At 45.4% G+C, this 50521-nt stretch overlaps 1 protein-coding gene across 1 annotated transcript; it reads left to right on the top strand.

Annotated features, from left to right (window-relative positions):
* The first annotated feature begins 21716 nt into the window (after positions 1–21716).
* On the top strand, positions 21717–31916 carry LOC141261942 (adenosine receptor A2b-like). The gene is made up of 2 exons (XM_073676260.1): positions 21717–22564; positions 31829–31916. Exons 1-2 carry the CDS (start codon positions 21717–21719, stop codon positions 31914–31916), a joined length of 936 nt encoding a protein of 311 aa, XP_073532361.1.
* The last annotated feature ends 18605 nt before the right edge of the window (positions 31917–50521 follow it).

Here is a 50521-nt window from a genome sequence, read left to right as displayed (position 1 = left end):
CTGTAGTACCTCACGATCCCCATAAAGGCCCTAACTTGCTTTTTTGAGAGCTGTCTCTGCCAGTTCTGGATTGTGTCCACTTTATTGATCAGGGGTTTGATTTCGCCTCTACCTACTACATATCCAAGTATTTTGCCTCCTCTTTCCCCATGGCACATTCTTTTGGATTTATAGAGAACCCTGCCTTCCTGAGAGCATCAAATACGCCTGATGATTTCCCCAATCCGGGCTGAAGATTACGATATCGTCCAGGTATGACCCAGCGTAATTCTTATGAGGTGCGAGGATGAAGTCCATGGCCCTCTGGAAGGTGGCTAGAGCTCCGTGCAGTGCGAATGACATCCGGATGTATTGGAAGCACCCATCAGGCATGGAGAAAGCTGTCTTCTCCATGGCTTCCTGTGTCATGGGGATTTGCCAATATCCCTTTGTTAGATCCAAGGTGGTTATATACCTTGCCAGCCAAGTCTCTCGATCAGCTCATGGACACTCAGCATCGGATCGGATATGCATCGAACTTGGAGACTTCGTTCAGCTTCTGATAATCATTACAAAATTTCCATTCGCCTTCGGGTTTTGGAACAAGGACAATCGGGTTAGACCACCCACTCTTAGATTCCTCAATGACTCTGAGATTCAGCATACGCATCACTTCCTTGGAGATCAGGTCTCGCCGGGCCTTGGGAATTCGGTAGGGCTTCAAGTTCACCCGCACATGGGGTTCCGTCAGAACCTCTTGTTCTATGACTTCTGTATACCCCAGCAAACCTGAGAACAGGTCACGGTTCTGCTGCAGCAATTCCCAACACTGCTGTGTTTAGGCCTTCGACAGTGTCTCAGCTACGGTGACATCTTCAATATCTCCTGCTGGCTTAACTAGCAAACATGGAGTTTCAATGGGGTTCCTGTCTTTCCATGCCTTGATAAGATTAATGTGGTAGACCTAGTATGGTTTTCGTCTTCCTGGTTGATGAACCTTGTAGTTCACTTCGCCCAGCTTCTCTACTGCCGAACTCGGTCCCCAGGGCTGAACTGCCTCACCCTGGCTGACTTTGTAGACTGGATTGAGCCTCTTGTGTCTGGAGGAGATGTTTCTTTACAATGGGCATTACCTACGCAACCCTCTCCTGCATCTGGGTGATGTGCTTGATGATGCTCCCATAGGGATGACCTCGCTTCCCAGGTTTCCTTTGCTATATCAAGGAGACCACGCGGATGTCAGCCATACAGGAGTTCAAACGGAGAGAATTTGTTAGAAGCTTGTGGAACCTCCCGGATAGAGAATAATAGATATGGGAGGAGACAGTCTCAGTCTCGACCATCCTTTTCTATGTCTTTCTTAAGCATACTCTTTAAAGTTTTATTGAACCTTTCCACAAGGCTATCTGTCTGGGGATGGTAAATTGACGTCTTCTGTAGTGTAATTTGCAAGTTTTTACATAATTCCCTCATCACCTTACTCATGAAGGGTGTTCCTTGGTCGGTCAGGATCTCCCTCGGTAGCCATGTCTGGGCAAAGATGTGGACCAACTCACCAGCTGTACTTTTCGAAGAGGTGTTTCTCATGGGGACTGCTTCTGGGTACCATGTAGCATAGTCGAGGACAACCAATATATATTGATGCCTCTGAGCAGACTTAACCAGGGGCCTTACCAGGTCCATGACAATTCACTCAAACAGCACCTCTATGATGGGCAGTGGCACAATGGAATTTCGAAAATGAGAGGTGAGAGCGGTTAATTGGCAGGTGGGACAGGACTTGCAATACCTTTAGGATCTCCCGGTGACACGTGGTTCCAATAGAACCTCAGAGTTACCCATTCTTGGGTTTTGTCTACACCGAGATGGCCACCAAGGACATGTGAATGGGCCATGTCCAACACCCTCTGTCTATAGGTTCCTGGTACCAACAATTGTGCCACTATTTCCTCTCTAACCTTAGTAACCGAGTTCAGTAAGTCCCCACTCATTATAAAATAGGGAAATCTGGTGTCAGCCCCCGACTCCTGCGCTATGCTCTTTAAAAAGTTTACATTTTTAATCGCCTCTTTTAGAGTTAGTTCCCTTTGTTGGGCAGACCCCAAATTTTCTCCGGTTACCATATCTCAGGAATGTCGTTCTTAAGGGATACTACCTCCTCATTCTCCACCATTACACAGAATGGAAACCTGTCAGGCCGTGGGGGTGACGAGACTTCATCAGTGTCTACCTGAGCAATTGAGGTCTCTGAAGCTCCCCCACAAGTCCCAAAACAACACAAAGTCCCAGCCTATAATAATTGTGTGCACGCCGACCTCATGGGACTCTGTATCACGGGTCATCTCAATGACCACTCTAGCCACCGGATAGACTTTAGCATCCCTGTGAATGCCTCGGATGCCCACCTTCTTCCCAGGGACCAATTAAAGAGGGAGTGTGGCCCTCACGAGGGTCACCAAACGCCCTAAGTCTAGTAGTCCTTACGGGACAAGCTTGATGCCCCTCGTCGCGTGGACAGTACACACTGCAGGCCACATATGCGTAGAATGAATACCGGCGTCCCATGCTACAGTCCATTTGCTCGGTGGTCAGGGGACAAAGGGCGGCTATATGACCTGACCCTGACATTTCCAGCAAATTACATCCCCCAATGAGACCTTTTGCATTACCTCCACTGCTCCTTTGGACTTTGGACACCCCACCCCCTTTTGAGCATCTGCCTCCTGATGGGATCCCCAGTATTGAGTGGGTTGCCTCTCCAAGGACCCGTCGACAGCCCTGATACCTTTTGACCAGTCCGACCAGGTCATCAGCATTCCAAAGATCTCCCTGGGCAACCCAAGCCTGCATCAGCCTCGGAAGGGAGTGCACGAACCGGTCCATAAAAACTCGCTCTACCATCTGAGCTGGGGTAGAGGACACCGGTTGCAACTATTTTTGAATGAGGTGCAGTAGATCAAATATTTGGAAGCGGGGAGGTTTGTCTCTGTGATATGCGCAGCGGTGGACCGGTTGTGCCCTGACAGTCATTGTTACTCCCAAGCATGCCAAAATCTCCATTTTCAATTTTGCATATTCTTTGCCATCCTTTAAGGCTAAATCAAGTAAAGTAGGCATTTTGTGGCTCCTCCATTAAGTATGGTGCCAGGTCTTCCGCCCACTGCTCTGACAGGAGTCTCTCCCTATCGGCGACCATTTCACAGCGACGGTTAAAAAGGCCTCTATGTCATCACCTGGGGTCATTTTCTGCAAGGCTCTCCTCACCACCTTCTGGACAGAGAAATCATTAGCTGACCTTGGAGTCGGAGCTGCTGTGAGTATTTCAATCTGCTGCTGCTGTTGTCGATGCTGGATTTGTTTCTGCTGTTGCTGGTGCTGCTGCGGGATCTATTGCTGGTGCTGCTGCTGCTGGAGCTGTTGCATAAACAGCTTATTTGTTTCTTGTGCCAGGTGTTGCTGTTGCTGGATTTGCACTAGGTGTTTAATAAGGTCCTCTATGCTGTCTGGCGTTGCTCCCTGGCTTATAGCCGCCTGCATGCAGATGGACATGCAGTGCTTCTGTAGCAGTCACAGATGTTCCTTGGGAATGCTGCCCACACTACTAACACCAAATGTAACAATGCTGCACACTTGGGAGCGATAGGAGGTATCACAGGAACCGTTTCTGTTTAAAAATCAGCCTGATTTATTTCAGTCCTCATAAACCACATCACTGGAGAACTTAAATACAGGCTGTTCCCTACACAAAGTGAAACAAATCAAAAAGTCTATACAATAGTGCTAGTTTGCCCATTTGGGTTAGAGTCCATCTTCTTAGTTCTTTAGCAAAGCCCCACAATCCAGGAGGTCTACACACCTCCATACACAGAACCATGTGTGAGATAAACAGGTCCCATTTTACAATGTGAACCACCTAGGGGAGGAGATATGGTGAGCAGCCATCCCGCCCTAGCTCTTCTGCTGCTCACACATTCCCACTTTCGGCAAGTGAGCACTTTCAATTAAGCTAAGGGTAGTGGAAGAAGATGCTAATTCACGGAGTCGAAAGGTGCTCGGAGCCCTTGGCTATGCCAAGAATGCACCGAGGAACCCTCATTTGCGAGGGAGTTGATCGGTGGACCGAGCCCTTAGCTATGCCAAAAGTGCACTGAGGAGCCTCCATTTGCATATGAAATAAAACTTTTTTTTAATGCAAAACTAAATTAGTTAAAGCTATACTACAGGTATGAGTTTTAAAGGGGCTAAGTCCCCTAGATGACTGGTTAAGTGGTTTAATTCAGAGTTCTCAAACATGTGGCCCACATCCACCAATTTCTTTATCTGCCAATCTAGCATTTTGGGGCCGATTCATTAAGGTGTTTAAACACCTCAATATTTTTATTCAACACCAAGTTTAAACTCCAGTCTTGGTCTGCTTTGCCATTATAGGTGTACCAAGGATGGGGCATGGCTACAGTTGTGTTTATCAAATTCATGAAAAGTTACATCAATAAGTGACTATTTCAACAGATGCTGTCTTGAAACAGGCAGGCACTGGACGTTGCAGAGTGAGAGTTGCAAATATGCCATTGTAGTGTCCAATATTTTGTGCCTAGCTTGTGCTTCTGGGGATATGCACCCCACAAATTGTTAAGTGGGTTTTCCTCTTTACAGCAATGCCATTCATGTGGATGCTAACTACTGTTTTGGAATGCTACGCGGCAATTGACTTTAACAGAGTAGATTTCGATTTTGCTGGATTTTTTTTAGGAGCCATGTTGCTTCCTATTTTTCTATGGACAGGTGACAGACCTGATTGGGGACTTGCTTCTTTAGGGACAAATTGAGTACAATTTTGGGCTACATAACATTTTTTGATTCATTTTAAAGGGGTTTTCCATCACAGGGCAAGTTTTCAGCAAGCAGTGCAGCTTACCAAGTATGAACGGTGTGCAGTATACATGCTGTTAGGATTCGGCTCCACTAGTGATGAATTGACCAGGGGCGGACCTACCGCCCGTGCAGCCCGTTCATTGAACGGGGGCCCCGAGGGAGAGGGGGCCCCTCCAGCCTCCAGCAGGGCTGCCATCAGGGCATGACTGTCCTGACTCCAGTATGGCGCCCGCTCCCCCCCCACTTGCTCAGGGCCCCAGCACAATACTTACCCCTCCCCGTGCCTCCGCAGCAGCTCCTGCATCCTCCGCGGCTGCAGCACTGTGACGTCTCAGGTCAGAGGGCGCGGTGACGTCTTTACACCGTGCTCTCTCCTGAGCAGTCACAGCGCAGAGCGGGATGAGGCCGGCGACGCTGGAGTCCGGAGCAGCGGCAGCAGGTGAGACGTGAGGTGAGTATTTGATTTTTTTTTTATTGTATGGAGGCCTGTGGCAGTATAAGGGAGGGGGGTGAGGTGGGGGTGTGTGACATCCTGCATGGGGCATTATAAGGGGGGGTGACATCCTGCATGGGGCATTATAAGGGGGGGTGACATCCTGCATGGGGCATTATAAGGGAGGGGGGCGTGTGACATCCTGCATGGGGCATTATAAGGGGGGGGTGACATCCTGCATGGGGCATTATAAGGGAGGGGGGCGTGTGACATCCTGTATGGGGCATTATAAGGGAGGGGGTGTGTGTGACATCCTGCATGGGGCATTATAAGGGGGGGGTGTGACATCCTGCATGGGGCATTATAAGGGAGGGGGGTGTGTGTGACATCCTGCATGGGACATTATAAGGGAGGGGGGGTGACATCCTGCATGGGGCATTATAAGGGAGGGGGGGTGACATCCTGCATGGGGCATTATAAGGGAGGGGGGTGTGTGAAATCCTGAATGGGGCATTATAAGGAAGGGGGTGTGTGTGTCATCCTGCATGGGGCATTATAAGGGGGGGTGACATCCTATATGGGGGGGGGGACAGCCTGCATGGGGCATTATGTGGGGGGAACAGCCTGCATGGGGCATTATGTGGGGGAAACAGCCTGCGTGGGGCATTATGTGTGGGGAACAGCCTGCTTGGAGCATTATATGGGGGCCAGTATCCTGCATGGAGCGTTATATGGGGGCCAGTATCCTGCATGGAGCGTTATATGGGGGCCAGTATTCAGTATGGAGCGTTATATGGGGGCCAGTATTCTGTATGGAGCATTTTATGGGGGCCAGTATTCTGTATGAAGCATTATATGGGGGCCAGTATCCTGTATGGAGCATTATATGGGGGCCAATATTCTGTATGGAGCTTTATATGGGGACCAGTATTCTGTATGGGGCGTTATATGGGGGCCAGTATTCTGTATGGAGCTTTATATGGGGGCCAGTATCCTGTATGGAGCGTTATATGGGAGCCAGTATTCTGTATGGAGCGTTATATGGGGGCCAGTATCCTGTATGGAGCGTTATATGGGGACCAGTATCCTGTATGGAGCATTTTATGGGGGCCAGTATTCTGTATGGAGCATTTTATGGGGGCCACTCTCCTGTATGGAGCATTTTATGGGGGCCAGTATACTGTGTGGAGCGATTTGCTGGTTTCTGAGCTATTGTGGAATTTACAATAGATATCACTCATGTAATGTAAGAAGTGAAATCTTTGCATTGTACTATATATATATTTCTCTTCGGTATCTGTGCATCATGAATCGTGGTATGTGTTAAAGGGGCCCACTGAGACTCTTTCGCCCGGGGCCCACAAAAACCTGGAGCCGGCCCTGGGCCCCCGGCCCCATGCTGAGCGCTAAGCGCCGGGACATCTCAGCGCTGCTTTCCTCTGTGTAGCAGTGCAGCGCTGCTGCGGCAGCGCCTTCGTGATTGCCCTGACTTCCGGTCATGTGGCGGCGCCGTCACATGGCCGGAAGTCAGGAGAACCTGCTGGCAGCGACGTGGACGAGCGCCAGGATTCCGCAGGGATCACATGGGGGTAAGTATAACAAGTTTTATTTTTTTTAAATACAATTAATTAACTAGGAGTGGGGTGAATCAGAGATGCACGGGGGGATGAGAGATGCACGGGGGGGGATGAGATGCACGGGGGGATGAGATGCACGGGGGGGTGAGATGCACGGGGGGGATGAGATGCACGGGGGGGTGAGATGCACGGGGGGGTGAGATGCACGGGGGGTGAGATGCATGGGGGGGATGAGATGCACATGGGGGGGATGAGAGCTGCACATGGGGGGGGTGAGAGATACACATGGGGGGGTTATGTTTACATAACTTTGTTGCCCTATGAAGGGCGGGGGGGGCAAAAATTTCTTGCACGGGGGCCCACTACAGTCTGTGTCCGCCCTTGGAATTGACGATCTCTTGAACTGACGTGATCCCAAGTTTGAAACAAGAGGGGATTATAGGGAGAGAAAATAGTTTGAAATAAAAATTATCTTTGAATCCGAATATCAAGTTCCATCATCATCCTTCAGGAGCAAATATTGCAGGGAAAAACATTTACAAAGTGATCCCAAGTTTGTGATTTGTATATTTGTGGTCTCATGCTGACTAGCTTCTCAACTGCTTCTTTCAATAGAAAATTGAAAGAAGTGGATAAGATAAGATGACATGTGGCTGTAAATTTATAAATCTCATACTTGGAAATATGTAACAACTGCTCAAAGTGGTAAGCAGAGCCGAATCCCAAGGTCACGTTCACACATTCAGTATTTGGTTGGTATTTTACATAAGTATTTGTCTTTCAATAAATGTTATTAAATGTAAAATTTAACATAGGGAGGGGATTAGGAGGGAGGGGTAGGGAAGGAGGATGAGAAAATGTATTTATTTGTCAACAGGAAAAGGGGAAAGAAGGGGGAAGGGCAAGAAATACAGGGAGAACTTACTTTGTTACAGAGTAGGATATAACAAAATCAGAAATGTAGGGAACAAATTGGAATTACATCAGTATTCATCAGGAGTGGAACAATCAGAGGAAAAATATAATAGAAACACGTGCAGCACTTCTGAGTTTATCACCCGCTCCTGGTAATGAAGCAGATGGAGTCATTTTGGACCTCTGTTCCAGCAGTATCCATCTTTTTTTAGCATGTACAAAAGCATGGACATAAAAAGATGGATATTGCCAAATAAGAGGCCTGATAGACCTCAAAGTGACTGAATTGAATTGCTCCATTGGGGGGTTTGTCTGAATCATGTTTTTTGTCAATTTAGAGGGAAATCCTGCTGTAATTGCTCAACATAGAGCAAAGTATAAATGTGAACTTAGCCTAATTCTAATTTTTGAGATGCAGAGTTAACAATTAAACAACAGTTCAAAAATTATTTTTATTCTTTTTTTTTTTTTTTTTACACTGTTCTATAAGTGATAATACGGCTGTATTCTTCAGATCAGTACGAATAGAGCGACATCAGATTTATATTGAGCTTTTTTTTAAGCTTAGGACATGACCACTCTACATTTTGATCGCTGGTCTAATATGCTGAAATACTTACAGTATGTGCATTAGACCTGTCAGTTTCACACTGACATACAACTTGGGAAATGGAAATCAAATTTATTAACCAATGGAGGCCTGGATTTGGAGTCACCCCCAAAATTAAAGTGGAAAAACACACTACAGTCTATTTCAACTTTGATGTAATGTCCTTAAAACAAGTCAAAATGAGGCTCAGTATTGTGTGTGGCCTCCACGTGCCTGTATGACCTCCCTACAACGCCTGGGCATGCTCCCGATGAGGTTGCGGATGGTCTCCTGTGGGATCTCCTCCCAGACCTGGACTAAAGCATCCGCCAACTCCTGGACAGTCTGTGATGCAATGTGATGTTGGTGGATGTGGATGGAGCGAGACATGATGTCTCAGATGTGCTCAATCGGATTCAGGTCTGTGGAACGGGAGGGACAGTCCATAGCTTCAATGCCTTCATCTTGCAGGAACTGCTGACACACTCCAGCCACATGAGGTCTGGCATTGTCCTGCATTTGGAGGAACCCAGGGCCAACCGCACCAGCATATGGTCTCACAAGGGGTCTGAGGATCTCATCTCGGTACCTAATGGCAGTCAGGCTACCTCTGGCGAGCACATGGAGGGCTGTGCGGCCCTCCAAAGAAATGCCACCCCACACCATTACTGTCCCACTATAGAAGTCATGGGGCCCCATAGAAGAAGTATAATGCATGCCCCATAGTCCTCTATACAGTATAATGCACCCTTCATAGTCCTTCATATAGTATAATGCATCCCTCATAGTCCTCCCGATAGTATAATGCGCCCCTCATAGTCCTCCATATAGTATAATGCACTCCCCATAGTCCTCCAAATAATATAATGCACCCATCATAATCCTCCATAGAGTATAATGTGCTCCCCATAGTCCTCCATACAGTACAATGCCGAGAGGATTGGAGAGCAGTGAATATTCATTCTCTTTAATAGCGGGCACACGTGATCGCCCAGCTGCTGTAGGAGCCGGCAGCTGCGGCTAACAGTGTGCCCGCCAATAAAGAGAATAATATTCACTGCTCTCCACTCAAACAGTCTCGGACATGAATATTCCAGCAGCTGACCTCAGCGTGTAGGGGAGCATGGCAGTGACGTCCTGCTTTTTATATGCTGAAATCAGCTGCTGGCATCAGAACGCAGCACTGCGAGGGAGTGGAAGGAAAGTGAGTATTATTTTTTATTTTTTTATGTGTGCGGCGTGATGGGGGCCATGTATACCAGGATGGGGGGCCATTTATATCAGGATTGGGGGCAATGTATACCAGGATGGGGATGGGATGGAGGGCATGTATACCAGGATGGGGATGGGATGGAGGCCATGTATACCAGAATAGAGATGGGATGGAGGCCATATATACCAGAATAGGGATGGGATGGAGGCTATGTATACCAGAATGGGGATGGGATGGAGGCCATGTATACCAGAATGGGGATGGGATGGAGGCCATGTATACCAGAATGGGGATGTGATGGAGGCCATGTATACCAGGATGAGGATGGGATGGAGGACATGTATAAAAGGATGGGGATGAGATGGAGGCCATGTATAAAAGGATGGGGATGAGATGGAGGCCATGTATGCCAGGAAGGGGATGGGATGGAGGGCATGTATACCAGGATGGGGATGGGATGGAGGCCATGTATACCAGAATAGGGATGGGATGGAGACCATGTATACCAGAATGGGGATGGGATGGAGGCCATGTATACCAGAATGGGGATGGGATGGAGGCCATATATACCAGGATGAGGATGGGATGGAGGACATCTATAAAAGGATGGGGATGGGATGGAGGCCATGTATACCAGGATGGGGATGGGATGGAGGCCATGTATACCAGGATGGGGATGGGATGGAGGCCATTTATACCAGGATGGGGATGAGATGGAGGCCATGTATACCAGGATGGAGATCATATATACCAGGATGGGGACATATATATCAGGATGGGGGGCCATATAGGGGACATATATATACCAGGATGGGGGATATTGGTGCAGAATTGGGGGACATTACCTCTATAACAGTGTCAGCAGCAGACCCCCTCCCCCATAACCGTGCGCCATGACCACATTTTTTGCTTCAATTTTTTTCTATTTTCCTCCTCTAAAACCTTGGTGCGTATTATGGTACAGTATTCACTTAGAAAATTGGTGACGTGTTCAATACTTATTTCACGCGCTGTAGGTCACTGGCTCCCTTTACACCTATTGAACTCATTTGTATCTGCATTCTGAGGATGTAGATACCGTTGAAGTTGAGACGCTGATTGAAGGGGATGTGTCCACCCAACTTCTTGGCCCCACCGTGACCGAGTAGTTAGCTGCTATTATACAGACTCTCTGGGCACCGCTGTGGAGGACAGCAACAGAGATTGTAACTACTATTACTTCAAAGTCTCTTTGGTGTTATGTTCTTAGCCTAACCCAACAAGGTGAGCAGATAATCCCCCCCACACACACACTTCGCATCACCTGGGCATCTTCATTTTTCATATCTTAGTAACTGAGTTGCGCTACAAAGTGCTTGTTTCTTCTATTTCCTTTGTGAAATACTCGAAGACTCAGAATGTGGGTGGTCCATATGTCTTGTTTCTTAGGAAAATTGTTTAATTACTGTATCTACGTGCTTTTAAATGAAAATATATACCAATATTCTTTATGGATTAAATCTATGCTGGTATACTCTCAGATCATCAAAGGCTGCATAGGAGCTTGTCTCCCAATAAAAAATATATATATTTTTTGCAGAGATCTGATGTGCCAGCCAAGAGAAATCTAGTGTAGATTCTACACAAGATTTCTCATGACTGGCGAATCAGATCGCTACAAAAAAAGATATATATTTTTTTAAGGACATGTACCTATACATCTATACCAATACTTCCAAAAAAAGCTGCTGGAAGGTTGCCTTTAAAGGCAAGAAGGCTGTGCTGAATAGTAATTTCCTATGCTACTTCAGGCCCTTCAATAAATAAACCCAAATAACACTGCATACATCATTATAATATAGCAAATTTGCAGTGCTATGAGCAGTGTTATTCAATGGTGGCCCTGATGGTCAGGTCTGGTCATATGCCCTGAGCAGCCATGTTCCATATTGTAGCACCATTCCGCTAGGGAGGACTGATCCAGTATTACGTTATATTAGTAACTGGCTTAAATCTATGTGTTTGGCGCATTTTTAAAATAATTACATCCAAAGTACCAAACAAAGAGTATTAAAAACAAAACCTTCTTGTTTCTGTGGAGTCACGTAACACCACCCAGCCAAATAACAGCTGGATGTTACCCTGTGCAGTACATACTAGTGACCCTATGGCATCCTGTCATATAGTGTACATATTTCCATAAAATGCCCAATCATGTCTGAATCATAATGGATGTTGCCTAATTAACAGTACCACTTTTTGGCTAAATAGCACTTTGATACAGTTGTAAATTACAAAGTAAACACTTGCTTGCTTAAAGAGAACCTGTCAAGTTGTCCATGCAGTCCGATCTGTGGACAGTATGGTATAGAGAAGGAAGAGCTGAGCAGAATGATATATAGATAACTTTTCCTACAAAAATGTATATCAATCTGATCAGCTCCTCCTGCTCTATAACATCCTGCCTGCAGATCAGATACCATTTTCAACATGACAAGTTCCTTTTAGACAAACATTGGTAAGTGACAAGACGTTTATCATTTATACGCTAGTTCACATCAGTATATAGCATTTTAGAAATATCAGCAGAAATCAGAAAACCACTTGAAGAATCCTGGTGGTCACAAATGTCAGAACATGAGTGATGCTCCTTGCAGCAGGAATAGCTGATACACCCCGAGCAACTACTTGTAATGGCAGCCCTGCTATAACGCAACATATTTATGTTACCTTTAATTATAACATCTCACTTCCAGAAAATTCACAAACATGAAGGGTACAAAGGTAGTCAGAGGTAGATTTATTTCTATAATGCCGTTGAAGATTTGAGTGAAATAGAATATTTTGACACTTCGGAGCCATTATTTTGTTAGAGAATGGAAGGCATTTCCTAGTGACAATCTTGTACTTAAAGAAGTAAAAAGAACACTAGAGGGAGCCACTTTATCAGGTATTTTGCAATGGCCTCAAAGTTTAACGGCTTCGTGTGAGTATTGTCTTTAGGGCTCGCTCACACTGGTGTATGATGCTCATCTGCCAGTTTTTCCTCAGCTCTAATCGGACTGAGGAAAAAATTGCAGCATGCTGCGAGTGGATGGGAGAATCGGATCACACTGGCCAATGCAAGTAAATGGCTGCGAGAAAAAAAATTGATTTTTATTCATACATCTCAAAGAAAAGCCACCATTTCATCAGCCAAGCACAGTAAATTCACAGTCCAAACCGTCAGTATAGAATAGATAGATAAATGTCCTGTAGATATTTAATGTTACAAGCCCCAAAACATATAATAAATTAGCACCAGTTAGAGCTTTTCATGTGGCACTGAGGACTCTTGTCAAGTGTGTCTCGTCAGCAAGTGAAACAACCTACGTGTCTGTGCCTGAGGGTCAATACCCCTGTGTGCATGAGAGAAGCTGCAGCACATGGTCTGTGGTCGCCCTGAGTAACGGTTCCCCCAGAATTCCGAAGAATTCATGTAACCTGTCTCGCCCCTATCTGAACCTAGCGGCGTGCGTGTAACACAAGACTGGGACAAAAGAAGCAGCCCTGCGCATAAACCCCACCAGACTGCTTACTATAAGCCCACCCCCACACATGCACACACACACACACCATCAAGGCACAGTGGTTAAGTGAATTTTGCTTTAATTGGTCATGCCTTTCACCGCTCCGTCTTAAGTTTGGAAGTTATCCCCTATCCGTAGCATATCAGATAACTTCTCAATCACTGGAGGTCCGATCGCTGGGACCTTCACCACTCCCAAAAACCACAGCTCTGAGTGTGATTCCAGTAGATGTGTGCATAATTGACCACCGCTCCATTCACACCAGGCTTTTCAGGGATTGTGGATGCCCCATTAGTCAGACCCCAAGCACTTGGGAATTTCTCGCCTGTCTCATGGATAGGGAATCACTTCTAAACATGAGATAATTTATTTAAGCAAGTTGTCCAGGATTAATTTTTATTTGCCCATAGGCTTGCAGACATAGAAAATAATGAACCCACCAATACTGACCATCTGTCAACAGTAGCGTTGAGCGAATTTGTTCGGCATTTCAAATTCGGGTTCGTGTTCGGGGTTCCGGCTTGTTCGCTCAAAAAAATCGGCTCTGCCCATGAACATCCCTGATTTGCCACGCTGTCACGCAATGTTATCATGGGCAGAGCCGATTTTTTGGCATGAACAAGCCGGAACCCTGAACACGAACCCGAATTTGAAATGCTGAACAAATTCGCTCAACACTAGTCAACAGGACTGGAGAATTGGTAGTATGCAGTGTATATATACACTGACGAGCAAAAGGGTAATAATGTTTTGAACTTTTGACTTCCAGGCTCCATCACCATCCATTACTACTTCAAAACATGAGACTACTATCATTTTATCATTTTGGCTATCTCATATATAAATTTGGCTTGCAACTATTTAGCATATGATTAGTTATGCAGATTCCTGTCATGTCACTGCATTGTTATTGTTTTGCTCCTAAAAATGTTAAGAACATTTTTTATTATTTTGTAAATCCACCTTTGTCCTTCAACACTGCCTGAATCCTTCTGCGCATGCTCTAGATCAGATTCAAGCATGTCTCAACTGAAATCTGATCCCAGGTCTCTTCTACACGTTCCCAAAGTTGGTGCATACTGGTCGACTCATTTGGGTATGTATACACCTTTTTCTTCAACTCTACCCACAAGTATTCGATTGGGTTGGGGTCTGGGGACTGTGGAGGCCAATCTAGCACCTCTACTTCATTGTCATTGAATAATTTCTTTGCCAATCTCGACGTAAGCTTTGGGTCATTGTTCTGCTAGAACACTATGTCGTCCTTTTCATACTTGAATATAGTACTCAAGTACTGTATACGAAGTAACTCGTCGTGTATAATTCTCACATATAGCTCAGCACTGAAACCACCATCTATCCTGGTCAAGAATCCAACGCCTTTGGCTGTGAAGCGATCCCATATCATCAAGTTTCCTCCACTGAACTAGACAGTTCCTTCAATTTCTCAATTTGTTAGCCCCTTTTTCACTTGTTTCTTTCAGACTCATTTGCACCGATGAGAGTCTAGTCCATTGACTTTCTTCTCATCACTCCAATTTTCTACTGTCCACTTTTCATACTTTTTTGCAAACTCAAGCCGACACTTCAAGTCAAGACTTCTTCACCCTTTTTCTGGCCACCATTCCAGACTTGTGTAAAATGCATCGCTCAGTACTTTCATGGACATCTGTGATCTCACCATTACAAAGCATACAAGTCACCTCCACTGCCATCTTTATCGTGCCAGAACTGATAGACCTTGTGATGAGACTACTTGTTGACTCCGATATTTTGTCTGGACTTCTACCTCTTGGCTTTTGAATGGATGAACGGACTTCATTTTGTATTCTTCCAACTGGCACTCACATGATGCAGTTTGGCAAGCTTCTTGGCCGAGAGACCGCTATTGATGAGCTGGATGATGCCGTTTCTCTTTTCTTGGGAAATCTTCTTAATGGTTGCTCCTCAATTTGAACCAGTGACCTTTCGCTTGGGAATCAACCTAATAACACACTGAGTTATTAGAAATAGTGAGAACAGGTTGTAATTTGTAGTATACAGAAAGAAAAAAGGGTTTATCCACCACCAGGAGCAAAACAGTAACAATACAGTGACATGACAAGAATCTGCATAATTTATTATATGCTAAATAGTTGCAAGTCAAATTTATGTATGAGATAGCCAAGATGATTGTCTATAAAATGATGGTAGTTTCATGTTCGAAGCAGTAGTGGATAGTGAGATATGGAGCCTGAAAGTCAAAAGTTCAAAACATTGTTACCCTTTTGCTCATCAGTGTATATACAGAATAAGGGCATACACTGAGAATTACATTCAGTATACAGGTGTCATGCTTCTGGGTTTGAACCCTTGAGCCTGTGTTTTGTGGTCGTGTTCTCTGTCCACCAAGCCACAGCAGATACATCTTTTCTCCAGGAGTTTAGTTTCTGCGATCCTTGCTTCAGTCTTTTTAGGGTAACAAGTGTTTTCATTTACTCATTTGGCTGCCCTATCACCTTTCAGATGCAGCTTTATATTCTTTCACCCTGCTGGTATTTCCTGCTGGTGATAGTCTCATTTGGATGTCCGGGTTTATCTATCTGCTGTTTATGTTTTTTAGCATGCATTTATCTTAAGTTTCTTTTTAGGAAGTAGGCGGCATATTCTCTAATAGTACATGCTTAATCCTTTATTTTGTATTTCTTGGTTGGTTTAACTCACTCTGGGATTTCTTTCTATTTCAGCACACTTTCCCTTCTGTAGGTAATTTGCACTCTGCTCTGCACACCCATTCTTTTAGGAAGAACGTGTAGCGCAGCGCTCGATGGCCTTTTCAGGCAGTAAAGCTGCCATAGTCTAGTCTGCGTTTAGGGCTATCTCAGCTCATGAGGGACTGCGGGGTCAGGATCTCTAGTCGTCTGTACAGGAACCGGCAGAGTCAGTTGTAGTTTTTAGTGTGTTACCTATTTTCCCGAGTGAGTTGCTACATTATCATAACAAGAGGACAGAAGAAGTACTACTGTGCAGTATGTATATGCAGAATAATACAGGTACTGAGGTTTACAACCAGTATACAGGACAGGAGAAGTGGTACTGGGCAGTGTTTATACACCGAATTATACAGATACTAAGAATTACATCCAGTATATAGGACAGAAGTGGTATTGTGCAGCGTCTCTGGTCTTGTCTCCCATTGAGCACACGTGGGATGTCATTGGTTGGTAGTTGCAAAGCAACAGCAGATCTTAATGATTTGTGTGCTCAACTGCATTCAGCAAGAAAACCAATAAAACAACCTCATTGATAGTAGCCAAGGCTTGTAAGTGTGTGTATTTCTGCATGTGGCACTCATACTCAATACTTAATAAATCTAGATGTTTTGAAAATGTTGTTTCTATTTTTTCATCATTTATATTGTAAGATGGCTGCCAGACAGGTCCTCAAGGGGAGATATGTATCATCGAGGTTGATAGCCTCAGTAATGTAAACCTGATATAAATAATGACTGTGTAATTTGTCATCTGAGGTTTACAAAATTTTAGGACCTTCTAAGGATCAGATGTGTTTTTTTATGATGTCCTAATATGTAAAACTATATAATTCAGAGAAGGTGTACTTTATTTTTCTTATAATTGTATATACATGCACACATTGTTCCAAAAAATTAAGGTAACACTTAAATCACACATTGGATGTTAATGCACAAAAGGTCCAAGTTAAAAATCTTTTGTGATAATTGTGCAATTCGTTAAGAACAAAATGATGTATCACAGGTCAATAAAACCAAAATCATCATTTGACTGAGGGCTGGATTCCGAATTTTCACTAAAAAAAATAAATAAATCACGGACGGATACAGTTTGCATAAACTTCATCACAGCAACTTATAATATGGCTCCTTATTGTATAAGGCTTCCATGTGCCTGTATGCAATTCCTAGAACATCTGATGACACTGCAGATGGTGTCTTGAGGGTGCTTCATCCAAACATAGATCAGGGTATCAGTCAGTGAACTCCTGGACAGTTTCTGGTATCTGCTTCATACAGTCGAGACTGTGCTTGGAGACACAACAAATCTTGCAAGAGCATGTATTAATGTGCCACCCTGAAGAAGCTGATCTAACTATGCAACCTGAAAGGACTGTAGGTACCGCCTCATGCTACCAGTAGTAACAAGGACACAAACAAAACGCAAACTAAAGAAGAATCAGTCAGGAAGGTCAAGGAGAGATAATTGTCTGCTGCTACCACCTGCAAAAATGTTACTTTTGGGGGTGTTTAATTTCTACCAAAGCAGATGAAATTGATTTTCAATCACTTATGCTTCTTAATTGGACAGATTGGTTCAACGGGAGAGAGGGTGAGGAGACTGCATGGGGTCCCTAAAGAACCTATCATTGGCCTATGAGAACAGCAGGTCTGAGCTTATTCATCAAGCGGTGTACCACTGGGCTGCAAGCTGGGCCAAATAATCATGTATCTGAGTGAAAGCTGAGTGGTGGGTCTCCTGTAGTTAGGCAGAGAACCTAAGTTCCAGAATTATCAGAGCGGTGCAACGTTGTAAATCCAGAGTGTTGTCAAGTTGAGAAGGTGACCTGATAGGGTGAAAGTGACCAAAAATGCAGGAGACTTCATTTGTGGGGGAATCTAAGATTGTAGGATTGTTGAGACCTTAGCCCTTAGGAAAGTTTTATTTCTGGAATAAATATAATATTCATAAGGTCAATCTCAAACTGTAATCATATACAGACCCTAATTTTAAGATTTAACTTTTATTGATCAATACTAAAAAAAGGTCTCAAGACCATAAAAAGACACACAACAAAACATCACACACAAAAAAAAAAAATTGTGATTGTTTAAGCCTAAGTCTGACTGATATCCTAGGCTTACCCTGGACTGTCCCTGCCTACCAGGGAAGGTTGGCACCCTAGAGGGAAGTGTTGTGGCTCCCCCGCTCCTCGGTGGCTTACCCTGTGGTCCCTCACACAATCCTTAGCTGTATAAACCAACTTTGCGAGGTCCTCTAGTACTATACAGTGTCCAATCTCAATGCTAAGGGAAAGTGCAGCTATAAATATATTCAATCACAAACAGATAACTTATAAATGTATCCAAGGATATATAACGATGTACAAGTGACCATAACAGAGGTCACTCCTCTCTGGACAGGATTTATTTTTAATTTTGAACCCTCTTGGCCTAATGGCAAAATACTCATGAAAATTAAAGTGCAGAGTAAAACACATATACAGTACAGACCAAAAGTTTGGACACACCTTCTCATTTAAAGATTTTTCTGTATTTTCATGACTTTGAAAATTGTACATTCACACTGAAGGCATCAAAACTATGAATTAACACATGTGGAATTATATACTTAACAAAAAAAGTGTGAAACAACTGAAAATATGTCTTATATTCTAGGTTCTTCAAAGTAGCCACCTTTTGCTTTGATGACTGCTTTGCACACTCTTGGCATTCTCTTGATGAGCTTCAAGAGGTAGTGCAATGTGCTTTTGCATACATCTGAGCCCACATATAGATAAAAGTGCAATATGCCTATGCATACATCTGAGCCCACTGTCACTCAATTAATTAGCACACATAAATCTTTAAACTAACAACGCCTCATCAAATTTGTATATATATATCTAGAGTGCCATCAGTTAGTCTCAATAATATAGCTCAGAATACTCAGATTCTATGTACAAAACTTGATCATATTTAAAAATAAGAAGGATTGTACTCATCCAGAGAGGTCGTGCCCTGTGACGTGCAGTTGCTGCGGCCACTGTCACTTCCCGGCGCCTGCGCACAAGATCCCTGCAGTGCAATGAACATAGACGGGAGGAAGAAGTGCGCCTTGTGCAAAAAGTGAAGTGCGCAGGCTTCAGGATTTGGCCGCGGCAACTGCATGTCACAGGGCACTGTGATGTGGAAGGTAGGGGGGAAACATTATAATTCACACAGGAGGCGAGATTTCTTCCGGGCCCTGGAACTGAAAGGCATCAGAAACCTGAAAGAATAAAAAGAAATTTCACAGCAACAAGACCTCTAGTATGAGGCATACAGCTGGAATAGATTTACATTTCTATCACCTGTTTGCCCATGTTAGTAGGTGAGATAAGTCCTAGGGGATGACAGATTTCCTTTAAGTCTTTGAAAAATGACCAGTCCTTTGGGAGGCAGTACCTAAGCTAACAAAGAATGGGACAGTACTGGTCACGTAGCGGACTGGGATACCTGTGATGCAGAAAGCTGGGTGACATGCACATTTTCGGGTTAATAACCAATGATAGTATGGAGTAATTCCATTAAAATTAGTGGCCTAGCAATCATGAGGCGCTACAGAGGTGCTGAGCACATCGAATGTAGTTGTTGGTTTGATCCTGTAAGCAAGGCCTAGGCAGAGTAGGCTGTGGTCGTCCCCTAACCAGGTAATCACGTTTACAACTACGATGGTGCATCTAATCATGGGTATAGGCGAACCTCAGCAGATGACCACCCTGTTACTGAAAAAAAAATCTCTATACAAAGACCAACACTGATATTGCCTCCATATGGTGACCATATTGAGGTAAGTACCAGTCCTGCAGAAAGTATATAAGATTATAATACAGTTATATATTGGGACTTACAGATGACGTTCTTTCTGATGGAGTTGTTCACTTTTCCCGACTTTTCCATCTTGCCCAGACCATCATAATAACTTCTTGCAGCCTCAACTTGTCTGCAAAGTTTAGAATGCGAGGACCCCAACCAAACTCCGACGCATGTTTAGGCCCCCCACCGCCTGTTTCCCTTGCCAATAATACACCAGGTACAAATTGATGGGTTAAGATCGGTCACAGCTTTATTAAATTATCCGTTTATTTCCATTAGAAAGGCATGTAACTTCTCAAACCAGCTCGTTGCCAAATGCCCTGTGTCTCGTCACAGGCAAGTCAGCCAACAAGCGGAACTCTCCAACATATCCTTTCTTTATTTCCAGGCCGCTGTGACTTGTAAAGTCTCAAAATTATCCATTTTACCGTGTTCTCAAAGGGGAGGGAGGGTGGGACAATCGATTCCAGGACCACAGGGGGAAAGGAAGGAGGTTGGGACATCTCTATCTTTATATACTTATGGGACGGCTTGTGCCATCCGTCCCTTTTACTTTATTGGTCCCTTCGGCCACGGCCTGAGAAGGGGCACCGCAGACAGAGGCACTTTCCTTATTTAGTGCAGTGCCTGCCACAACAAAGACACGTTTGAATTCTCACATTTCCAGCACCTTCCCCATCTATTTCACCCTGCACAAACTCCCTATCCTACTGTCACCCCAATGCTTCAGTTTTTGTCCCTCTTACTGGATCTGCTGTGGGGCCCATGACTCCCCTATGCAGCACAGTATGATGGGTCCACAGCTTCCTATAAATAGTATAATTCCTCTTCACACTCTAAAATAGCCACCCACACTAGTCTTAACACAATATAATGCCCCAATACTCCTCTATACACAGGATAATGCACCCCACACTGTATGATGCCCTCACAGTCTCCTTACAAGTACTATTAAAATAAAGAATGAAAATCATATACTCACCTAACTTTGGATCCTGGTGAGTCCATTGGCAGACAGTGGCAAGACGTGGGCGGCTCAATAGGGTGATGTCATCACGCCAGGGCACGCACAGGACGTCAGAGTCCCGGCTGCAATGATGTCATTATGTCGCTCCGCCCCTGCTCAATACTCTTTCAGTGCGTCACCTTGCCCTTCTGTAGGCTGCAGGCCTAAAGCGATCTGCGGCCTACAGAACTCAGAGTGGTCTGATCTACCATAGAATTTAACTGTATCAGCATGCTGCACACACTTATACAGTGGCAGTCACTCCCAGTGGGCCTCTTCAAGCGAGGGGCCAGGGGTGACCACCTCCTTTGCCCCCTTGGTAGCTACGCTACTGCGTCCCAGAGATCCAAAGCAGTACTGAATGACAAACAAAAGCCAGCAGCCAATGGACTCTCTATGGTCTTGTGAAGTATCACAGGCTTTTCTGGCCCTGGTAGAGGACAGTTCAACAGTGAACATAAATTTAAGTACTGCAACCCTCAAGTATTTTGTACCACCCTGTGTGATCTGTAACCAGCAAGAGTATTGTGCCACTTGAGTATGTAACCATCTATCATTTGCGCCACTGTTGTGAAGGAAATAAGTAATCTGTTCCACAGCCATTCTAAAATGGAAGCTCGCCATACTGCTTTGTCAAGTTTTTCTGATTAATTCTACACCCCACATCTTTAGCAACTATTGGTTTATATGAATCAATATCCATGTAGCTTGCAGCTTGAGAAGGTTTATGCGTCGTGACACCAGCTCCGTGCTCCCTGATCTGCACAGATGCTCTGCACACAGTGAGAATACATTTGGAGTCAACAACATCTGCAAGAGCATTTAGGAAACTCTCTTGAGCCTGTAATATGCCCACTGGGTGTTGCTATTAAACTCTTTAGCGTCCATGATTCTTTTTTTTTTATTTATTTTCTTACAGCCATAAATGCATTCATGTAACTCCACCTATGTTACTGTACTAAGATGCATAACGGCTCCTGGAGAGACTGGAAAGAATGGATTCATCTTCTGCATTTCTGCTTAGTACCAATCAAATTGTCTACTTTACTGTCTATGCTATTCTCGCATCAGTAATTGTGACATTTAACCTTTCTGTTTTAATTCCTATAATAGCGAAAAAATCTTTGAGAAATGAGAACCGATTTCTATATATGCTTAGTACTTGCAGCAGTGATCTTTGTACTGGCTTCTCCTGTTTTTATATTGGCTCGAAGGGGGACGCTCTGGATATGCATTCGTCCCCTGCCGACACTCGTTATATTGTCCCTACTTTCCTGGGTCTATCTTACCTTGTTACACTGGCTGCACAGGCAGACAGATATCATGCAGTGTCCTCGCCATACAAATACCTGCGAAGGATGACTGTGATGAGGACTGTATTTCTTATTCTGGGCCTCTGGGTCTATGCCTTTCTTATTGTGGCTATAAATAATCTGGTGACCTCTAATGTGGCAATTAAGGTGACTAGTGCAGGGACATTTTTCTGCTACTTTTTTACGATGGTAATAATGATTGGTTTGAATATAAAACTGTTCATGATCGCTAAATACCAGATAGAGAGAGACCCTGCTACTTCAGAAAAGGAAGCAAAGAGAGCCTCCTTATATTTAATAATAGTCGTGTCAGGGTTCTTCCTAGTAACCTGGTTTCCCACCATCCTCCATATCAGTCTTTGTGACTTCATTGCTGTCCCATGTCAACCTATGGAAAAGAAAGGTACGGCAGTACTAAAGTTCCTACCAAGAATGAACGCAGCTATCACCCCCATGTTATATGTATACGGCTGCAAGCCTCTGAGACAGAAGCTACGCAAGGTTTGGAAAACCGTATGCCAGTGTAATAGGTAAGCTTTAATACGACTTGGTTTTGTATTGTCATTGAAAAAAATAGCTTACAGTATAAAGTTTTCAGTTGCACGCTTCTGATGTAGCCAGTAACTAACTACAATGTAGTTATAACCTGACTTTGATTATACCGAGCCAGATCTGTAGTAATTACTAGAAAGTAGAGAAATAATTCCTATTTCTATAATGAGATTTAGTTATTTTCAAATATTTTACAACATATTGTAAATCACCACCTCTAAAATATGCACACGATAAGAAAAGAAACAGTAAATATGACACTGAAAAGCCCCTGCTCGATTCTTATAATACTTTGCCTCTGAAAGAAATAGAAAGATGGCAAAATCTGTTTGAACAAAGTACTACAACAATTCAAGTAGAAAAATACAATAAATCTGACATGATGTGTTAAAGGGAACCTTTCACCAGGACAAACGTGGCCAGTTTTTGCCCTCATTTTATTGCTGCTGCTCCACTGAGGACTTAACTTAAATTTAAATTAGTTAAATTACATTTTAAATCCACCATATAGTTCCAAAGATATGGTCCTTTTTAATTATTGACAATTTTTATGGTGTCTTCCAAGGGAGCCTGGCTCACAGGATTCATTGGGGGCATGTCTTTAGGATGCTCCGAATAATTACCCCATGAGCAATGAGTTAGGTCTCATGCAGATGGTCGTATTATTTATCAGTCCGAGTGCGATCCAACAAAACATCGGATTGCACCCGGACCAATGTTAGTTTATGGGGCCGCGCACATGTCCAATTTTTTCAAAGGAAAAAAATCACTGCATGTCCGAGTTTGATCTGATATTCGAATCGCACTCAGCACTGCAAGTCAATGAGTCCGTGGAATTCATTGGACTGCACTCGTATGACATCTGAATGCAGTCTGATTTCTGTGTATTGACACAATGGAAAAAATGGAGACATTTATTTTCTCCATCTTCTCCTCATCTGAGAGAATCGGATCACTCTATGTTCACACTCTCATCAATCTGATCAAGAGTGTCATTTTGCATAATCGGCTTGATTCTCTCGGATGAGAGAATCTACGGCCGTCTTCACCTGCTTTTAGTAAAGACTATAAAAATTGGCAGCAAATAAAAAGGCCCACATCTCTGGAACTGTATTGCAGATTAAAAAAGAAAAATCAATAAACTGAATACTCAGGGGAGCAGTGTGAATAACATAAGACAAAGAACTGGCTTCTTTTGACCTGGTGACAGGTCCTCTTTAACTACAAGCTCGTAATTTTCTCAGCAGTGAAAACTGAAAAAAAAATGTTTCAGCCAATATAAATATTTTAGCATACTCTGGGGTTTTATTAGGCTGAGTTCACACAATGCGTTTTTCATGCGTTTCCGCGGCGTTTTTGCAGTTGCGTAAACGCCGCGGAAACGCATGAAAAACGCATGGTAGAAGGGAAGCAATGTTCCCCAATGGAAATCCGCATGTGCTGTGCCCATGATGCGGATTTTTCCGCAGCGTTAACGCTGCGGTCAAAAATCCGCAGCATGTCAATTAATTTTGCGGAAACGCGGCGAAATTGACTTGCATTAGAACGCGCCAATTCCGCAAGACAGCATTTGTACTTGCGTTATTGGCGCGTTCTAATATGCGGATGGTACCCGGGTGTGGAGGAGAGGAGAGTCTCATCCACACCCAGATACCATTAAAAAAGCTGTAAAAAAAGAATAAAATAAAAAATAAATGTATTCTTACCTTCTGTCGGCCCGCGCAGCGCTCCCGCTTGGTTCCCGGCACTTGCAGTGAGTTGTAGGACCTGCGGTGACGTCAGAATCATGTGACGGGTCACGTGACGCTGACGTCGGCAGGTCTTTCAATTCAAAGTTGCCGGCAGCCGGGAACTTTGTAAAGCAGGACAGCGCGGGCCATCAGAGGTAAGTATATACACTCTCTCGGGTCACACTATATAAATCCATGCTGTTTGCATGGATTTATATAGTGTGACCTAGTTGTCAAGCACTTTCCAGGTGATGCTAAAATCGCCTGGAAAGCGCTTGTCAATCTGCATGCGGAAACGCATGTCAATCTGCATGTGGATCCGCATGTATTCTGCAGGAAAAACGCATGCACAATCTGCATGCGTTTTTTCTGCCAGGGAGATGCAGAAATGATGCAGAAATTTTCTGCTTCATTTCTGCATCGTGTGCACATACCCTTATAGTATTATTTATTTTACAGTCATGACATGATGGTAGTATTAATAATAAGGCTAAGTGCACACTGCATTTGTTCATTAAATCAAACATAAACAGTGGGAGAAGCTCCTAAATTAGCTGGCCCACAGGTCGCCATTCACCAGACGGAGGCCAAAAGTCTGTTATTTTGGCCTCTATTTGGCCAGTATGCATCTGCAAACTAATTATTTATCTGTGTAGGAAAGTGCAACAAACTGTTTATCCTGTTTAAACCAAACTGTTTAAACCAGGGGAGGAGTCCTGAGGAGATAATTTGCATATTCCCACTGCATTTTGGGGTAAGTGAAGAGTCTCCGCGAGCTCAAAGAACACTGGATTTTTGCTGTTGGAGCTGAAAAGAGGACATCGGTAAACCAGGGGAGGAGTCCTGAGGAGATCATTTGCATATTCCCACTGCATTTTGGGGTAAGTGAAGAGTCTCCGCGAGCTCAAAGAACACTGGATTTTTGCTGTTGGAGCTGAAAAGAGGACATCGGTAAACCAGGGGAGGAGTCCTGAGGAGATAATTTGCATATTCCCACTGCATTTTGGGGTAAGTGAAGAGTCTCCGCGAGCTCAAAGAACACGGCGCGCGCATTTTGAAGCTTTTTTTTTAAGCTTTTTTCACTGTTTTCAGAACATTAACAATAAGAACATGGAAGAGTCCAGGAGCCATTTGGTGAGCTGCATATCCTGCTACATGTTCACAGACTTGCCAGTGGAAAAGCCAAACTTCACATACCAGAAATGCAAGCTTGTGTCCCTGTTGGAGGAAAAGTTGCGAAATATAGAAGAGAGGTTAACTACCTTGAAAATCATTAAGGAAGGTGAAGAGTTCTTAGACAGAGCAGAATTATCTCTTCATGATTCAGAAAGAGAAGAAATTCGAACTGCACCTGATGAAACAGAGGAATGGAAGCATGTGACCCACAGAAGCAGGTGGATCGAGAGGCAGTCAGCACCCATACTGCTCAGGAACCAGTACCAGGCTCTCACGCAGGAGAACCATGAAGAAATACAGCAAAATAAGACTTTGCCAGCAATGAATAACCTTGTAAGCCCTCAGAATCCTCCTGGATGGAGAAAGAAGAATGTTGTGAAGAAAAAACGGAGAGTGGTGGTCATGGGGGATTCCCTGTTAAGAGGAACAGAGGCCGCTATCTGCAGACCAGACATAACCTCAAGAGAAATGTGCTGTCTTCCAGGAGCAAAAATTAAAGATGTGTCTGACAGGATATCAAGACTCTTCAGACCTACAGATCACTACCCATTCCTGCTAATACATGTGGGGACAAATGACACCGCAAGAAAGGACCTGCAAACCATCTGCAGTGACTTTGAAGACTTAGGCAAGAAAGTGAAAGAATTGGGAGCGCAGGTGGTCTTCTCATCCATCCTCCCAGTGGATGGCCATGGAACAATGAGATGGAATAAGATTCTACAGGTGAACAACTGGCTACGTCGATGGTGCCGTCAACAAGGATTTGGATTTCTGGATCACGGAATGAATTACCTATACGATGGACTACTTGCTAGAGATGGGGTGCACCTTACGAAGACTGGAAAACATGTATATATGTAAAGACAAAACAATTTAAATAATAAAAATATGGGAGGAAGAGAAACCAATCACAAACTAAAATGTTTTTATACAAATGCACAAAGCATGGGCAACAAACAAGGAGAATTGGAACTACTAATGCAGGAAAAGGAATATGATGTCATTGGAATCACTGAAACTTGGTGGGACGATACACATGATTGGAATAAAAGGCTAAAAGGCTACAACTTATTTGCAAGAAACAGACTTGATAAACGAGGAGGAGGTGTTGCATTGTATGTTAGAAAAGCGTATATCTGCACAGAGATTGAAGCTTCAGAGACTGGGAGTTCTGTGGAAACTGTTTGGGTAAGAATACAAGGAGAGAACAACGGAAAGGACACCATTGTAGGCATTTACTACAGGCCACCTGGGCAAGCTGAAGATATGGATGAACTCTTTATGTATCAAATGACCAAGTTCTCCAAAAAATATGACGTAGTGGTCATGGGAGATTTCAACTATCCAGACATTTGTTGGGAATCTCTCTCAAGTAAAACTAACAGGTCAAGCAAATTCTTATCCTCTCTTGCTGACAACTTTATCTTCCAAAAGGTAGGGGAGAAAACAAGGGGATCTGCTACTTTGGATCTAATCCTTATAAACAGGGAGGAAATGGTTGAGGAGGTAAAGGTGGCTGGGACCCTAGGAGGCAGCGATCATGCTATTATAGAATTTTGGATAACTAGAGGAGGAAGACATGTGAAGACTCAAACTTCAAGGTTAGATTTTAGAAAGGCAGATTTTAAGAGACTCAGAAAGAGAATAGGAGGGATCCAATGGCTGGATGTCCTTAAGGACAAAAATGTCCAGGAAGGATGGGAAATTTTTAAAAATGAGATTCTCAAAGCACAATCGTTAACAATCCCGAAAAGTAGGAAGAATGGGAAGCATTTAAGGAAACCAGGATGGATGAACACAGAACTTAAACACATGCTAAAAAGAAAGAAAGAAATGTTTATTAAATGGAAAGAGGGAGGCATATCTAAAGAAGATTATAATGCAGTCTGCAGATCCTGTAGGGCACGTATCAGGTTAGCTAAAGCTGACAATGAATTAAGGCTTGCAAGAGATGTCAAAAGCAATAAAAAAGGATTTTGGGGGTATGTCAAAAGTAAAAGAAAAGTCAAAGATGCTATAGGATTTTTACAGGATGAAAATGGAGAAATGGTAAGAGAGGATGTTGAGAAGGCCGAACTTTTTAATTCCTATTTTGCATCTGTTTTCTCTCAGAAAGAAAATGTAACATCAACTGATCTTCACTGTCCTTTTAAAGGAATAGAGGAATCCAAGTTATCTGTAAACAGAAAGATTGTGAGGGAATATTTAGCTAACATAAATGAGTTCAAGTCTCCAGGTCCAGATGAATTACACCCCAGAGTACTGAAGGAGATCGTAGAAGAAATTTTAGAACCACTCTCCATAATCTTTGAAAATTCTTGGAGAACAGGAGAAGTCCCAGAAGACTGGAGAAGAGCAAATGTTGTTCCTATCTTCAAAAAGGGGAAGAAGGTGGACCCAGGGAACTACAGGCCGGTGAGTCTGACTTCTATACCAGGAAAGATCTTTGAACAAATTATTAAACAACATGTATGTAAGTACATGGATAAGAATGAAGTGATTAACCAGAGTCAGCATGGGTTTGTAACTAACAAGTCATGTCAGACTAACTTAATTTCCTTCTATGACAGAATCACTGACTGGGTGGATCAGGGAAATGCTGTAGATATAGTATATCTTGACTTCAGCAAAGCATTTGACAAAGTATCTCACACCATCCTTATTGAAAAAATGACCAAGTATGCAATGGACCAGGCAACTGTTAGGTGGATTCATAACTGGCTTAGTGATCGGACTCAAAGGGTGGTTGTAAATGGCTTCACATCCAGCTGGATGAATGTCTCAAGTGGGGTACCACAGGGCTCCGTCCTGGGACCTGTATTGTTCAACATCTTTATCAATGATTTAGATGAAGGAATTGAGGGTAAACTGATTAAATTTGCTGATGACACAAAGCTAGGAGGGATAGCTAATACTAGAGAAGAGAGAGAGAGGATTCAAAAAGACCTAAATAAACTGGAGCAGTGGGCAGCAACCAACAGAATGGTTTTTAACAGGGAAAAATGCAAAGTACTACATCTGGGCAATAAAAATGAAAAAAGCATATACAGAATGGGAGGAATAGAGCTAAGCAACAGTACATGTGAAAAAGACTTAGGTATACTAATAGATCATAGACTGAACATGAGTCAACAGTGTGATGCAGCAGCAAAAAAGGCAAATACAATTCTGGGATGTATTAACAGAAGCATACAGTCTAGATCACGTGAAGTCATTATCGGTCTTTACTCCTCTTTGGTCAGACCTCATCTGGAATACTGTGTACAGTTTTGGGCACCACATTTTAAAAAAGACATAGACAAACTGGAGCAAGTTCAGAGAAGAGCGACCAGAATGGTGACTGGTCTGCAAACCATGTCCTATGAGGAACGGTTGCAGGATTTGGGAATGTTTAGCTTGCAAAAAAGAAGACTGAGAGGAGACTTAATAGCTGTCTACAAATATGTCAAGGGCTGTCACATTGTAGAAGGATCATCTTTATTCTCATTTGCACAAGGAAAGACTAGAAGCAATGGGATGAAACTAAATGGGAGGAGACACAGATTAGATATTAGAAAAAACTTTTTGACAGTTAGGGTGATTAATGAGTGGAACAGGCTGCCACGAGAGGTGGTGAGTTCCCCTTCATTGGACGTCTTCAAACAGAGGCTGGACAGACATCTGTCTGAGATGATCTAGTGAATCCTGCTTTGAGCAGGGGGTTGGACCAGATGACCCAGGAGGTCCCTTCCAACTCTACCATTCTATGATTCTATGATTCCTAACGAGGAAAAAGAGGGCCACCAAAAAAATATATACTGTGTGTTACACATACAGTTGTGCTCAAAAGTTTACATATCCCGGCAGAATTTTTCCCTTTCTTGGCCTTGTTTCAGAGAATATGAATGATAACAAAAAAACTTTTTCTCCACTCATGGTTATTGGTTGGGTGAAGCCATTTATTCTCAAACTTTTGTGTTTTCTCTTTTTAAATCTTAATGACAACCAAAAACATCCAAATGACCCTGATCAAAAGTTCACATACCCTGGTGATTTTGGCCTGATAACATGCACAGAATTTGACACAAATGGGTTTGAATGGCTACTAAAGGTAACATCCTCACCTGTGACCTGTTTGCTTGTAATCAATGTGTGTGCATAAAAGCTGAGTGAGTTTCTGGGATCCAGACAGACTATTGCATCTTTCACCCAGCCACTGATGTTTCTGGATTGTAAGTCCTGGGGGAAGCAAAGTAATTGTCAACGGATCTACTGGAAAAGGTAGTTGAACTGTATAACACAGGAAAGGGATACAAAAAAATATCCAAAGAATTGATAATGCCAGTCAGCAGCGTTCAAACTGTGATTAACAAATGGAAAATCAGGGGCTCTGTAAAAACCAAACCACGGTCAGGTAGACCAAGAAAAATTTCTGCCACAACTGCCAGGAAAATTGTTCGGGATGCAAAGAAAAACCCACAAATAACATCAGCTGAAATTCAGGACTCTCTGAAAACTAGGGGTGTGGCTGTTTCAAGATGCACAATAAGGAGGCACTTGAAAAAAAATGGGCTGCATGGTCGAGTCGCCAGAAGAAAGGCATTACTGCGCAAATGCCACAGAGTATCTCGCCTACAATACGCCAAACATCACAGAGACAAGCCTCAAAACTTCTGGAACAAGGTAATTTGGAGTGATGAGACCAAAATTGAACTTTTTGGCTACAACCATAAATGTTACATTTGGAGAGAGGTCAACAAGACCTATGATGAAAGGAACACCATTCCTACAGTAAAGCACGGAGGTGGATCGCTGATGTTTTGGGGATGTGTGAGCTACAAAGGCACAGGAAACTTGGTAAAAGTTGAAGGAAAGATGAATGCAGCACGTTATCAGCAAATACTGGAGGCAAATTTGCACTCATCAGCCCAGAAGCTGCGCATGAGACGTATTTGGATATTCCAACATCACAACGATCCAAAACACAAGGCCAAGTCGACCTGTCATTGGCTGCAGCAGAACAAAGTGAAGGTTCTGGAGTGGCCATCTCAGTCTCCTGACCTCAATATCACTCTGGGGAGATCTCAAGCGTGCAGTTCATGCTAGACAGCCCAGGAATTTACAGGAACTGGAGGCTTTTTGCCAAGAAGAATGGGCAGCTTTACCATCTGAGAAAATAAAGAACCTCACCTACAACTACCACAAAAGACTTCAAGCTGTCATTTATGTTAGAGGGGGCAATACACTGTATTAAGAACTGGGGTATGTGAACTTTTGATCAGGGTCATTTGGATGTTTTTGGTTGTCATTAAGATTTAAAAAGAGAAAACACAGTAGTTTTGACAATAAATGGCTTCACCCAACCAATAACCATGAGTGGAGAAAAAGTTTTTTTTTATCATTTATATTCTCTGAAACAAGGCCAAGAAAGCAAAAATTCTGCCGGGGTATGTAAACTTTTGAGCACAACTGTATTTCACTATAGGTCCCTATGGAAGATGGATGCCATAGCATTCATTTAGACTGTTGCCATTGTCACTCGTATACCTTATGAGCTTATATGCCCAACAGTGTATACAAATGCATTATGCATTTAGCCTTACACAATTTTTAAATATAACCATTCAGAGATACTTCATTTTTTGTAGTATTGATATACAGCAGCACATACTAGTTTTATTAGTTATATTTGGTTTTGTGCACATGGTCGTATTACAGCTACATGTATGAGCCATATATTAAAAGGAATCTGTCAGTAGGATCAACCCTCTTGAGCCGTCTATATGGGCATGTAGGTCATAGGAAGCTGAATAAAATGATACTTTGATATCTGTGATCTGATTTCTAATTCCCCAGAAATCTACATTTCTCTTAATATGTAAATGAACTGTTAAGATCTATGGGCCGGACATAGATCTCCCAGAGAATCTGCTTCCAGCGCTTATTTTAAATGATAGGCAGCATTACCAGTGTGAGACATGTAATGATGGACAGTCTGCTCTCCTGATCTACATGTCTGACACTGGTAACACCACCTTTCATTTAAAATAAGCTCTAAAGGCAAATTCTTATGCAGATCAGTGTTTGACCCATAGCCTGGAACAACTCATTTACGTATTAAGAAAAAAGTGGATTTCTCAGGCATAAGAGATCGGATTGCAGATAGCAAGGCATCATTTTATTCAGCTTTCTATGACCTACATGTACCTACTCAGCTCATTTCAAATTGTGTGTTAATTCTTGATGCTATAAACATATCACTGATATTATAAAAAATGACAGATATGACATAATGGATATCATTTACTGATCCAACTTATAAAATACCTACGGTACTTGTATTCTTTGTTTTCCCAGGTCATTCTCCATTTCTCAACAAAGAACACAACGGACAGCAGTTCAGCCTTTGGCTGATGTTGTGATCATTAATACTGTGGACAAGTGACCACCAAAAAAAGGTCTGAAAGATATGTGTGCAGAGAAAAATCATGTCAGGAACTGCAGTTTGTGCAGATATGTCACAAATCTAAAATTTTAGGTTAAAAAAAGAAAACATTTTTGTGATACTTTATGTTCCATCATCTAACAACTTCCATATGGAAGAACCCAGCTGTACAGGTCTAATTCATCTTTATTTTTCATAAATTATGTTTTATTATTTTAGGAAAACAAATGATGTCGTATGTATGAAAAGACAAGACATTGCATTCAGTGTTTAGCTATGTCATTTGTTGTATACATACTGAATATATAAAATTGATGCCCATATATCTAGGTCTTCATTATTAATGAACATTGCAAAATAACTGAAATACACAGTAATATAAAAGACTATATACAACAGTAGGTGTATAAGTAGGTGTATAAGTGGATTTCTTGCCTTTTATCTAATCTGCGTTCTAGATATTCCTACATAAGAATATAGATCAATCATTGTATAATCCACCCATCCATTTTAAGAATCACCAAAATAAAGCAGTTTAATAATGTAGCAATACAATAAATCCCAGATTTAGGAAAAACAATTGTGTATCACACAAAAAATGCCTCTAAATAGTTGTGTGTTGCCACATAGACTGATGGTTAAGCTTAATTAAAGGTTATTTTTCTAAAAAGTAAAGGGTGATAAAAGATTATATGTACACTGTGTGCAGAATTATTAGGCAAGTTGTATTTTAGAGGATTATTTTTATTATTGATCAACAACTATGTTCTCAATCAACCCAAAAGACTCATAAATTTCCAATCTTAATATTTTTGGAAGTTGGAGTGTTTTTTTTTAGATTTGGCTATCTTAGAAGGATATCTGTTTGTGCAGGTAACTATTACTGTGCAGAATTATTAGGCAACTTAATAAAAACCAAATATAATCCCATCTCACTTGTTCATTTTCACCAGGTAAACCAATATCAGTGCACAAAATTTAGAAATAAACATTTCTGACATGCAAAAACAAAAAACCCCAAAAAATAGTGATCAATATAGCCACCTTTCTTTATGATGACACTCAACAGCCTTCCATCCATAGATTCTGTCAGTTGCTTGATCTGTTTTCGATCAACATTGCGTGCAGCAGCCACCACAGCCTCCCAGGCACTGTTCCGAGAGGTGTACTGTTTTCCCTCCCTGTAGATCTCACATTTTATGATGGACCACAGGTTCTCTATGGGGTTCAGATCAGGTGAACAAGGGGGCCATGTCATTATTTTTTCTTCTTTCAGACCTTTACTGGCCAGCCACACTGTGGAGTAGTTGGATGAATGTGATGGAGCATTGTCCTGCATGAAAATCATGTTTTTCTTGAATTATACCGACTTCTTCCTGTACCACTGCTTGAAGAAGTTGTCTTCCAGAAATTGGCAGTAGGTCTGGGAGTTGAGCTTCACTCCATCCTCAAGCCGAAAAGGTCCCACAAGTTCGTCTTTGATGATACCAGCCCATACCAGTACCCCACCTCCACCTTGCTGGCGTCTGAGTCGGAGTGGAGCTCTCTGCCCTTTACTGATCCAGCCTCTCGCCCATCCATCTGGCCCATCAAGAGTCACTCTCATTTCATCAGTCCATAAAACCTTTGAAAAATCAGTCTTAAGATATTTCTTGGCCCTTTCTTGACGTTTTATCTTATGTTTCTTGTTCAAAGTGGTCGTTTTTCAGCCTTCCTTACCTTGGCCATGTCCCTGAGTATCGCACACCTTGTGCTTTTTGATACTCCAGTAACGTTGCAGCTCTGAAATATGGCTAAACTGGTGGCGAATGGCATCTTGGCAGCTTCACGATTCATTTTCCTCAATTCATAGGCAGTTATTTTGCGCCTTTTTTTGGCCAAGACGCTTCTTGCGACCCTGTTGGCTATTTGCCATGAAACGCTTGATTGTTCGGTGATCACGCTTCAAAAGTTTGGAAATTTCAAGACTGCTGCATCCCTCTGCAAGACATCTCACAATTTTGGACTTTTCAGAGCCCGTCAAATCTCTCTTCTGACCCATTTTGCCAAAGGAAAGGAAGTTGCCTAATAATTAAACACACCTTATATAGGGTGTTGATGTCATTAGTCAACACCCCTCCTCATTACAGAGATGCACATCACCAGATTAACTTAATTGGTAGTTGGCTCTCAAGCCTATGCAGCTTGGAGTAGGACAACATGTATAAAAAGTATCATGTGATCAAAATACTCATTTGCCTAATAATTCTGCAAACAGTGTAGTTGAAACCAGAAGTTTACATACACTATATAAAAAGACATATCCATGTTTTTCTCAATATCTGACATGAAGTCAGAATAAACCTTTCCCGTTTTAGGTCAGTTAGGATTACCATCATTTTTAATAATTGCCAAATGCCAGACTAATGAGAGAGCGAGAATGTTTTAAGGCATTTTTATTACTTACTGCAAAGTCAAAAGTTTACATACACTAAGATTACTATGCCTTTAAACAATTCTGGACTGCATATATGATGATGTCATGTGTTTGGAAGCTTCTATTTTGGCAACATCTGAGTTAATTAGAGACACACCTGTGGATGTATTTTAATGCATACCTGAAACAAACTGCTTCTTTGTGTAGCATCATGGGAAAGTCTAAAGAAATCAGCCAAGATATCAGGAAGAGAATTGTGGACTTGCACAAGTCTGGCTCATCCTTGGGTACAATTTCAAGATACCTGAAGGTGCCTCGTCATCTGTACAAACAATTATACTCAAGTACAAACAAAATGGGAATGTCCAGCCATCATACCGCTCAAGAAGAAGACGGGTTCTGTGCCCCAGAGATGAACGTGATTTGGTTCGACATGTGCATATCAACCCAAGGACAAAAGCAAAATACCTTGTGAAGATGATGGTGGAAGCTGGTAAGATTGCATCAATAACCAGATTGAAACGAGTACTGTTTCAACATGGGCTGAAAGGCCACTCTGCCAGGAAGAAGCCATTACTCCAAAAGAAACATAAAAAATCCAGATTAATGTTTGCAAATGCACACAGAAAAAAAGACCTTAATTTTTGGAGACATGTCCTGTGGTCTGATGAAACTAAAATTGAACTTTTTGGGCATAATGACCATCGTTACGTTTGGAGGAAAAAGGGAGAAGCTTGGAAGCCTAAGAACACCATCCCAACTGTGAAACACAGGAGAGGCAGCATCATTTTGTGGGGTTGTTTTGCTGCAGGAGTGACTGGCGCACTTCACAAAATAGATGGCATCATGAGAAAAGAAGACTATGTGGCAATACTGAAGCAACATCTCAAGACATCAGCCAGGAAGTTAAAGCTTGGGCGGAAATGGGTCTTCCAAATGGACAATGACCTGAAGCATTCTGCCAAAATGGTAACAAAGTGGCTTAAGGATAACAAAGTCAATGTTTGGAGTGGCCATCACAAAGCCCTGATCTCAATCCTATTGAAAATTTATGGGCAAAGCTGAAAAGGCAGGTGCGAGCATGGCGACCTACAAATCTGGATCAGTTACCCCAGTTTTATCAGGAGTAATGGGCCCAAATTCCGACCAACTATTGCGAGAAGCTTGTGGAAGGATATCTCAAACGTTTGACCCAAGTCATTCAGTTTAAGGGCAATGGTACCAAATACTAATGAAATGTATGTAAACTTTTGACTTTGCAGTAAGTAAAAAAAAATACCTTAAAACATTCTCTCTCTCTCATTATTCTGGCATTTGGCAAATATTAAAAATTATGGTAATCCTAATTCACCTAAAACCGGAAAGGTTTATTCTGATTTCATGTCAGATATTGAGAAAAACATGTATATCTGTCCTTTTATATAGTGTATGTAAACGTCTGGTTTCAACTGTATATATAGTATGTAACGGGTCTGGGAGGCAGAACCTCTGAGCTACTATACAAGGGGGCGGTCCTTGTAAGGGAGCGGGTGGCGACCAGGGAAGACGGGCAGGAAGTCACAGCAGGTGACCGGGACAGTCTCTGAGTGAACGGGCTGGAGGTCACGGCAAGTGACCGGGGCAGTCTCTGGATGAACGGGCAGATGGTCACGGCAAGTGACCGGGGCAGTCTCTGAATGAACGGGCAGATGGTCACGGCAAGTGACCGGGGCAGTCTCTGAATGAACGGGCAGATGGTCACGGCAAGTGACCGGGGCAGTCTCTGGGTAAAGGGTTGGTACGACCTGTGGCGGCTGATGATAGACGTGAGCTCCCAGGTGAGCAGGCGAGAGTCTCTGGATGAACGGGTGGTCACAGCATGTGACGGCGGAGCCTCCAGGAAGACCAACAGACAGGCGGCAGATGAGCGCTCCCAGGTGAGCGGGCAGAAGTCTCTGGACAGGCGGGTGGTCACAGCACGTGACGGCAGAGCCTCCAGGTAGGCTAGCAGACAGGCAGCAGATGAGCGCTCCCAGGTGAGCGGGCAGGAGTCACTGGACAGGCAGGTGGTCACAGCACGTGACGGCGGAGCCTCCAGGTAGGCTAGCAGGCAGGTAGCAGATGTGTGCTCCCAGGTGAGCAGGCAAGCTGGTCCATAGACAGACTGACAGGAGTTGGAAGGCAGACCGTCGGACCTCAGGCAAGCAGGCAGGTGGCTGAAGTGCGCTCCCAGGTGAGCGGACAGGCTGGTCCTTAGACAGACTGACAGGAGTAGTAAGGCAGACCGTCGGACCTCAGACTAGCAGGCAGGTAGCAGATAATCAGGCAGGAATAAGACAGCAAGCTGGCAGGAATCTGGCAGGTATCTGGCAGGTAACTGGCAACGGGACCTGAGGGCTGAAGCAGAGTAGTGAACAGTGCAACAACATTGCTCGGGCACCTCCATTTTGGAGGAGGTGCCTTATATATGGTGAAGTCCTCCGGCCATTGGCCGGGGACTCCTTAGGACGGCGCGCGCGGCCCCTTTAAGAGGGAGGGAGAGCGCGCGCGCCCTAAGCACAGTGGCCGGGAAGGAGCGCGCGCTGCCAGCAGAGCGGGAGGAGGACGCCGGGCACGGAGCAGAGAGGTGAGGGGAACAGCGTCCCTGCCTAGCAGAGGGCAGGGACGCCGGCGCTACAGTACCCCCCCTTTAGCCCCCCCCCCTTTTTTAGGCCAGACAGAAATTTAGCTAGGATAAGAGGGGCATGGATGTTCTCCCGGGGCTCCCACGTTCTCTCCTCAGGACCAAACCCCTTCCAATCTACTAGAAAAAAGGTCTTTCCTCTTACCCTTTTGGTGGCAAGAATGTTCTCTACCTCAAACTCGTCCTCAGCAGAAACCGGAGCAGGAGGCGTACCTGTAGACTTGGAAAAAGAGTTAAGTACCACAGGTTTGAGGAGAGATACATGGAAGGAGTTAGGGATCCGTAAGTTGGCCGGGAGTTTCAATTTATAGGCCACCGGGTTGATCTGACTGATGACCTCCAGAGGACCGATGAACCGAGGCCCTAACTTGTAAGAAGGTATCTTGAGTCGGACATATTTAGATGAGAGCCAGACTTTATCTCCAGGACGAAATTGTGGAGGATCCAGGCGTTTTTTGTCAGCGTGTCTTTTCATCCGTTCGGACGACTGAAGGAGTGCGGATCGGGTACTCTCCCAAATGGAGGAAAATTTGCTAACGAGAGATTCCGCAGCCGGGTTGTCCACAGAGGTGGAGACAGGAAAAGGAATCCGAGGATGCTGACCGAAGACTACAAAAAACGGGGATTTGGAGGAGGATTCGCTCTCGTGATTGTTATAAGAGAACTCGGCCCATGGTAGGAGATCCACCCAGTCTGAATGATGGGCATTAACGAAGTGCCGGAGGTAACTGGTCAGGTTCTGATTGATCCGCTCCACTTGACCATTGGACTGTGGGTGGTAAGCGGAAGAGAAGTCCAGGGTGACGTCTAGCAGTTTACAAGTGGCTCTCCAGAAACGTGAGGTGAACTGTACCCCACGATCCGACACGATGTGGAGGGGCAGGCCATGAAGACGGAAGATGTGGCGGATAAAGTCTTTAGCCAGCTCGGGTGCAGACGGGAGGGCTGGCAGGGGAATAAAGTGAGCCATCTTGGAAAAGCGATCAGCGACCACCCAAATGACCGTACAACCGGCGGAGACGGGGAGATCAGTTATGAAGTCCATAGCAATATGCTGCCAGGGGGCAGCAGGCACAGGAAGCGGAAGGAGGCGACCGGCTGGCAGGTGTCTCGGGACTTTGTTGCGGGCGCAGGACACACAGGCAGAAACAAAGTCTATTACGTCCTTGTGCAGGGTAGGCCACCAGTAGTGCCGGGCAATAAGCTGGAGGGTCTTTTTCTGACCGGCGTGGCCAGCTAGTTTAGACGAATGGCCCCAGTGTAGGATCTTCTTCCGATCAGGTACTGAAACAAACGTCTTACCGGGAGGGAGACGATTTAGACTCACGGGAGCCACCTGCATTACTCTGGCGGGATCGATGATATGTTTAGGTTCTTCCTCGAGATCGGACACCAGAAAGGATCGGGACAAGGCGTCTGCTTTGACGTTTTTGTCAGCCGGGCGAAAATGAAGAACAAAATCAAAGCGAGCAAAAAACAAGGACCACCGGGCTTGGCGCGGGTTAAGTCTCTGGGCATGCTGGAGGTAAGCCAAGTTCTTGTGGTCAGTGTAAATTTTTACCGGGTGAAGAGCCCCCTCGAGTAGGTAACGCCACTCCTCCAACGCCAGCTTGATGGCCAATAACTCTCGGTCTCCTATGGAATAGTTGCGCTCAGAAGAGGAGAAGAGTTTGGAGAAGAAGCCACAAGTTACCATTCTCCCGGAAGATGATTTTTGAGTAAGTACCGCTCCGGCTCCAGAGGAGGAGGCGTCAACTTCCAGGAAGAACTGCTTGTTGCCGTCCGGGCGATGCAGCACCGGGGCGGAAGAGAAGGCCTGTTTTAGGGAAAGAAAGGCCTCCTCTGCTTCGGGCGGCCACTCTTTGGGATTAGTACCCTTACGGGTGAGCGCGGAAATTGGGGCAGTCCGGGAAGAGAAGTGTGGTATGAAGAGGCGGTAGTAGTTAGTGAAGCCCAGGAATCGCTGAATGGCCTTCAACCCCTCCGGTCGAGGCCATTTCTCGATGGCAGACAGTTTCTCTGGATCCATTCGTAGGCCGGTCTGAGAAATAATGTAGCCCAAAAACGGAAGCGAGGTCTGCTCAAAGAGGCACTTCTCGTATTTAGCGAAGAGGTGATTCTGCCTGAGCCTGAGCAGGACCTGACGAACGTCCCTCCGGTGAGTCTGGAGATCCGGAGAGAAGACCAAGATGTCGTCCAGGTACACCACTACGCAGGAGTAGAGAAGGTCCCGGAAGATGTCATTGACCAACTCTTGAAAGACGGCAGGAGCGTTACAGAGACCAAAGGGCATTACCAGATATTCATAGTGACCGTCCCGGGTGTTGAATGCCGTCTTCCATTCATCCCCCTGACGGATACGAACCAGGTTGTACGCCCCACGGAGGTCCAGTTTGGTGAAGATTCTAGCCCCCCTCAGACGATCAAATAACTCCGGAATGAGCGGAAGGGGGTACTTATTCTTCACCGTGATCTGGTTAAGGCCTCTATAGTCTATACAGGGACGGAGAGAGCCGTCCTTCTTTTTGACGAAAAAGAAGCCTGCTCCCGCCGGGGAGGTAGATTTCCGGATGAATCCCCTGGCCAGATTCTCCTCAATATATTCGGACATCGACCGGGTCTCAGCAGCGGATAATGGATAAATACGCCCACGGGGAGGAGTAGTACCAGGTAACAGGTCGATAGGGCAGTCGTATGGTCTATGAGGGGGTAGTTTCTCTGCTTCCTTTTTATTAAAGACATCAGCATAAGACCAATAAGGAATCGGAAGTCCAGGTAGATTAGCTGGGGTAGGAGAAGGACGGACGGGATGGACGGGAACCAGACAGGTCTTATGGCAGTCCTGTCCCCAGCGAAGGACTTCTCCGGTCTGCCAGTCAAGCACGGGTGCATGTCTCTGGAGCCAAGGTAGGCCTAGCAAGAGGGCGTGGGAGAGTCCAGGCAGAACATGAAAGGAGATACTCTCAGAATGCAGCATTCCCACCTGCAGAGTAATGGATTCGGTGATGAGTTGGATGGGGCGTGGTAAGAGACCCCCATCCACGGCAGCAACAGACAAGGGTACAGCCAGAGGTTTGGTGGGGATGCGGTATTTCTCTACCAGGGACTGTGAAATAAGATTCCCGGCTGCTCCAGAGTCAAGTTGGGCTAGTTCGAAATAACGGTTCTCCCCGCAGACGATTGAGACTGACAACAGCAGAGATGGAGAGGATTTATTCTTGTCTAGGTCGACCTCTCTGAGCGAACCTAGACACAGGCGTTTCCCGACCTCTCCGGGCAGGTACGGATCCGGTGCTCCTTACTGCCACAGTAGAAGCAGCTCCCCTCGGCACGGCGTAAGTCCTGACGGGTTTTGACCATCTTGGTCTGGTCGACCTGCATAGGCTCAGGAGAGTGTACCTGGGTAGAGACGGAGGGAGTGACGGGTTTCTGAAAAGTAGGAGCTAGACGTGGTAACCTCCTCTCACGGGTGACCTCTTTGGCACGCTCCTGGAACCGTAGGTCAATCCGGGTGGCAAGAGTTATTAGGTCATCGAGAGTGGTAGGGATGTCCCGACCGGCAAGTTCATCTTTAATACGGCCGGACAGACCCTCCCAGAAGACGGATACCAGAGCGTCGTTATCCCAGGCCAGCTCCGAGGCAAGGGTACGGAACCGTATGGCATATTGGCCCACGGTGAGACTTCCCTGACGGAGGCGTAGCAGTGATGATGCGGATGAGGTCTTCCGTCCGGGTTCGTCGAAGACTTTCCGGAAAGCCGTGAGAAAAGCAGGCAAGTTGGACACCAGGGGGTCTCCTCTCTCCCATAGAGGATTTAGCCAGGCCAGGGCCTCCCCGGTGAGATGGGACATGATGAATGCAATTTTGGCTCGGTCGGAGTTAAACTGGTGGGACAATAGTTCAAAGTGCAGGGTGCACTGATTTATGAAGCCCCGAGCCTGGGCGGAGTCGCCTCCGAAGCGAGGAGGTGCAGAAAGCCGGGGTCCAGGGTAGGATACCATGGTATTAGTGGGCAGCGGAGCTGCCGGATTGCGAGACATGGCACTGGCGGAGGTTGCTGGTGGAGCAGTCAGAGTGTCCAGGCGAGTATTGACATTCCGCAGGTGACCCAGGATGGACTCCTGTTGGGACCTTTGACGGGACAGTTCATGACACAGGTCCGAGAGCGAGGGAGCTTGGGTGCCACCGGGTTCCATGGCCCGAGCAAACTGTAACGGGTCTGGGAGGCGGAACCTCTGAGCTACTATACAAGGGGGCGGTCCTTGTAAGGGAGCGGGTGGCGACCAGGGAAGACGGGCAGGAAGTCACAGCAGGTGACCGGGACAGTCTCTGAGTGAACGGGCTGGAGGTCACGGCAAGTGACCGGGGCAGTCTCTGGATGAACGGGCAGATGGTCACGGCAAGTGACCGGGGCAGTCTCTGAATGAACGGGCAGATGGTCACGGCAAGTGACCGGGGCAGTCTCTGGGTAAAGGGTTGGTACGACCTGTGGCGGCTGATGATAGACGTGAGCTCCCAGGTGAGCACGCGAGAGTCTCTGGATGAACGGGTGGTCACAGCATGTGACGGCGGAGCCTCCAGGAAGACCAACAGACAGGCGGCAGATGAGCGCTCCCAGGTGAGCGGGCAGAAGTCTCTGGACAGGCGGGTGGTCACAGCACGTGACGGCAGAGCCTCCAGGTAGGCTAGCAGACAGGCAGCAGATGAGCGCTCCCAGGTGAGCGGGCAGGAGTCACTGGACAGGCAGGTGGTCACAGCACGTGACGGCGGAGCCTCCAGGTAGGCTAGCAGGCAGGTAGCAGATGTGTGCTCCCAGGTGAGCAGGCAAGCTGGTCCATAGACAGACTGACAGGAGTTGGAAGGCAGACCGTCGGACCTCAGGCAAGCAGGCAGGTGGCTGAAGTGCGCTCCCAGGTGAGCGGACAGGCTGGTCCTTAGACAGACTGACAGGAGTAGTAAGGCAGACCGTCGGACCTCAGACTAGCAGGCAGGTAGCAGATAATCAGGCAGGAATAAGACAGCAAGCTGGCAGGAATCTGGCAGGTATCTGGCAGGTAACTGGCAACGGGACCTGAGGGCTGAAGCAGAGTAGTGAACAGTGCAACAACATTGCTCGGGCACCTCCATTTTGGAGGAGGTGCCTTATATATGGTGAAGTCCTCCGGCCATTGGCCGGGGACTCCTTAGGACGGCGCGCGCGGCCCCTTTAAGAGGGAGGGAGAGCGCGCGCGCGCCCTAAGCACAGTGGCCGGGAAGGAGCGCGCGCTGCCAGCAGAGCGGGAGGAGGACGCCGGGCACGGAGCAGAGAGGTGAGGGGAACAGCGTCCCTGCCTAGCAGAGGGCAGGGACGCCGGCGCTACATAGTATATATATATCTATAATATAACCGGGGATGTGTGTCTCTGTCTGAAACCTTTATAGACTGCGCATGCGTGACGCGCAGTCTGGCTCCAGACAGAAGCAGGCATCCAGCCGTTACAGGTAAGAGGAGTGTTTATAGCGCCGGAGATCGCGTTATGCGTAGACAGTGAACGCATACCGAGATCTCCGGTGCCATACTTAGATACTTACCTGACCGGGAGGAGCGTTGCCGCGGTGCCTCTCTTCGCCGGAGACCGGGGCAGGAGTGAGGCGTCGGATCGTCGCATGCGCATAGCGCTGTCCGGCACCATTTTACTGAAGACACATTCGCAGTGTGTCTTCAGCAAAATGGCGCCGGACAGCGCGGTGCTCCGGCGCCGCACTCCTCCCCTGACCTCCGGCAGAACAGGACACAGTAGCGCTGGAGCACAGGGAAGAAAGGTGAGTATAAGTGTTTATTTTTTTGCATGTGTGTACAGCGTGAAAGGGATGAGGGGGCCACACATACCTGGATTGGGGGGTGAGGGGGCCACACATACCAGGATTGGGGGGTGAAGGGACCATGCATATCACGATTGGGAGGTGAGGGGACCATGCATATCAGGATTGGGGGTGAGGGGACCATGCATACCAGGATTGGGGGTGAGGGGACCATGCATACCAGGATGAGGGGTGCCATGCATACCAGAATAGGGATGATGGGTACCATGAATAGCAGGATGAGAGGTGCCATGCATACCGGGATTGGGGATGAGGGGTGCCATGCATACCGGGATTGGGGGTGAGGGGTGCCATGCATACCGGGATTGGGGGTGGGGGGTGCCATGCATACCGGGATTGGGGGTGAGGGGTGCCATGTATACTGGGATTGAGGGTGAGGGGTGCCATGCATACCAGGATTGGGGGTGAGGGGTGCCATGCATACCGGGATTGGGGATGAGGGGTGCCATGCATACTGGGATTGGGGTTGAGGGGTGCCATGCATACCGGGATTGGAGGATGAGCGGTGCCATGCATACCGGGATTGAGGGATGAAGGGTGCCATGCATACCGGGATTGGGGGTGAGCGGTGCCATGCATACCGGGATTGGTGGATGAGGGGTGCCATGCATACCGGGATTGGGGGATTGGGGTGCCACGCATACCGGGATTGGGGGTGAGGGGTGCCACGTATACCGGGATTGGGGGTGAGGGGTGCCACGCAGATGCTTAGCACTTGTTGGCCCTTTTGCCTTCACTTTGTGGTCCAGCTCACCCCAAACCATCTCGATTGGGTTCAGGTCTGGTGACTGTGGAGGCCAGGTCATCTGGCGTAGCACCCCATCACTCTCCTTCTTGGTCAAATAGCCCTTACACAGCCTGGAGGTGTGTTTGAGGTCATTGTCCTGTTGAAAAATAAATGATGGTCCAACTAAACGCAAACCGGATGGAATAGCATGCCGCTGCAAGATGCTGTGGTAGCCATGCTGGTTCAGTATGCCTTCAATTTTGAATAAATCCCCAACAGTGTCACCAGCAAAGCTCCCCCACACCATCACACCTCCTCCTCCATGCTTCACGGTGGGAACCAGGCATGTAGAGTCCATCCGTTCACCTTTTCTGCGTCGCACAAAGACACGGTGGTTGGAACCAAAGATCTCAAATTTGGACTCATCAGACCAAAGCACAGATTTCCACTGGTCTAATGTCCATTCCTTGTGTTTTTTTAGCCCAAACAAGTCTCTTCTGCTTGTTGCCTGTCCTTAGTAGTGGTTTCCTAGCAGCTATTTTACCATGAAGGCCTGCTGCACAAAGTCTCCTCTTAACAGTTGTTGAAGAGATGTGTCTGCTGCTAGAACTCTGGTTGGCACTGACCTGGTCTCTAATCTGAGCTGCTGTTATCCTGCGATTTCTGAGGCTTGTGACTCGGATAAACTTATCCTCAGAAGCAGAGGTGACTCTTGGTCTTCCTTTCCTGGGGCGGTCCTCATTGTAGCGCTTGATGGTTTTTGCAACTGCACTTGGGGACACTTTCAAAGTTTTCCCAATTTTTCGCACTGACTGTACTGATGGTCACTCGTTTTTCTTTACTTAGCTGCTTTTTTCTTGCCATAATACAAATTCTAACAGTCTATTCAGTAGGACTATCAGCTGTGTATCCACAAGACTTCTGCACGACACAACTGATGGTCCCAACCCCATTTATAAGGCAAGAAATCCCACTTATTAAACCTGACAGGGCACACCTGTGAAGTGAAAACCATTTCCGGTGACTACCTCTTGAAGCTCATCAAGAGAATGCCAAGAGTGTGCAAAGCAGTCATCAAAGCAAAAGGTGGCTACTTTGAAGAACCTAGAATATAAGACATATTTTCATTTGTTTCACACTTTTTTGTTAAGTATATAATTCACATGTGTTAATTCATAGTTTTGATGCCTTCAGTGTGAATGTATAATTTTCATAGTCATGAAAATACAGAAAAATCTTTAAATGAGGTGTGTCCAAACTTTTGGTCTGTACTGTATATATATACAGCATATTTACACCGCGTGCAGAATTATTTGGCAAATGCATATTTTGATCACTTTGATACTTTTTATACATTTTGTCCTACTGTACTCCAAGCTGCATAGGCTTGAGAGCCAACTACCAATTAAGTAAATCTGGTGATGTACATCTCTGTGATGAGGAGGGGTGTTGACTAATGACATCAACACCCTATATAAGGTGTGTTTAATTATTAGGCAACTTCCTTTCCTTTGGCAAAATGGGTCAGAAGAGAAATTTGACGGGCTCTGAAAAGTCCAAAATTGTGAGATGTCTTGCAGAGGGATGCAGCAGTCTTGAAATTTCCAAACTTTTGAAGCGTGATCACCAAACAATCAAGCGTTTCATGGCAAACAGTCAACAGGGTCGCAAGAAGCGTGTTGGCAAAAAAAGGCGCAAAATAACTGTCCATGAATTGAGGAAAATCAAGCGTGAAGCTGCCAAGATGCTATTCGCCACCAGTTTTGCCATATTTTAGAGATGCAACGTTACTGGAGTATCAAAAAGCACAAGGTGTGCGATACTCAGGGACATGGCCAAGGTAAGGAAGGCTGAAAAACGACCACCTTTGAATAAGAAACATAACATAAAATGTCAAGAATGGGTCAAGAAATATCTTAAGACTGATTTTTCAAAGGTTTTATGGACTGATGAAATGAGCGTGCCTCTTGATGGGCCAGATGGATGGGCCAGAGGCTGGATCAATAAAGGACAGAGAGCTCCACTCCGACTCAGACGCCAGCAAGGTGGAGGTGGGGTACTGGTATGGGCTGGTATCATCAAAGATGAAGTTGTGGGACCTTTTCGAGTTGAGGATGGAGTGAAGCTCAACTCCCAGACCTACTGCCAGTTTCTGGAAGACAACTTCTTCAAGCAGTGGTACAGGAAGAAGTCGGTATCGTTCAAGAAAAACATGATTTTCATGCAGGACAATGCTCCATCACATGCATCCTGTAGCGCCGGCGTCCCTGCCCTCTGCTAGGCAGGGACGCTGTTCCCCTCACCTCTCTGCTCCGTGCCCGGCGTCCTCCTCCCGCTCTGCTGGCAGCGCGCGCTCCTTCCCGGCCACTGTGCTTAGGGCGCGCGCGCTCTCCCTCCCTCTTAAAGGGGCCGCGCGCGCCGTCCTAAGGAGTCCCCGGCCAATGGCCGGAGGACTTCACCATATATAAGGCACCTCCTCCAAAATGGAGGTGCCCGAGCAATGTTGTTGCACTGTTCACTACTCTGCTTCAGCCCTCAGGTCCCGTTGCCAGTTACCTGCCAGATACCTGCCAGATTCCTGCCAGCTTGCTGTCTTATTCCTGCCTGATTATCTGCTACCTGCCTGCTAGTCTGAGGTCCGACGGTCTGCCTTACTACTCCTGTCAGTCTGTCTAAGGACCAGCCTGTCCGCTCACCTGGGAGCGCACTTCAGCCACCTGCCTGCTTGCCTGAGGTCCGACGGTCTGCCTTCCAACTCCTGTCAGTCTGTCTATGGACCAGCTTGCCTGCTCACCTGGGAGCACACATCTGCTACCTGCCTGCTAGCCTACCTGGAGGCTCCGCCGTCACGTGCTGTGACCACCTGCCTGTCCAGTGACTCCTGCCCGCTCACCTGGGAGCGCTCATCTGCTGCCTGTCTGCTAGCCTACCTGGAGGCTCTACCGTCACGTGCTGTGACCACCCGCCTGTCCAGAGACTTCTGCCCGCTCACCTGGGAGCGCTCATCTGCCGCCTGTCTGTTGGTCTTCCTGGAGGCTCCGCCGTCACATGCTGTGACCACCCGTTCATCCAGAGACTCTCGCCTGCTCACCTGGGAGCTCACGTCTATCATCAGCCGCCACAGGTCGTACCAACCCTTTACCCAAAGACTGCCCCGGTCACTTGCCGTGACCATCTGCCCGTTCATCCAGGGACTGCCCCGGTCACTTGCCGTGACCATCTGCCCGTTCATTCAGAGACTGCCCCGGTCACTTGCCGTGACCATCTGCCCGTTCATTCAGAGACTGCCCCGGTCACTTGCCGTGACCATCTGCCCGTTCATCCAGAGACTGCCCCGGTCACTTGCCGTGATCTCCAGCCCGTTCACTCAGAGACTGTCCCGGTCACCTGCTGTGACTTCCTGCCCGTCTTCCCTGGTCGCCACCCGCTCCCTTACAAGGACCGCCCCCTTGTATAGTAGCTCAGAGGTTCCGCCTCCCAGACCCGTTACACATCCAACTACTCCACAGCGTAGCTGGCCAGTAAAGGTCTAAAAGAAGAAAAAATAATGACATGGCCCCCTTGTTCACCTGATCTGAACCCCATAGAGAACCTGTGGTCCATCATAAAATGTGAGATCTACAGGGAGGGAAAACAGTACACCTCTCGGAACAGTGTCTGGGAGGCTGTGGTGACTGCTGCACGCAATGTTGATCGAAAACAGATCAAGCAACTGACAGAATCTATGGATGGAAGGCTGTTGAGTGTCATCATAAAGAAAGGTGGCTATATTGATCACTATTTTTTTTGTTTTTTGTTTTTGCATGTCAGAAATGTTTATTTCTAAATTTTGTGCACTGATATTGGTTTACCTGGTGAAAATAAACAAGTGAGATGGGATTATATTTGTTTTTTATTAAGTTGCCTAATAATTCTGCACAGTAATAGTTACCTGCACAAACAGATATCCTCCTAAGATAGCCAAATCTAAAAAAAAAAACACTCCAACTTCCAAAAATATTAAGCTTGGATAGTTATGAGTCTTTTCGGTTGATTGAGAACATAGTTAATGATCAATAATAAAAATAATCCTCTAAAATACAACTTGCCTAATAATTCTGCACACAGTGTATATACACTGCTCAAAAAAATAAAGGGAACACTTAAACAACAGAATATAACTCAAAGTAAATCAAACTTCTGTGAAATCAAACTGTCCACTTAGGAAGCAACACTCATTGACAATCAATTTCACATGCTGTTGTGCAAATGGAATAGACAATAGATGGAAAATTTTGGCAATTTTCAAGACACACTCAATAAAGGAGTGGTTCTGCAGGTGGGGACCACAGACCATATCTCAGTACCAATGCTTTCTGGCTGATGTTTTGGTCACTTTTGAATGTTGGTTGTGCTTTCACACTCATGGTAGCATGAGACGGACTCTACAACCCACAGAAGTTGCTCAGGTAGTGCAGCTCATCCAGGATGGCACATCAATGTGAGCTGTGGCAAGAAGGTTTGCTGTGTCTGTCAGCGTAGTGTCCAGAGGCTGGAGGCGCTTCCAGGAGACAGGCCAGTACACCAGGAGACGTGGAGGGGGCCGTAGGAGGGCAACAACCCAGCAGCAGGACCGCTACCTCCACCTTTGTGCAAGGAGGAACAGGAGGAGCACTGCCAGAGCCCTGCAAAATGACCTCCAGCAGGCCACAAATGAGCATGTGTCTGCTTAAACGGTTTGAAACCGACTCCATGAGGGTGGTATGATGGCCCGACTTCCACAGATGGGGGTTGTGCTCACAGCGCAATACCGTGTAGGACGCTTGGCATTTGCCACAGAACACCAGGATTGGTAAAGTCGGCACTGGCGCCCTGTGCTCTTCACAGATGAAAGCAGGTTCACACTGAGCACATGTGACAGATGTGACAGAGTCTGGAGACGCCGTGGAGAGCGATCTGCTGCCTGCAACATCCTTCAGCATGACCGGTTTGGCAGTGGGTCAGTAATGGTGTGGGGTGGCATTTCTTTGGAGGGCCGCACAGCCCCCCATGTGCTCGCCAGAGGTAGCCTGACTGCCATTAGGTACCGAGATGAGATCTTCCGACCCCTTGTGAGTGCTGGTGCGGTTGGCCCTGGGTTCCTCCTAATGCATGACAATGCCAGACCTCATGTGGCTGGAGTGTGTCAGCAGTTCTTGCAAGATGAAGGCATTGAAGCTATAGACTGGCCCGCCCGTTCCCCAGACCTGAATCCGATTGAGCACATCTGGGACATCATGTCTCGCTCCATCCACCAACGTCATGTTGCACCACAGACTGTCCAGGAGTTGGCGGATGCTTTAGTCCAGGTCTGGGAGGAGATCCCACAGGAGACCATTCTCAACCTCATCAGGAGCATGCCCAGGCATTGTAGGGAGGTCATACAGGCACGTGGAGGCCACACACAATACTGAGCCTCATTTTGACTTGTTTTAAGGACATTACAGCCTGTAGTGTGTTTTTCCACTTTAATTTTGGGGGTGACTCCAAATCCAGGCCTCCATTGGTTAATAAATTTGATTTCCATTGATGATTTTTGTGTGATTTTGTTGTCAGCATATTCAACTTTGTACAGAACAAAGTATTCAATGAGAATATTTCATTCATTCAGATCTAGGATGTGTTATTTGAGTGCTCCCTTTATTTTTTTGAGCAGTGTATATATATATATATATATATATATATATATATATATATATATATCTTACATAGTCTCCTTTATCATGTATATTACTGTCCCTTATTACACAGTGCCTTCTCTTGTTATGTACAGCACTGTCCCTTACATATTGGATTATCTATAGCGCCCTGTTCTTTATTACATACCTTCCTCTCTTGTTAGATATATAATGCAATGATGGCTGATGGAGCATGGGAAAGCTTGTTTTCTAATAACAGAGGCTGATGGACTGGTCTTCTGGTCAGATGCTGCTCCATGAGCAGTCATTTTATATCTAACAAAAGAGGACTGTGTAATAAAATGAGGGTGATGTGATTAACAACAATATGCTATGTAAGGGACAAAACTGTACATAACAAGAGAGGAGGTTTTATAATAAGGGACCGCCCTATACATAACTTGAGAGGAAGGTACATAATAAGGGACAGTGTTATACATAATAAAATAGGAAACTATGTAACTAAGGAAGGCGCTACACACAATAAGTGAGTACACTATATACTAAGGGACTGAGCTATACATAATAAGGCTACATTCCTGTATCTGTGTGCAGTGTCCGTGTGCTGCCCGCTTTTACAGACGCATTGAGCATGTCCTATTCTAATCCTCAAAATCGAATCAGAACAAAACATTCTCTGTCCCTCATGGATCTCATTCTCAGATCTATGATTTTCATGGATGTGTGAATGGATATACTGTATAAAACTCTACAAGCCCGGTGGCCGTCCAATAAAAAAAATCTGGCATCACACGGACATATCACACAAATGTGACCTAATGTTATTTGTAAAATCCCTTATCACTCCATGTCACACAGTGCAGATACACAATAATATTTATATCCAGTGACCGCTGACTGGATAATGGTCTGATTAGAGTCATTTTCTGCTGCTTTTTCTCCATCTGGTCAGACCCTCATGTTGACATCTTCCAGGCACAAGTCGTCATGATGATCACCGCAGCCCTGAAAATAACAAACATGCATTGCATACATACATGTGTCTCCCCCACTGCACCCCTAAATAGTGATATGTACCCCACCATTAATATACTATTAGCCACACACCAATCAAAATCTAAAGTGATAAGCAGCACTGTGCCCCCCATACACTATAATCTCCGCCGCCCAATAATATAAATGATTCAGTCTCCATGACTCTCCCCAATTAACTGTAAGGCTATGTGAACATGATACATTTTTGTTGTGGAAAATATGCAAAATTTTTCAGTACAAGCAAA

The sequence above is a fragment of the Phyllobates terribilis genome, unplaced genomic scaffold, assembly GCF_046119375.1.
Source record: "Phyllobates terribilis strain yellow unplaced genomic scaffold, ASM4611937v1 Scaffold_1__5_contigs__length_1240528914, whole genome shotgun sequence".
In the NCBI taxonomy this organism is placed as follows: domain Eukaryota; kingdom Metazoa; phylum Chordata; class Amphibia; order Anura; family Dendrobatidae; genus Phyllobates; species Phyllobates terribilis.
This window is presented reverse-complemented; position numbering and strand designations above follow the sequence as displayed.

Coding starts and splice junctions, on each gene's coding strand:
- LOC141261942 (XM_073676260.1), top strand. CDS start 21,717: ATGGATTCATCTTCTGCATTTCTGCTTAGTACCAATCAAATTGTCTAC. Junction 22,565..31,828: donor ACCGTATGCCAGTGTAATAG/GTAAGCTTTAAT, acceptor TTGTTTTCCCAG/GTCATTCTCCATTTCTCAAC.